Here is a 60,948-nt window from a genome sequence, read left to right on the forward strand (position 1 = left end):
GGGTCTCATCATTGTCCTGGTTCTGGAAGATCCTGGCATTCAAAGGGGTTGTTGGGGGGAGAATGAGAGTTTTCTGTATGCTTTTTGCAGCTTTCTCATAAGTTTAAAATTAGTTAATAATAAAACATTACAAAATAAGGTATCATTCAAAGTTGCACAAAACCTGACAACAGTCTAGGAATTACTTTAAACAAGTACACACAGGAGCTTCATGGAGAACTATGAGACCTGTAACAGACAGGAAACATGACAGATGACCTAACAAAATGGATGAAAGCAAAAGACAATATGAGAAAGATGTTCATTCTTCCCCAAATTTAACCTATACATTCAATGTAATGCCCTCAAAAACATCCAGTTGGACTCTTGAGAAAGAGCATAAACATATTGCAAAATGTTTGTCAAAAATAAGGACCCATGAATAACTGAGTCCATCTGGAAATGAAGAATGACAGGAGGTGGGGGGAGACTCACTCTGTAGACACGTGACAGCATCTTGGAAACAAAGCAGTGTGGGATCAGTGCAAGGACAGACAGTGACCAGTGGTTCTGGAATCAGAGCTCGGAGACAGAGCCATTCATGTATGGTTAAGGTCACACCACAAATCATTTGGAAAAAAAGGTGAATTGTTTAGGGGATGCTGTTGAGGAAAGTATCTCTCTCTACAAACAAAAACCACAACTAGACTCCCAATACCCCACCAAAAAGAGAATCAAGATAGATTGAAAACATAGTTGTGAAAGATAAAAACATAGCTAATGACAGCAAGTGTGATAGGATCTTTGTGCTCCAAGAACAGGAAACACGTTCCTTAAAAAGAAAAAAGAGCGCAAACCTTCAGTAAAAAAGATCAATTCTTTTACATCGAAATTCTGAATCCTTTTAACAAAGAGCATCATGGATAAAGGTTACAGATGACAGAGAACAGAGAGCTACTTGCTGTATAAGTTCCTGAGCTCTGCCGTTCAACCTACAAGCTAGAGTTAACAAGACGATAGTGCACAATTAAACACTTGTTAAGAACATAGACGCCAATATTGTATTCTCATCGTCAAACTCGCTAAGAGACGAGATCTTATTTATCCCCAACACTAAAACAGACATGATGATCACGTGACCTGATAGACATGCTAGCTATTAGCGCAATGGCGATCGCATTATAATGAATAAACGTACCAACTCAACACACGGTACACCTTAAATTCACACAAGTTTATTTGTCAACTGGATTTCAATAAAAAAGAACTTGTTAAGAGGGTAGATGTCCTTTAAAGTTACTAACACACACACACACACACACACACACACACACACAGAAGGGGACATGAGGAATCTTTGGAGGTGGTAGATAACATCTATTACCTTGATTGTGCGGATGATATCACAATTGTAGGCATATGTCCAAAGTCATCAAAATGTACACGTTAAATATACGCAGCTCTTTGTATATTATGTATACCTCGATCAAGCTGAAAAGAACCCATTGACAAGAGAGTAGTATCTAGAATCCACAGTGAGAAAAAAGAGAAATGAGGAAACCAATGAGGAAAAGGACAGGCATCATGATAGAAAGTGGGCAACAGGGGAGCACAGGTGATCTGCAGCTGAGGAAACGCACTAGGCCAGCAGCAAACAAGGACATGAGCGGCTCACTAGCAAGGAGAGGAATTCGGTTTACCACAGCAACACTCAGGACGCCTGGGTGGCTCAGTAGGGTAAGCGTCCTTGTTTTGGTTTCAGCTCAGGTCGTGATCTCATGGTCCGTGAGTTCGAGCCCCGCATTGGGCTCTGCTCTGATGGTGTGGAGCCTGTTTGGGATTTTCTGCCCCTCCCCTGCTCATGCTCGCTCTCTCTGTCTGTCTGTCTCTCTCTCAATAAATGAATAAACATTAAAAAAGTAATAAAACAGCAGCAACCTGTGAACACAGTGGGTACAGGCTCCCCATCCGCTTGCTAGAGCGGCAAGACTTAGAAATCTGGATCCGCCCTGTGTTGGCCCAGATGTGAGATGAGTAGACTGAAGACGTCCTCACTTGGTGGTTCACGGCCAGATTAAGGGGACACTTACCCAAGGTCCCACAAACACTTCTAGATCTCCATCTGAAACTCAGCTCAGCGAGGGGACGTGGTCAAGCCATTCATGGCAGCCTTGTCTGTGATGGCAGACAGTCAGGGGCAGTCAGAGACACCCCCACCCTCACCTGGGGGCAGGGCCAAGTAACATGGGGTGGGCGTGAGCCACGAAGCTCTACACGGCATATAGAAAAAACAAACCTGACAGCCACAGAGCACAGGGGATGGCTCTGAAGCCGCAGCTCTGGTGAAAAATTGGAAAAGAGGTACACACAGGTATGTGTATTTGTATCTGCATCACTGACACATGCATCTCGATGATACATACTAATATATCCATGATACACAATCTGTCATTTACATATATCACTGAGATTTGATGACAAGGCTTCAAATACTTACCTTGGGGCAGGGCTCACCCCCATATCACAGCACTGCTTCTGCCCCCTCACCCAGCCCCCAGAAGGTTGTCCCCAAGTGTTATCTCAGAGCCAAGTCAGCCAATGCTTGGAGGACCCAGGACCCCACCTGGAAAGTGGACGATTGGGCTGGGTGTCAGGATGGGGTCTCTCTCTCATGCAGGAAAGAAGCATTTGGGGGCAGCAGGGGCCTGGGGTGGCCCAGCAATCCCGGGGCACCAGACTCAGCTCCTCCTGGACCTCATCCCTCAGCCACCATCTCTGGCCCCCACTGCCGGCCTCTGTGTGCTGTGGTCTAGCCCTGGCTCTGGCCTCACGCCCCGTCTGCTGGTGCACTGTGCCCGCTGACCTCCCCTCTCGACTCCACCCTCCTCTGGCTGCCAGACTCCAGCTCCTGACACAGACACACCTTGTGGAGTCATGCCAACCCGGGGTCCAGGGCAATCTCTGCTCTGCAGGCGAGTGCCCCCTACCCACCTCCTATCCCCACCCCCTTGGGGAGCCCACCCCTTCCTCCCTCCTGGCTACAAACAGGCTCCCAGGCATGTGCTCTGAAATCCACAAATAGTACCATAAAAGGGGTCTCTCTTGGCTCCGGGTCTATCTCTGGCACTCGTTCCGGCACTCACCCTTCCCAGAACAGCCCCACTGCATATGCTGCAAGGGAGCTCCCCAAGTCAGCTGTATAGGTCTGGACTTAACGGGGCAGAGAGGCCCACCTTCTAGCTCTGGGCTCTCAGCCAGAACCCCCAGCCAGGGCACACGCAGGCTGGCTCCCAGATCCTACTCCTGTACCCTTTCACCTCCAGGGGACACTATGGAACCCACTCTGCTCTCTCTGCTTCTACACCACTGCTAGAGACTCAAGACTGTGCTCACAGGAGCACAAGCAGACAGAGCCAACACCAATGCACATGTACACATGGCTTCTGAAATACACACGAGCAGTGGAACCCAGCAAACACACAGCCAGGAGCAGAGACACTTGCTGGCTCTGCAACCCATCTACTGAGCACTAACCAGTGCCTGGAGCTTGTCTGGGACTGGGATAAGCCAGGGACACACAGACACCGTGGTGGGTTGTATAGCATCCCCCTCAAATTCACATCCACTGGAACCTCAGAATGTGACCTTATTTGGAAATAGGGTCTTGGCAGATATAATCAAGGTAAGGCTCAAGGTGAGACCGTACTGGGTAAAGGTGAGACCTAAATCTAATGGCTGGTGTCCTCACAGGAATAGGAGGGGACACACAGAGGGAGGCAGGCTGTGTGCAGACAGAGGCAGGTATTGGGGTGATGCGGCCGCAGGCAAGGAACGGCTGGGGGTCACCAGAAGCTGGAAAAGGCCAGGAAAGATTCTGCCCTGGAGTCTCTGGAGGGAGCATGGCCCTGCGGAAACCTTGGTTTTGGATTGTAGCCTCCAGAACTGTGAGGATAAATTTCTGCTGTTTAAAGCCACCTGGTTGTGGTCCTCTGTGACAGCAGCCCCAGGAAACGGATCCAGGCAAATGCAGCTGCATGTACACAAACACTGCACGCAGAAGCAGGCACTGTGCTGCAGAAATGAGCACCCGTGCATGGTGACAAGCCCAGGGTCACCCTTCTGGCTCAACCCGGTGCAGAGACTACTTCCTGCCTGGGAATGGACCCTGACAATCCCTGACTGCTGTGGGTCCAGGCTTTGGGGGAAGGAGGCAGCGTGGGCCAGGTTGGGACCAGGTTGCTGGGGCCGTAACCCCTGCCCCCATCCGACTCCCCACCCCCTCCTCCAGCCAGAGCCTCCCTCTGCTCTGGCTTTCTCCGTGGTCGCCACAATTTCCCCCTTCAGCTCCCACCTTGCTTGCTACCTGTTCCTGGGAAACCGAGTTCCTCTCGCCTGGCGTGAAGACTGTCTGTCTGGGATGCTCTGTTTGCAGCCCAGCCTGGGGCCACCCCTCTTGCTGCTTGGTGAGCAGGGCAGGAGCTCTATCTCCACAGGTGCCTCCCCTGAGGCGGGTTTCCTGGGAGCCTCTCCCCTGAGACTGGGATGCAGGTTAGAACTCCTCCATGTCCAAGGAGGCTGCTGGGGCCCTGGGAATGCCCTTCCTTTCTCTCTCTCTTCCTCCCTCCCTCCCTCCCTCCCACTCCCTCTCTTCTTCCCCACTAGTCATTCCACCCTTCTGTCATCCTCTCTCCTTCCTTCATCCATCCATCACATCCTCACTGAGCTCTAGCTAAGGGACCCGCTCTGAATCTTGGGATCCGAAACAACACTGATGTAACCTGGCACTAAAAAATCCCTCAGTGTGGGGACAGGAAGAGCTGGATGCAGACATATCACATTTTATAAAATGGAACAACACAATTATGACATACTATAATATATAATATACTGTGGTTGCACCAGAACAATATTTATTCAGTAAGTTGAGTGTTGTAGTCAACTAACAAATATTTAGTAAACTTCTACTATGTGCCAAGTGGGTTTTTCTTTTGATATTGATTTCAAAGCTTTTTGTTCTGTTTTAAAAGTAGTGCCCAAAAGGAAAGGCATTATAATTTGTGAACTAAATTATACATCTTGTATCACATGAGCTTAGTAGTTGGAACCACTTAGTCTTTAGCCACAAGACTACTTGTTAGAGTACCAAGGAAAAAATGTTATTTGTGCTTTGAGATTGGTCAAAGAAAAGAAAATAGCAACAAGCAGTAAAAAGATGAATTTAAACATACTGTAACATTATTACATATGTTATATACACTTACGTATATATGGTATATATGTTCACATGCGTATATACACATCCATTGTAATGGTTCTGTTTTTCTGGGGAACCCTGACTAACACAAAATCGTTAAAAGAAAAAGAGGCCTTGTAAAAATGTCCCTTTTCCATCTAAAGAGATGTGACCCAGACCTCAGGATCCTTGGTGGTTTGTCCTGTGGGTAAGCATTTCCCCCAGTTCAGCCCCTGCAACTCAGCGTCTCTCTGAGGATGTGCGTGATGCTGTGTCTTTATTCTAACGCAGGGGCCCCATCACACAGGAGGGTGAGCATCCCTCCTGAGTCACACGGTCCACATCGAGCACGGAGACCGTTCCTGCTGTCCTCCACCTCCTGCTCCGATAGTGTTGGTTGAGGGCACACTGCACCCCAGCCCCTGTGCTGGGGCCCCTGCGGCTACACGGTCAGGTGAGTCCTCAAAACACACCCCAATGAGCAAACCCTGCAGCTGGGCTACCGGGACTCCTTCACCTTTGTTGACTGAATTCCAAGGACACTCAGCACTTCTCCGAGAGCCATCTCAACGCCCCAGGTCTTCTCCACAAAGAAGAATGGTCTGAGAATCTGACTTGAAACTAATTGTAAAGTGAAACCCAATAACATTTAATGTCAAGATGCCATTTCACGAGTCAGTTCCTGGGGCTGCTGTATCAAAGCATATAAATCTCGTGCCCTGACTCCACACACTTCTGTCCTCTTCTATGCTGGAGGCCAGAAGCCGAATCAGGGTCACCAGGTGTGAGTCCAGGTGTGAGCAGGGCTGCATCCTTCGGGGGATCTGGAGAGGGATGTGTCTCCTGCTTTCCCAGCTTCGAGGGCACCACGCATCCCCTGGCTCGTGGTTCCTGCCTCAGCTACTCCAATTCCTCCTTCCGGTGTCACATCCCCTGCTGCTCCCTGTCTCTGGCCCCTCCTGCCCCCTTGTATAAGGACACTTGCAATTATAGCAGCCCATCTGGGTGATGAGGGTAATTCCCCTGTCTCAGATCTTAACTGCATCTCATCTGCACACTCCCTCTTGCTGGGTCAGGGAACGCAGCCACAGGCTCTGGAGAAGCACATCTTTGGAATGATGCGGGCATCCATCAGTAACACCGATAATGAGCAAAATAATGAATGGAACCCCAAAACTGCCACAGCCGGTTTTGCCAAGCTCTCGTTGTCAGTGTTCATGAGACAAAGTGTCTCATAAACTCCTCTGGAGTCTGTGTTTCCCTCTGGCTGTGTGAAAGGGGTGTGTACCTAGGGCTGCACCTGCCCTCCTTCCCTGAAAGGGTTCTCTTCCTTCTAATGACAGCCTTCTCCTCCTAGTCATGACCTCACTTCTCCCTGTAGACACCTGAGAGAGGCGGGTTCCTGATCACCAACTGCACACACATGCACATTGTAATCGATTCCTGCTCCCTGCCTTCATGGCACTGTGGCCTGGGACAAATTACCTATCACATTTGCATTTTCTGCATTTCAAAAATGTTATTAGTGATATATGTGGGTCATATCTAAATGTGGAGAAAGGATAATTTATTTTGAGGCTTAGAAGAGTGAATGCATAGGAAACCCTTCCCGCAGCATTTAGCAAGTGGCAGGTACTCATATGTGGCAGCCATCCTTAGATTAGTATTGTAAAACATCTTCTGACTGCAGCTCAAATATCTGACCACGGGGGCGCCTGGGTGGCGCAGTCGGTTAAGCGTCCGACTTCAGCCAGGTCACGATCTCGCGGTCCGTGAGTTCGAGCCCCGCGTCGGGCTCTGGGCTGATGGCTCAGAGCCTGGAGCCTGTTTCCGACTCTGTGACTCCCTCTCTCTCTGCCCCTCCCCCGTTCATGCTCTGTCTCTCTCTGTCCCAAAAATAAATAAAAACGTTGAAAAAAAAATTAAAAAAAAAAATATCTGACCACAGTTTAAGTAAGAATTTACACCAATGGAAGGCCCCTTCCCGGAGCTTCAGACATGGTTTCCCAACTCCAGCATGGGAGTCAGACACACCTAAAGTTGCATGTGACCCCTTCACTCACATGTTGTGTGACCCCCACCAACATTTCTCATCAGCGTAAAGGAGGTACCCACACCCTTGACCTTTCTTTGTGCCATCTTGAGAGAGCACTATGTCCTCCAACAGAGCCCGTAGATAGATTTGAGTAAACACAAGAATGAGAAACTGATGTTTTACCAGAAGTATTGTGGGGCAAAAGGGAAAAAGATTTCCATAACATGTCAGAGAGCAACACCCTTTAAACATTTTGTATGTTCTTACCCAAACACTGAATCTTCTCCCCTTTCTCTCTCTGTCTCTGTTTCTGTCTCCATTTCTCTATCTCTCTCTTTTCTTCTACTAAACATTCCAACATCCTTCACTCAACCCAGCTCAAAATAGAAACCCCCTTAGGGTCAATCCCCTCTAAACACAGCGAGGAACCGTAAACATTCAACCGTCTCCATGGAGACAAATATTTAATGTTCTTTTGGGCATTTGTTATAGTTAGAAGGTAATACTTATACAACAGTGGGCACAGTGCCTGATAAGAAAATCCCTGATACTGGAGGCATTTATTATTATGCCTATTTTGATTTATCCTTAAGGTGGTGGAGGAGAAATTCTTCTCTTGCTTCTGCATTTAAGAAGAACAATGGGCATCAGTGTTGACACACATCCATGTCATGTCTCTCACTAGCCAATAGGTGGGTAACACATTCTTAGAAGAGTTAATGGGATGTGGCTTCATCACATGGGGTCTTAAACATGAGATCATGCTTACTAGAACCTATACAAGAGATGGGCAATCAAATTGAGGAAAAGCAAAGGTGTAGGATGCTTCCACACATATGGATGCACCCACCAATACCTATTCAATGTTTTCATATATTGAATCACTAAAAAGTCCTATGGAGACATTATTATCCCCAGCCCTTCTGTCATAGTTCCTCACCAACATATTTCCTCCAGTGTCAGGAGCTTAAGGGACTGAATTTTCTCTGGAAGCTTTTCTTTATGGCATTCTTGAGCTCCTTATTCCTGAGGCTGAAAATGATCGGGCTGAGAAAGGGGGTGAAGACTGTATAGGTGGTGGCCATCAGGGTGTTACTGTCCATAGAATGAGGGCCCTTGGGCTTGAGGTAGATAATGGAGGCAAAGCCGTAGTGCACAATGACCACCGTGAGGTGGGACACACACGTGGAGAAGGTCTTGTGCCTGCCCTCAGCAGAGGGGATCCGCAATATGGCGGCCACGATGAAGACATAGGAGAGGACGATGAGGAATAAACAGCCCATCAGAGCTGAGACACACACCAGGATCACACCCAAGGTGACGGAAGATGTCTCCTTCCCACAGGCCAACTTTAGAAGGGAAAGCACGTGACAGGCAAAATGGTGGATCACATTAGACCCACAGAAGGTGAGGTGAAAAACTATCAGCGTCAACATTATCCCCATGACTGAGCCACCAACCCAGAACCAAGACACAAGGTGGGCACAGCCACGGTTGCTCATGAGCACATTGTAGCGCAGGGGGTGGCAGATGGCCACGTAGCGGTCGTAGCCCATGATCATGAGCAGGAAGGAGTGGGTGAAGCCGAACGTGAAGGAGAAAAACATCTGGCTGGCACAGGCTGTCCAGGTGATGGTGCGGTGGGTGGAGAGCATGTCAACCAGCATGCGAGGGGTGACGGCAACGGTGAACAGAATCTCAGAGGTGGACAGGGCGCACAGGAAGAGGTACATGGGCGTGTGCAGGCTGCGCTCGCTCCAGACTGTGGCCATGATGAGCAGGTTCCCCAGCAGCGTGAACAGGTACATGAGCAGGTACAGCAGGAAGAAGGTGGGCAGAAGATGCCTTGGGAAGTTAGAGAATCCCACGAGGATGAACTCAGTCACCATGCTGTAGTTCTGACCAGGCACGGGTGCTGCATCTGGTGAGATCAGAAAGGGAATGAAGGTGCATAATTTATCCCATGAATAACAAAGATGATTCAGTGTCAGAAAACCTATCATGTGATCAGTCACAGGAATAAACTAAAATAAATATCATATAATTCTATCAATTCAGGCAGCAATCCTGGATTGCTAAAGTTCGATTACTGTTTATGATTTTAAAAATTAATACATAATTATCATAAAATATTGTATTATTTTAGATATACAGTATAATGATTGATATATGTACACATCTTAAAGATTTTTTGGAAGTTTCTTCTAAATATGAAATCAAGTGGACTTTTCTTAGATAACTAAGAATATACACTAGAAAACTAGCAAGAAGTGGGAGACAATAGATGCACTATTTTAGCATCAGGAACAAGCCAAGGTTACTCACTGTCTCTGCTGTTCATTAGCAGGGAAATGAAAGCCGGGAGCGGTGCTTGAGGAATGATAAAGAAAGAAGGAATATCAGGATTGGACGGAAAGAGACGTGATCATCTACCTAGAAAGGTGCAAGAATGAAGGCAGAAAATCTTTGAGCAAAGACAGAACACATGCTGTGGAAGACAGATCAACTTCCCAAACTCATAGTGTTTCCCATAGAATTGCACCCATAATAATCACACACCAGATAGAATTTAAGGAAAAAGTAAGACAACATTGTCAATAGTGACACAAACTATAAGGAGACAGCTCTCAAACAGTTTGGTCTCAAGATTTCTTTATGAAAAAAAAAAAAAATCCGTGAGTCCCCTAGAGGGCTTTTGTTTGAGTGAGTTAGAAGTCTCCATTCTTACCATATTAGTAATTAAAACTGAGATTCTTTGAACATGTTTAGTTCTAACACATTTGTAAAGTTTACTTATTATTTTGAGAGAGACAGAGACAGCATGAGTTGGGGAGGGGCAGAGAGAGAGGGAGAGAAAGAGAATCCCAAATAGGCTCTGTACACTGTCAGTGCAAGGCCCACGAGGGGTTAGAACTCATGAAGCGGGAGATCATGACCTGAGCCGAAACCAGGAGTTGGATGCTTAACTGACTGAGCCACCCAGGAGCTCAAAGTTCTTGACACATTTAAAGAATAATAATCAACCTTTGGTTCAAACTAAGGAAAGTAACCATATTTAAAAAACCCATTTAATGACGGAGCACCTGGGTGGCTCAGTCAAGCGTCTGGCTTCAGCTCAGGTCATTATCTCACGGTTCGTGAGTTCAAGTCCTGCATTGGGCTCTGTGCTGACAGCTTAGAGCCTGGAGCCTGCTTCAGATTCTGTGTCTCCTCTTCTCTCTTTGCCCCTCCCCTGCTTGTGCTCTGGCTCTCTCTCTCTCTCTCAAAAATGAATAAAGATAAAAAAAAACCCTTATTTAATGAGAAGTGTGGCTTTGTTTTAAATTTTAGCAAATTTGTCCAGTGCTGGCTAGATGGCATAGAAGATGATGCGGTATCCTCATCATTCAGCCTGTGGCAATATGTTCTTAATTTGAAGCATATGATGAAAATATATCCTCACCTTCACTGGAAGAGTGAAGACTTGGTGGTCCCCCGGAATGGGTCTCTGGGACCCCAGGGCCCTCATATCATACTTCGAAAACCTCTGTTATGAAATATCTAAGAATTAATCACACAATGCAGTACTTCCAAGGACAGAAACTGTAACTACTGAGATATCTATATATGGCTATATAAGATTATACACATATATAATATATACAACGGAATATTACTCAACCATAAAAAAAGGCTGAAATCTTTCCATCTCCAACATGGATGGACCTAGAGGGTATTATACTAAGTGAATGAGCCAGTCAGAGAAAAACAAATAGCATATGATTTCACTCATATGTGGAATTTAAGAAACAAAAAAAATTGAGAAGTGGAAGAGGGAGAGAGAGAGAGGCAAACCAAGGAAGAGACTCTTAACTATAGACAACCAACTGATGGTGACCAGAGGACATGGAGTGGGCGGCTGGGTGAATTAGGTGATGGGGATGAAGGAGTGCACTTGCTGTGATGAGCACCAGGTGATGTACAGAAGTGCTGAATCACTGTATTGTACACCTGAAACTAATATTACATGTATGTTAACTTAACGGGAATTTAAATAAAAACTTCAAAAAAAGATGAAATGTATGTATGCATTCTATATTAATTAATTAATTAACTAATTAATTAATATATATATACACACACACACAAAGGAGTATTTGAATTTCATCAGCATATCTTCTATGAGTGCTGACGCCATTCTCATTAAATATATTTTAACTATTGGAAAAAGAAACAGACATGAAAACTTCCACACAGGTTTTGTTCAACAAAGGATATCCAGGATACATGAACAGGCAGATGGAAAATTGGGAAAAGAGCCTTTGCATTTTCCAAAATTGATGAGGGAATACTGTCTAGAGTAAATAAGAAACCAGCACATTAAGAAGAAGAGACTCCATACAGAAACGAGTCCAGGACATGAGCAGAGAACCCACAGAAGGGGTTACACAGGCAAGTGAACAGATGGTTTCAAGACAAGGAAAGGGAAGGGGAAAACGACCCTGAGATTTCCCTGTACACCTATTCATTTCCCCAGATTAGGAAGTGTCCAATGCCCACAGCTATACGGGGAAGGAGCAATCCCGCGGCCTGCGGGTGAGAACCGAGAATGGAGAAGTGCAACCTTCACGTGCACCTGAACCTCTATCTCCATGGCCCACACCTACCTGGACGGAGCCTGTGGGATGAAGCCCCGCTTGTAGTGCAGGAATGGACAAGCCTGCTTGGGAACCGGAACTGGGAAGGGGGCAGGTCCCACGGGCCGGATGCAAACCCTGGAGCCCCAGCCAGGAGTTCCATGCACACGCAGCAGCATAAATGAAGCCGTAAAATGACACCGAGTGAATGAGGCAAAAGGCAGCTCAACTCTCCAGCATAATTGCATATGGGTGCATTAAAAACAGAGCACCTGACACTATTCTGTGGGATGCTGGAACGCTGTATACATGCCACCATCCACTGCTCCAAACCCACAGGCTGCAACACAGACAGTGAGCCCTAGTGTAAATGTGGGCGGAGTTACTATAACGTGTCCTGATTGGTTCACCAGTGGAACAAACGCCCCACACTACTACCAGATTGTACAACGTTTAGCAGCATCCCTGGCCTCAAGCCTCCAGATGCCGGTAGCATCCCTCCCTCCCCATGAGCTGTGACAACAAAAGGGCCTCCGGGCATGTGCAAATATTTCAGGGGGACAGAATCAGTCCCAATCAACAATAGTGACCTAGAAGCTGCAAAGGTCACTAGGCTGAGTGAGGAACCCAGGACCCAGCAGGGGCAACCCGAGAAAAGTCCCATCAGCTCCCAAGGCTAAGAGCCTGTCTTACCACCTTTCTCCCCAGTCCTGTTCCCACCCCCAACCGGGGCTTGCTCCCCACAACTGCCTAAATATTGCCACCTACCCTGTCCCTCCTGGTCCCCTCGTGCTGGGCTGCCTCTTCCAGGAAGCAGCCAGCAGGGGAGGACAGAAGACGCTCTCTTGGGTTATTCTGTCAGCAGCACACAGGGGCAGGTGTGGGACCAGACCTCTGGGCTCCTGGAACTGATGCTGTGTGCTTTATCCCTGTTGCAGCTTCCCAGCAGGCTGTTCCCCAGGGCCTCCTCAGGGTCTGGAGTGGCCAAGAGGATCATCAGAGGATCTCTGGGGATGTGCAGCCCCTACTCCTTCCTCCAACTCCCCAACACAACCAAGACTCCCTGCTGTCTCTGTCTGCCCTGAGAGCCCCAGTCCCTGCTGAGGACTAGGAGCTCCCAGTCTTGGGGGAAACAGGGCTGGAGTAGATGCCCTCAATCCCTTAGGGTCAAGGAAGAGTCAGAGGGAAAGCAGGAGCTGGTGCAGCCCACAGTGGGAATCCAGAGCTCTGCTCTGGGGTCAGGGCAGCTGGAGGGTGTCCCAGAATAAGGGTAATTTAGAGCTGGGTCTTGGGGACTGATTTCCTTTGGTCAATAGAACTTTTCAGTGTCTCCTGGTCACACTGGATAGCCCCACCTCCCCCCACTGGTCAAGTTCTACCCTATCCCTGTTGTCCTGGTGATCTGAGCCAGAACATCTCCATTAGTATGTGCATCCTTGAGCTATAATAACACATTTGGTCTTTGTCCACTTCATGACACACAGCTCCTAAAGCCCTTGTCTCAGGAGTGATGATACTGGATTTTGCATGCTAAGGAGATGCGTGGTGGTTGGGAGCCCCTGGATAGTCTAGGAAGGAGGCTGCTCCCCTGAAAGGCCAAGGTGAGATCAGAGAGCTGGGACTTCCAGGTGGGGAGAGGAGCTATGGATTGATATTCAATCTCCAAGGACCAATGATTTAATCAATCATGTCTGTGTAACAAAACCTCCACAAAAACCCCCAAAGCAATGGGAATCAGAGACCTTCCCATTTGTCAACACGTGGAGGTGCTAGGAGGGTGGTGTGTCCGGAGAGGGCATGGAAGGTCCTCGGTCCTTCCTCCACACCTTGCCTGATGCACCTGTTTCACCTGGCTGTTCCTGACTTGTGTCTTTTATAATAAACTGGGAAGAGTAAGTGTTGCATTTTCCTGATTTCTGTGAGTCATTCCAGCAAAGTATCCAAAATGAAAGGGGGGAATTTAGAAACCCCAACTGTGAAGTCCCACCAGACAAAAGTGCAGGTACCCTGAACACTGAAAACTTGTCACTGGCATCTCCAGGTAGTTCGTGTCAGAAGTGAACTGAATTATGGGACTGCAGGTTGGTGTCTGGGAAGCTGAAGAATTGTTCATTGTTGTGGGAAGAACTCACCCATTCGGTCTTAGGTGTTAGGTGTAGAAACAGCTCACTTCCTGTGTCCCTCTGTCCAATCAGCAACACAGTCCATTCTGCCTCTGAAATCAACCTCCAGTCTGCCACTCGACCCAGTCCAGGATGCCCACGCGCACCTCTGCCCATCTCTTCCTGCGTCTGCCCACCCCGCCGGCCCTCAGCAGCCTGCTTCCCTCACAGCCGCCAGAGGGGATCCCTACAAACAGGAAACTGACCATGGTGCATGGGCTTAAAATGTACCACTTGAATGCCACTTCACACCTGTCAGAATGCCTAGAATTAACAACTCAGGAAATAACAGATGTTTGTGAGGATGCAGAGAAAGGAGAACACTTTTGCGTTGTTGGCGGGAATGCAAACTGGGGCAGCCACTGTGGAAAACAGTATGGAGGCTCCTCAAAAAATTAAACATAGAACTGCCCTATGACCCAGCAATTGCACTAGTAGGTATTTATCCAAAGGATACAAAAATGTGGCTTCGAAGGGGTATATGCACCCCAAATTTATAGCAGCACTATCAGCCTTAGTCAAACTACAGAAAGAGTCCAAATGCCCATAGAGTGATGAGTGGATAAAGAAGATTTGTATATATATACATTGGAATAATAGCGATGAAAAAGAATGAAATCTTACCATTTGCAACAATGTGGATGGAACTAGAGTGCACAGTAAATCCTTTGACTATGAGTGCCTTGTTCTGCAAGTGCTCTATAAGGCGAGCAAACATTTCTAATAAATTAAAAAATTATCATGTTTATTTTTGAGAGAGACAGACCAGCATGAATGGGAGAGGAGCAGAGAAAGAGAAGACACAGAATTCGAAGCAGGCTCCAGGCTCTGAGCCATAAGTACAGAGCCCAATGTGGGGCTTGAACTCATGAACCATGAGATTATGACCCGAGCCAAAGTTGGATGCTTAAATGACTGAGCCACCCAGGCACCCCTCTAATAAATTGCAACTTGATAAATGAGCAATGTCTTGCAATACGGGTGGGATGTGACTCCAGATGTCACATGATCACAACTGAGCCAATGGTTCCTCTCTCTCTCCTGCTGTAGGATTGTGGGTGATCATCTCCCATGCTCAGTCTCAGGCTGTAGTATTTGGCAGAAATCAGTGATTTTTCAGAATGTTTGAAGATGCCCACAATGGGCACTGGTGTATTTTTTGTCACTTCAAAGCACCTGTGGACAGTCCTTTGCTTCTCCATACAAGAGGAAGCTCAGGAATGCTTTGCTTCATTCTAGGTCAGGCTGCCTGCAGATTGAGGCCCTTTCCTTTGCTGCCTTATTGTCAGTTTACATTAAATACAAAATATGACAAGAGTTTATTAATACTGTGCTGTAGTCAACATCCATGCAAGTGTATACAATTGCCTCCATGCAGAAAAAGATTCCACTGAGCCAATAGATAGCAGTGATTCCATTAGTGATCATGAAAGTCGTCCAACACAATAACCCTCCTCTCTCTTGTCTCCTTTGCACCAGCCATGAAGGTTTTCAAAGGTAAGTGCAGGTTAGTTTGTTTATTTTTCTTTATATTTTATATTTCCTTTATTATTTTGTATTATAATCATTTTTATATAAATATTTTGGGGTTGCAGAACAAATCATCTGAGTTTCCATTATTTCTTATAGGGAAATTTGCTTTGATAGACAAGTGCTTTGGATTACAGGCATGTTTCCAGAATGAATTATGCTCGCAATCCAAGGTTTACTGTATTATGCTAAGTGAAATAAGTCAGTCAGAGAAAAAGAAATATCATATGATTTCACTTATATGCGGAATTTAAGAAACAAAACAGATGAACATAGGGGAAGGAAAGGAAAAATAAGATAAAAACAGGGAGGGAGGCAAACCATAAGAGACCTAAATGCAGAGAACAAACTGAAGGATGCTGGAGGGGAGGTGGGTGGGCAGATGGGCACTTGCTGGGATGAGCGCTGGGTGTTGTATGTAAGTAATGAATCACTAAATTCTACTCCTGAATCCAAAACACTATATGTTAACTAACTTGAATTTGATTAAAAATTTTTTCTACTTGGTACAACCACTTTGGTAAACTTTTTGTCAACATCTATTCAACCTGAACATAGTATCCCCTATGACTTGGCCTTTACACTTCTAGCTACAGACTCAACACAACACATAAGTGTTAATCCACTAAAGGACATGTAGTAGATGTCATAAGAACACCATTTGTAGGATCCCCAAATGGAAATGTCTATGCATATGTTCACATAATGGAATACCACACAGCTCTTTTGTGTATGTATTTTAAGAGTATTTAGAGTTCCCCATTGCCCTTGGAACAAACTCCCTAAGTGGACACCATGGTCTCACATGCTCTTGCCCTACCCACATATCTACATCTCATTCCAGCACCCTCTTAGTGACTTCCAACTCTCCCTGGTGAACTGAACATACCAATGTCCCCAAATGCACCATAGATGAGGACATCTTGATGGGGAGGGGTGGCATTAGTTAGTAAACCAACAATGATTAAAATGATGAAAGGAATCCCAAAATTGCCATAGACAGTTTTTCCAAGCTCTCGTTGTCAGTGTTCATGAGAAAAAGTGTCTCATGAACTCCTCTGGAGTCCGTGTTTCCCTCTGGCTGTGTGAAACGGGTGTGTGCCTAGGGCTGCACCTGCCCTCCTTCCCTGAAGGGGGTCTCTTCCCTCTAATGACAGCCTTCTCCTCCCAGTCATGACCTCACTTCTCTCTGTAGACACCTGAGAGAGGCGGGTTCCTATTCACCAACTGCACACACGTGCACATTGTAATCGATTCCTGCTTCCCCCCTTCAAGGTGGTGTGACCCAGGACAAATTATCTATCAGATTTGCATTTTCTGTGTTTCAAAATTGTGAATAATAATAGAAGTGGGTCATATCTAAATGCGGAGAAATAATGATTTATTTTGAGACTTAGAAGAGTGAATGCATAGGAAACCCTTTCCACAACGTTTGGCAAACGGCAGGCACTCATATGCAACAGCCCTCCCTTGGTTTATTATTATAAAACACCTTCTTCCTGCAGCTCAGATATCTGGCCACAGCTTAAGTAAGAAATTTACATTAACAGAAGACCCCTTCCTGGATGCTCAGACATATGATTTCCCAAACCCTATCATGGAAGTTAGAACTAAAGTTGCATGTGACCCCTTCCTTCACATGTTGTGTGACCTTCACCAACATTTCTCATCTGCCAAAAGGGGTACCCACACCCTTGACCTTTCTTTGTGCTATCTTGAGATAGCACTGTGTCCTCCAACAGAGCCCGCAGATAGATGTAAGTACACAGGAATGAGAAATTGATGTTTTATTGAAAGTAATGTGGGGAAAAACAGAAAAGGATTTCCATAAGCAACACCCTTTAAACATTCTGTATGTTCTTATCCAAGCACTGAACCGTCTCCTCCCCTCACTCTCTTCCCCTCCTTCCTCCCACCCTCCCTCCCTCCCTCTTTCCCTTCACTTCTCATTCTGACATCCTTCACTCAACACCAATCAAGGTAGAAAAACTCCCTTAGGGTCTGTCCTCTGCTAGGACAGAAGGAACTATATACACTCTCAACCAACTTCTTGGAGAGAAAGAGTTTATTTACTTTTTGTACATTTTTATATTAAAGGGTATATAAAACACTGGACACATGCCTGAAAGAAAAGCTGATGGCATTTATTATTATGCATACTTTTGTTCAGTCGTATGGTGATGAAGGGAAAGTCTTTCCTTCCTTCTCCATTTGAGAAGAACCATGGGCATCAGTGCCCAGACACGTCCATGTGATGCCCTTCCCCAACTCATCCACAGGTACATAACACATTTGCAGACAGAAGTAATGGGATGGAGTTCATCACATGGGGTCTTGAACAGGAGATGATGATCTCTAGATCCTATGCAAGAGGGAGGCACACAAATTGGAGAAAAACGAATACCTAGCAGGTATCCAACACCTATAGATGCATTCAACAATACTTACTCAGTATTTTCTTATATAGAATCCCTACAACAGGCTTATGGAGATGGACTTTATCTCCCCAACCCTATTGTCATTTTCCTCACTGCCAAACTGGCCGTCAGGAGCTTAGGGGACTGAATTTTCTCTGGAAGCTTTTCTTTATAGCATTCTTGAGCTCCTTATTCCTGAGGCTGAAAATGATCGGACTGAGAAAGGGAGTGAAGACTGTATAGGTGGTGGCCATCAGGGTGTTACTGTCCATAGAATGGGGGCCCTTGGGCTTGAGGTAGATAATGGAAGCAAAGCTGTAGTGCACAATGACCACCGTGAGGTGGGACACACATGTGGAGAAGGTCTTGTGCCTGCCCTCAGCAGAGGGGATCCGCAATATGGCGGCCACGATGAAGACATAGGAGAGGACGATGAGGAATAAACAGCCCATCAGAGCTGAGACACACACTAGTATCACAGCCAAGGTGACAGAGGAATTCTCATTCCCACAGGCCAATTTCAAAAGGGAAAACACATGGCATAGAAAATGGTGGATCACATTAGACCCACAGAAGGTGAGGTGAAAAACTATCAGGGTCACCATCATCCCCATGACTGAGCCACCAGCCCAGGTCCAGGACACCAGACGGGCACAGCTACGGTTGCTCATGAGCACATTGTAGCGCAGGGGGTGGCAGATGGCCACGTAGCGGTCGTAACCCATGATCATAAGCAGGAAGGAGTGGGTGAAGCCAAACGTGAAGGAGAAAAACATCTGGCTGGCACAGGCCGTCCAGGTGATGGTGCGGCGGGTGGAGAGCATGTCAACCAGCATGCGAGGGGTGACAGCAACAGTGAACAGAATCTCAGAGGTGGACAGGGCGCACAGGAAGAGGTACATGGGCGTGTGCAGGCTGCGCTCGCTCCAGACTGTGGCCATGATGAGCAGGTTCCCCAGCAGCGTGAACAGGTACATGAGCAGGTACAGCAGGAAGAAGGTGGGCAGGAGATGCTGTGGGAAGTTAGAGAATCCCACGAGGATGAACTCAGTCACCATGCTATAGTTCTGACCAGGCACGGGTGCTGCATCTGGTGAGATCAGAAGAGGAATGAAGGTGACCAGCATGACAATCATGAGTGTATACAACAATATATGAAATGGGGAGACTATAGACGCAGTATGTTAGGATTGGGAAAGTGACCCAGATACTCACTGGTTCTGCTGTTCTTTAGCATGGAACTGAAAGTCATGAGCGGTGCTATAAATAAGAAAAAGAAAGAAGGTATGTACGGATGGGAAGAAAAGAGACATGCTCCTTCACCCAGAAAAAGTAAAGAATGAAGACATAAGGTACCACAGCAATAGAGAGCACAGTCTGCAGAAGACAAGATCGGCTCGCAACACTCAGTATTTCTCACAGAATTACTCCAGCAGTAATCATTCAAAGTATAAGCTTTAAGCAAAACTAAGATAACATTCCCAACGGTGACACAAACTGTAAAGACACGGCTTGCCAACATTGTGGTCTGGTGATTTCTTAACACTCAAGAAAATATGAGACTCTGATGGGTTCTTGTTTGGGTGCAGTACAACTCTCCGTTTTCACCATATTAGAAGTTAACACCGAGATTCTTTGAAAATACTTATTATGCATACATTCAAAAGAATAGTCACCTGCTCAATGTCAATACAAGTAACACGTTTTTAGAAAGTAACTACATTTACAAAATTAACATTTGGTAAGAAGAGTTGCTGTTTTTTGTTTGTTTGTTTGTTTTTACATTTTAACAAACTTGGATGGGAAACAAATTGATGCCCATACCTGCCTCTTCATTCAGCCTGCGGCAACATGTTGTTTTAGTTGAAGCATATGATGAAAAATGGAAAAGTAAGGAACTGATGTTCCCTCAGAAAGGGTCTCCAGGACCCCAGGGTCCTCATATCACACTTTGAAAACTTTTGGTATAAAATATCTAAGAATTAATGAAACACATGCAATACATCCAAATTCAGAAATGTTAACCATTAGTAAAAATGTAGGAGGTGATCTGAATATATGGAGGGCAATCTACACTCTTGGATGGATGAGTGAATATGGTAATGATTACATCATCAGCACACCTACATTATGTCTATACTGAGTCTACTGTACATTTGATAAAAGTTTCCTTAAGTTCCTTCTGAAAAATAAAGTCAGTGCAAAACCATACCAATCTTGCAAAAATCAGCCCTGACCAGGTACAAAAAGATTGAGATCATACCATGCATATTTTCAGATCACAATGCTAGGAACTTGAAATCAACCACAAGAAAAAATTTGGAAAGCCCTCAGATATATGGAGGTTAAAGAACATCCTTCTAACGAATGAAAGGGTTAACCAGGAAATTAAAGAAGAAATTTAAAGACACATGGAAGCAGGGGAACCTGGGTGGCTCAGTTGGTTAAATATCGGACTTCGGCTCAGGTCATGATCTTGCAGTTCATGAGTTCAAGCCCTGCGTCAAGCTCTGTACTGACAGCTCAGAGCCTGGAGTCTGCTTCGGATTCTGTGTCTCCCTCTCTCTCTGCCCCTCCTCTGCTCACGCTCTGTCTCTCCCTCTTTCTCAAAAATAAATAAACACCAAAAAACTAAAAAATAATACATGGAAGCAAATGAAAATGAAAACACAACAGTCCAAGCCCTTTGGGATGCAGCAAAGACAGTCCTAAGAGGAAAATACACTGGAATTCAGGTCTGTCTGAAGAAGCAAGAGAGGTCCCAAATACACAACTTAACCTTACACCTAAAGGAGCTAGAAAAGGAGCAGCAAATAAAGCCCAAAGCCAGGAGAAGAAGGGAAATAATAAAGATTAGGACAGAAATAAATGATATAGAATAAAAAAAAAACCAGTAGAACAGATCAATGAAACTAAGAGCTGGTTTTTTGAAAGAATAAGCAAAATTGATAAACTCCTAACCAGACTTCTCAAAAAGAAAATAGAGAGGACCCAAATAGATAAAATCACAAATGAAAGAGGAGACATCACAACCAACACCACAGGAATACAAACATATACGAGAATACTATGAAGAATTACATGCCAACAAGCTGGACGATCGGGAAGAAATGGACAAATTCTTAGAAACTCATGCACCACCAAAACTCAAACAGGAAGAAATAGAAAATATGTACAGGCCCATAGCCAGGAAAGAAATGGAATCAGTAATCAAAAATCTCCCCAAAAATAAGAGTCCTGGGGCAGATGGCTTCCCAGGAGAATTCTACCAGAGATTTAAAGCAGAGTTAACACCTATTATTCTCACACTGTTCCAAAAAATAGAAATGGAAGGAAAGCTTCCAAATTCATTCTATGAATCCAGCATTACCTTGATTCCAAACCCAGACAAAGACCCTCCTAAAAAGGAGAATTACAGGCCAATATCCCTGATGAATCTGGATGCAAAAATTCTCAACAAGATACTAGCAAATCGAAGTCAATAGTACATTAAAAGAATTTTTCACCACAATCAAGTGGGATTTATTCCTGGGCTGCAGGCCTGGTTCAATGTTCACAAATCAATCAATGTGATCCACCACATTAATAAAAGAAAGGATAAGAACCCTATGATCTTTTAAATAGATGCAGAAAAAGCATTTGACAAAATACAGCATTCTTTCTTGATAAAAACCCTCAAGAAAGCAGGAATAGAAGGAGCATCCCTTAACATCATAAAAGCCATATATGAAAAGCCCACTGTTAGTATCATCCTCAGTGGCGAAAAACTGAGAGCTTTCCGCCTGAGATCAGGAACGCAACACAGGTGTCCACTCTCACCACTGTTGTTCAACATAATGTTGGAAGTTCTAGCCTCAGCAGTCAGGCAACAAAAGTAATAAAAGTCATCCAAATTGGCAGGAAGAGGTCAAATTTTCACTCTTCACAGACGAATGATGCTCCACAAGGAAAATCCAAAAGACGCCACCAAAAAACTGCTAGAGCTGATACGTGAATTCAGCAAAGTTGCAGGATATTAAATCAATGTACAAACATTGGTTGTGTTTCTGTTCACCAATAATGAAGCAGCAGAAAGAGATATCAAGGAATCAGTGCCATTTACAATTGCACCATTAAAATGGATTAACTAGGAGAGAAACGCCCTGGCAGGGGAAGACGCATTATAGACATTATACACATCATTGTCAATTTCAAGTGTGACCCTGGAACAGACACCAACACCGATCAAGTTGGCTGCACACCTCAGAAAGTACCCCAGTGTGATGCAAAACTTGATATATGGTAAAGGTGGGACACAAATCAATGGAAAAAGATGGGTTGTGTAAGAGTTTGTGGTGGGAAAATCCGTCCTGTTTAGAAGCAAAGTAAATGTGAATTTCTGCCTATAAACACATGCATGGGTGTAATCCAATTGGGTTTCTGACATAAATATGAAACATGATGCTATGAAGTTAATAGAAGAAGGTGGAGGAGAATAATTTTCTTGAACTAGGAGTGGGGATCTTCTTTTGTTTTGTGTTTGTTTTTGGTTTTGAGAGAGAGAGAGAGAGTGAGCAGGGGAGAGGGGAAAAGCCAGAGACAGAGAATCTGAAGCAGGCTCCAAACTCAGTGTGGAGCTTGGCCGGGTCTTGATCCAATGGCCCTGGGATCATGCCCTGAGCTAAAATCAAAAGTTAGACACTCAGTCGACTGAGCTACCCAGGCACCCCAAGAAGGACTTTTTAAACTCCAGAAGCACTGGGGCGCCTGGGTGGCGCAGTTGGTTAAGCGTCCGACTTCAGCCAGGTCACGATCTCACGGTCCGTGAGTTCAAGCCCCGCGTCAGGCTCTGGGCTGATGGCTCGGAGCCTGGAGCCTGTTTCCGATTCTGTGTCTCCCTCTCTCTCTGGCCCTCCCCCGTTCATGCTCTGTCTCTCTCTGTCCCAAAAATAAATAAACGTTGAAAAAAAATTAAAAAAATAAATAAATAAACTCCAGAAGCACAAACCTTACATGATTTTGAAAGATACAATGAAATCAACAAGAAGCGTTTTTGTCCAACAGAAAATATTCTGGATCCAGTTAATGGAGACAGAAAGGTGAGAAAAATCATGTTCATTGTGCAAAAAGGACCAAGGAATATGATCTGGAATAAAAAAGAAACCATTTACATCTACAACAAGCAAAAGCTCCATACAGAAATAAGCAGAGGAAAAGGAAGAAAAATGAGCAAATGTTTGAGCAGAGAACTTACAGAGGGTGTAGCACAGGCAAATAAAAACATGCTAATAAGAAAAAAGAGAGAGAGGGACAGAGAGAGACAAAGGAAGGAAAATGCAGTGGAAATTCAGTGTATATCTACTCAATGCCCCAAGTTAGAAAGTCCCCAGTGTTGATCAGTTTTGGAGAGAACGCAACCCTCGTGTACGGCCTGTGAGAGTGCAGAATAGTGGAAATGAGGAGTTCACGTGCTCTGTGCCCCAGCACATGTGCTCCTGAACATCTATCGCGATTGCTCAAAGGCATTTACGGGGGAGCATGTCAGAGGGTGTTTCTGTAGCATTGCTTTTACTGGGGAACTGGAAAGCCTGCTTGTCCATTCTTTGGAAGGGGGCAGGACCCATGGGCTGGATGCAAACCCTGCAGCCCCAGCCAGGAGTTCGATGCACACACAGCAGCATAAATGAACCCGTAAAATGTGTTGAATGAATGAAGCAAAAAGCAGACGAACACTCCAGCATAATAACCCTTCGGCATATTAAAAATAGAGCAGCAGACACTATTCTGTAGGATGCTGTAACGGTGGATACATGCCATTATGCATCTGTCAGAATCCACAGAACCCACGACACAGACAGTGAACCCTAATGTATCCCGTGGGCTCTGGTTGTAGCCATATTGGCTCACCAACAGGAACAAATACACTATTCCAAGAGGTAAAAGAGGAAACTGTGTGAGGGAGAGAGGAAGTATGTGTTTTCCTGCAAACTTATAATATTTCTATAAAATCAAAAAGTAAAAATTTTTCTATGAAATTTAAAAGGATACAAATAATTCACAGCACATATATGCACAGAGAAGACAGTACGCATGTACAAGAGCACATGCAAATCAAAGAGCATACCTTTAGTATGGGAGAAGGGTTGTTGACACTGGAGGGAACAAGTGGTCGAAAGGGAACGTGAGCAAAATAAGAGAAGGACGTGATGAAAACCAATGCTTGTCAAGCGCAGCGACCCAGAAACGTCATTGACTCAAACCTCTGCACCTGACGTCCACCATAAAACAAAACAAAAATGTTTTTATGAATAACTTGAGCCTTGATGTCACCCACAGCTCCTGAAACCCTCGGCTCTGGGGCAGGACCCAGCCATAATTGCACCCCCTGATCTTACTGATGTGTTGTTCCGAAGGATCCCCCACAATAGGGGTCAGCCTGGAGCCTAGAGGACACTGAACCAGCAGGACAGGGAGGGACTTTCCCGGAGTGAGGAAGGCTGGGCTGGTGAGCTGGAAATAAAGCCTTCTGACCATGCAGCCTTACCCCCTCCCCAGACCAGGAACCGAGACACCCGTGTCAGCCCCCTTCTGTGCCTCAACCCCCATCACTCAGCACCCTCTCCCCCTGCTAAATAGCTGTCTGTGTGCTCTCCTCCTATCCATATGCATGGCTCCACCTCCCTCCCTGCACTGCTCACTGCCCCAGGCCCCTCCTCTGCTCCCACTGCACTCTGGCTTCCAGAGAGAACTGTCTGAAACGCACCCCAGGTGTGCAGTCATCAGGGCCAGGGTTCAAGCCCCAGCTTTGGTATGTGTGTCTGAGAAAGAACATTCTAGCCCTGAGCCTCCTCTCCCCAACTGAAAAATGGGAGTAAGCAGACAACTATCTTCAGAAGGTCCAGAGGATTCATGGAAAGGGCTCCATGTTTACCTAACATGGGGGGTTATCCCTGATGCTGATATCTTCCCTGTCCTCTGAGCTGCTTTCCTGTCATCAGTCTGTACCAGATGCACCAGTTGGTCACATTCCAAACTCACAGCCTCTGTAGTGCCATTTGCACTAGGCTGAGTGAAGAGCCCAGGACCCAGCATGGGCACCCTGAGAAGCCCCCCCTGGCAGGTGTCCAGAGCTAAAAATCTGTCTTACAACCCTTCAACCAGGCCCGGTTCCCATCCACTGTCTGAGTCTTGTTCCCAACAAATGTCCCATTATTGCCACCTACCCTGTCCCTTCTGGTGCACCTCTTGCTGGGCTGCCTCTTCCAGGAAGTAGCCAGCAGGGCAGGGAAGAAGACACTCTCCTGTGTTATTCTGTCAGCAGCACACAGGGGCAGGTATGGGGCCAGACCTCTGGGCTCTTGGAACTGATGCTGTGTGCTTTATCCCTGCTGCAGCTTCCCAGCAGGCTGTTCCCCAGGGCCTCCTCAGGGTCTGGAGTGGCCAAGAGGATCATCAGAGGATCTCTGGGGATGTGCAGCCCCTACTCCTTCCTCCAACTCCCCAACACAACCAAGACTCCCTGCTGTCTCTGTCTGCCCTAAGCCCCAGTCCCTGCTGAGGACTAGGAGCTCCCAGTCTTGGGGGAAACAGGGCGGGAGTAGATGCCCTCAATCCCTTAGGGTCAAGGAAGAATCAGAGGGAAAGCAGGAGCTAGTGCAGCCCACAGTGGGAATCCAGAGCTCTGCTCTGGGGTCAGGGCAGCTGGAGGGTGTCCCAGAATAAGGGTAATTTAGAGCTGGGTCTTGGGGACTGATTTCCTTTGGTCAATAGAACTTTTCAGTGTCTCCTGGTCACACTGGATAGCCCCACCTTCCCCCACTGGTCAAGTTCTACCCTATCCCTGTTGTCCTGGTGATCCGAGCCAGAACATCTCCATTAGTACGTGCATCCTTGGGCTATAATAACACATTTGGTCTCTGTCCACTTCATGACACACAGCTCCTAAAGCCCTTGTCTCAGGAGTGATGATACTGGATTTTGCATGCTAAGGAGATGCGTGGTGGTTGGGAGCCCCTGGATAGTCTAGGAAGGAGGCTGCTCCCCTGAACGGCCAAGGTGAGATCAGAGAGCTGGGACTTCCAGGTGGGGAGAGGGGCTATGGATTGATATTCAATCTCAAAGGACCAATGATTTAATCAATCATGTCTGTGTAACAAAACCTCCACAAAAACTCCCTAAGCAATGGGAATCAGAGACCTTCCCATTTGTCAACACGTGGAGGTGCTAGGAGGGTGGTGTGTCCGGAGAGGGCATGGAAGGTCCTCGGTCCTTCCTCCACACCTTGCCTGATGCACCTGTTTCACCTGGCTTTCCTGACATGTGTCTTTTATAGTAAACTGGAAAGAGTAAGTGTTGCATTTTCCTGATTTCTGTGAGTCATTCCAGCAAAGTATCCCAAATGAAAGGGGGGAATTTAGAAACCCCAACTGTGAAGTCCCACCAGACAAAAGTGCAGGTACCCTGAACACTGAAAACTTGTCACTGGCATCTCCAGGTAGTTCGTGTCAGAAGTGAACTGAATTATGGGACTGCAGGTTGGTGTCTGGGAAGCTGAAGAATTGTTCATTGTTGTGGGAAGAACTCACCCATTCGGTCTTAGGTGTTAGGCGTAGAAACAGCCCACTTCCTGTGTCCCTCTGTCCAATCAGCAACACTGTCCATTCTGCCTCTGAAATCAACCTCCAGTCTGCCACTCGACCCAGTCCAGGATGCCCACGCGCACCTCTGCCCATCTCTTCCTGCGTCTGCCCACCCCGCCGGCCCTCAGCAGCCTGCTTCCCTCACAGCAGCCAGGGGAACTCCCTACAAACAGGAATCTGACCATGGTGCATGGGCTTAAAATGTACCTCTTGGTATAATTACTTTGGAAATCCATTTGGCAGAATCTATTCAAGCTGAACATAGGTATCCCCTATGACTCAGCATTTACACTGCTAGCTTCAGACCCAACACAACATGTAAGTATTAATCCACGGAGGAACATGTAGTAGACGTCATAGGACCCCCAAGAGGAAACATCTACAAATATGTTGACATACTCAATTACCATACACATCTTTTCTGTGTATTTAAAATGTTTTTAATGTTTATTCATTTTTGAGAGAGAGAGAATGGGAGACACAGAGTGTGAGTGTGAGGAGGGGCAGAGAGAGAGGGAGACACAGAATCCAAAGCAGGCACCAGGTTCTGAGTCGTCAGCACAAAGCCAGATTGCGGGGCTTAAACCCACAAACCATGAGATCATGACCTGAGCCGAAGTCAGATGCTTAACCAAATGAGCCATCCAGGCTTTCCATCTTTTCTGTATTTATTTTGAGAGTATTTAGAGTTCCTTGGAACAAACTCTTTAAGTGGATGCCATGGTCTTGCATGATCTTGCCCTACCCACCTATCTGCCTTCGCATTCCAGAATTCCCCTAGCCACCTCCAACTCTCTGGGCTGTGCTAGACAACGATTGTCCCCAAATGCACCATGCCTCTGTCACTCTGAACCTTTGCACTTGCTATACTGTCAGGAAACCCATCTTCCACCTACCTGCCTTGCCTGAATCATACTTACACTCCCTCATGTCTCAATGTAGACATCACCAATTGCCAAAGTCTCTAAATCCCAAGTTGGATCTGTGACCCTCGCCAGCTTCTTCAGATCCCTAGGCTGCCTTCATCACATCTCTGACCATTCTGTGCTGTCATCTTTGGTTATATGACAGATTCTTTCACTGGACCATGAAAAGAGAGAGCAGAGACCTAGTTCTTGGGTATAGCTGGATCCCATCACCTATAATATTTCCATATGAAATAAGTGTTGAATAACATTTCTTTACTATATGAATGAATAATGAGGGCAAAGTGATGTGAGGACACAGAGCAGTCCTTTCTGTTCATGATCATGGGCTATGACTGCTACATAGCCATCTGCCACCCCCTGTGCTACAATGTGCTCATGAGTCCCCACAGCTGCCCCTGGTGCTGGGCTGGTGGTTCAGTCATGGGGATGATGGTGACCCTGATAGTTTTTCACCTCACCTTCTGTGGGTCTAATGTGATCCACCATTTTACCTGCCACGTGCTTTCCCTTCGAAAGTTGGCCTGTGGGAAGGAGACATCCTCCGTCACCTTGGCTGTGATCCTGGTGTGTGTCTCAGCTCTGATGGGCTGCTTATTCCTCATCGTCCTCTCCTATGTCTTCATCGTGGCCGCCATATTGAGGATCTACTCAGCTGAGACCTTCTACATGTGTGTGTCACCTCACTATGGTCGTTGTGCACTAAGACTTTGCCTCCATTATTTACCTCAAGCCCAAGGGCCTCCATTCTATGGACAGTAACACCCTGAAGGCCACCACCTATATAGTCTTTACCTCCTTTCTTAGCCCAATAATTTTCAGCCTCAGGAATAAGGAGCTTAAGAATGCCCTAAAGAAAAGCTTCCAGGTGGAACTGGAGAGTGTGATGCTAAGTGAAATAAGCCATACAGAGAAAGACAGATACCATATGGTTTCACTCTTATGTGGATCCTGAGAAACTCAACAGGAACCCATGGGGGAGGGGAAGGGAGAAAAAAAAAAAGACGTTAGAGTGGGAGAGAGCCAAAGCATAAGAGACTGTTAAAAACTGAGAACAAACTGAGGGTTGATGGGGGGTGGGAGGGAGGGGCGGGTGGGTGATGGGTATTGAGGAGGGCACCTTTTGGGATGAGCACTGGGTGTTGTATGGAAACCAATTTGTCAATAAACTTCATAAAAAAAAAAAAAAAAAAAAAAAAAAAAGAAAAGCTTCCAGGGGCGCCTGGGTGGCGCAGTCGGTTGAGCGTCCGACTTCAGCCAGGTCACGATCTCGCGGTCCGTGAGTTCGAGCCCCGCGTCGGGCTCTGGGCTGATGGCTCGGAGCCTGGAGCCTGTTTCCGACTCTGTGTCTCCCTCTCTCTCTGCCCCTTCCCCGTTCATGCTCTCTCTCTGTCCCAAAAATAAATAAACGTTGAAAAAAAAAATTTAAAAAAAAGAAAAGCTTCCAGAGAAAATTCAGTCCCCTAAGCTCCTGATAGCCAGTTTGCTCATGAGGAAATATGGGAGAAGAGCTGGGGATAATAACTTCTGTTTTCATAGGACTGAGGTAAGATATCACTCATCATCAGGGAAATACAAATCAAAACCACAGTGAGATACCACCTCACACCGGTCAGAGTGGCTAAAATTAACCACTCAGGAAACAACAGATGCTGGTGAGGTTGTGGAGAAAAGGGAACCCTCTTCACTGTTGGTGGGAATGCAAACTGGTGCAGCCTCTCTGAAAAGCAGTGTGGAGGTTCCTCAAAAAATTAAAAATAGAACCACCTTACAACCCAGCAATAGCACTGCTAGAATTTACCCAAAGGATACAGGAGTGCTGATGCATAGGGGCACAGGTCCCCCAAGGTTTACACCAGTGCTTTCAACAATAGCCAAATTATGGAAAGAGCCTAAAGGTCCATCAACTGATGAATGGATAAAGAAGATGTGGTTTATGTATACAATGGAATATTACTTGGCAATGAGAAAGAGTGAAATCCTGGGGCGCCTGGGTGGCTCAGTTGGTTGAGCATCTGACTTTGGCTCAGGTCATGATCTCATGGTTCGTGAGTTTGAACCCTGCATCGGGCTCTGTGCGGACAGCTCGGAGCCTAGAGACTGCTTCGGATTCTGTGTCTCCCTCTCTCTCTCTGCCCCTCCCCAGCTTGCACTCTGTCTATCCCTCTCTCAAAAATAAATAAACATTAAAAAAAAAAGAATGAAATCCTGCCATTTGCAGCAACGTGGATGGAACTGGATGGTATTATGCTAAGTGAAATAAGTCAGTCAGAGAAAGACAGATACCATATGTTTTCACTAATAGGTGAAACTCAAATAAATGAAAATATACATATCGTTGGGTGTTGGATACATGCTGGGTATTTGTTTTTCCCCAATTTTTTATACCCCTCTTGCATGGGATCTAGTGATCATGATCTCTTGTTCTTGACCCCATGTGATGAACTCCTTCCCATTACTCTGCCTAAGAATGTGTTACCTTCTTATGGGCAGGTGGGGGGCATCACATAGATATGTCTGGGCAGTGACGCACAAGGTCTTCTTGAATGTTCATGCAAGGGAAGATTTTCCCCTCCTCCAACATAAGGATAAAGAAAATTAAGCAGAGTAATTATATATGACTCAGCATTTCATCCAGCACTTTACCAATCGTTTATACTACTGTCTTTTAAATTATAACAAATGCACAAAATAAATTAAACTTTTAGTATCTAAGAAGATGATTTACTATGTATAATTTCTCGCTGCCTTGGAAGGGATAGATTCTTAAGGAGGTTTCCCATGTCAAATTTGGTTCAGAAGGTGACCTGGAGAGAGAGAGAGACAGAAAGAGATACAGAGAGATAAGTAGTGGCATAGGAATCCTTTAAATTGATCTGAACAGACACTTGAATAAAATTGGATATGGGGCCAAATCTGGGAAGGGAATGAAGAATGAGCAGGAAGTTGGTAGCAGGGTAATTTTCACATGAGGAAAGGAAAGGGAAGGGAGAGTGAGAGAGGAAGAGAGGGGGAGAGGAATAGGGAGGAAAAGAGAGAGAGAAAGGGGAGGGGGAGCAGTGCTTAGATAAGAACATAAGGCATGTTAAAAGGGTTTTGCTTTCTGACAGGTTATGGAAAGTCTTTTCCCTTTTTCCCCACATTACTTTCCATAAGCATCAATTTCTCATTCCTGAGTTTGGAAGAATCTATTTGGGGGATTTGTTGTAGGCACAGTGCTATCTCAAGATGCACAAAGAGAGGTCAAGGGTATGGGTACCACCCTTTATGTAGATGAGAACAGTTGGTGGAGGTCACACAACATGTGAAGGAAAGGGTCACATGGAGATTGAGGTCTGTCTGACTCCCATTCTGGGGATTGGGAAACCATAGGTCTGAGGATCCAGGAAGGGGGCTTTCTGTGGATCTAAACTACTACTCAAAGGTGAGGCCAGATGTTTGAGTTGGAGGCAGAAGATGTGATATAATGTTAAACCCACAGCTACCAGTCACCTCGTGAGCATACAAGACTCTCCTCGGTGGTCAATAAACAAGGACAACACAGGAGAGCAAATATTTGCTTGGTTATATCATAGAGAGGCTTATGTTGATGTGGACTCTCAGGCTTGGATCACCAGGATGACAAGGAAAGGGTAGAACTTGACCATGAGGTGAGGTGGGGTGATCCAGAGTGTCCAGGAGACATTGAACACTTCTACTGACAAGGAGAAATCGCTCCCTATGACCCAGCTCTAAATTACCCTTATTGTGGGAAGCCCTCCAGCTGCCTTGACCCCAGGGCAGAGCCCTGGATTCCCACTGGATTCCCAGTGGATTTCCACTCTGGGCTGCTCCAGCTCCTGCCTTCCTCCTGTCCCTGCCCTGACCCTAAGGGATTGAGGGCATCTACTCCAGCCCTGTTTCCCCCAAGACTGGGAGCTCCTAGTCCTCAGTAGGGATGGGGGCTCTCTGGGCACCAGAGACAGCAGGGAGTCTTGGTTGTGTTGGGGAGTTGGAGGAAGGAGTAGAGGTTGCAGGTCCCCAGAGGCCCTCTGATGATCCTCTTGGCCTCTCCAGACCCTGAGGACAGCCTTCCAGATTGGTGTCCCAAGGAGGCCCTGGGGAGCAGCAGGATGGGAAGTTGCAGCAGGGATAAAGCACACAGCATCAGTTCCAGGAGCCCAGAGGTCTGGCCCCACACCTGCCCCTGTGTGCTGCTGACAGAATAACCCAAGAGAGCGTCTTCTGTCCTCCCCTGCTGGCTGCTTCCTGGAAGAGGCAGCCCAGCACGAGGGGACCAGGAGGGACAGGGTAGGTGGCAATATTTAGGCAGTTGTGGGGAGCAAGCCCCGGTTGGGGGTGGGAACAGGACTGGGGAGAAAGGTGGTAAGACAGGCTCTTAGCCTTGGGAGCTGATGGGACTTTTCTCGGGTTGCCCCTGCTGGGTCCTGGGTTTCTCACTCAGCCTAGTGACCTTTGCAGCTTCTAGGTCACTATTGTTGATTGGGACTGATCCTGTCCCCCTGAAATATTTGCACATGCCTGGAGGCCCTTTTGTTGTCACAGCTCATGGGGAGGGAGGGATGCTACCGGCATCTGGAGGCTTGAGGCCAGGGATGCTGCTAAACCTTGTACAATCTGGTAGTAGTGTGGGGCGTTTGTTCCACTGGTGAACCAATCAGGACACGTTATAGTAACTCCGCCCACATTTACACTAGGGCTCACTGTCTGTGTTGCAGCCTGTGGGTTTGGAGCAGTGGATGGTGGCATGTATACAGCGTTCCAGCATCCCACAGAATAGTGTCAGGTGCTCTGTTTTTAATGCGCCCAAATGCAATTATGCTGGAGAGTTGAGCTGCCTTTTGCCTCATTCACTCGGTGTCATTTTACGGCTTCATTTATGCTGCTGTGTGTGCATGGAACTCCTGGCTGGGGCTCCAGGGTTTGCATCCGGCCCGTGGGACCTGCCCCCTTCCCAGTTCCGGTTCCCAAGCAGGCTTGTCCATTCCCGCACTACAAGCGGGGCTTCATCCCACAGGCTCCGTCCAGGTAGGTGTGCGCCATGGAGATAGAAGTTCAGGTGCACGTGAAGGTTGCACTTCTCCATTCTCGGTTCTCACCCGCAGGCCGCGGGATTGCTCCCTCCCCATATAGCTGTGGGCACTGGGCACTTCCTAACCTGGGGAAATGAATAGGTGTACAGGGAAATCTCAGGGTCGTTTTCCCCTTCCCTTTCCTTGTCTTGAAACCATCTGTTCACTTGCCTGTGTAACCCCTTCTGTGGGTTCTCTGCTCATGTCCTGGACTCGTTTCTGTATGGAGTCTCTTCTTCTTAATGTGCTGGTTTCTTATTTACTCTAGACACTATTCCCTGGTCAATTTTAGTCAATGCACCGGCTCCTTTCCCAATTTTCCATCTGCCTGTTCATGTATCCTGAATATTCCAGGGTGTCCTGGAAGTTTTCATGTGTGTTTCTTTCTCTAAGCAGTTAAATGAATTTAATGAAATGGCGTCAGCACTCACAGAAGATATGCTTCTGAAATTCAAATGCTCCTTTACCGATTAAGCATGCCATAGACACATTTCATGTCTTTTTAAAATCACCTCAACATGTGTGCTTTTGATGTTTGTTACAAACTCTTCCTTCACTTATAGATCACAAAGTCATTCTCCTAAATCCTTTTCCTACTGACTTTATACTTCATTCTACATGTGAAATCCATTTGGATTCCACCTTTGTGTGGAATCTTAAGCAGGAATTCAGATTTATACTGCTTCCGGGGCACCTGGGTGGCTCAGTTGGTTGGGTGTCCGACTTCACCTCAGGTCATGATCTCACGGTTTGTGACTTTGAGCCCACGTTGGGCTCTGTGCTGAGGGCTGGGAGCCTGCAACCTGCTTCGGATTCTGTCTCTGACTCTCTCTGCTCCTCCCCAGCTTGTACTCTGTCTCTCCGTCTCTAAAAGAAATAAACATCAAAACAAAAATTTTAAAAAGATTTATACTGCTTCATAGAAGGACCAGTTTCTCACCACAAACCAGTAAACAATCCATTATTTCCATTTGATTTGTGCTCCCACCTTTATCACATATTGGGTTTGGAATGGTGCAGGATGTTTTGTGAGATATCCAATCAGCACGACACAGGTGTCACACATATCATCTATCATCCATGTCTTCTCCAGGGTCGCATTTAAAAATTTTTTTTAACATTAATTTATTTCTGAGAGACAGAGGGAGGCAGAGCATGAGCAGGGGAGGGGGAGAGAGAGACACAGAATCTGAAGCAGGCTCCAGGCTCTGAGCTGTTTGTCAGCACAGAGCCCAACACGGGGCTCAAACCCACAAACTGCGAGACCACGATCTGAGCCGAAGTCAGATGCTCAACCGACTGAGTCACCCAGGCACCCCCAGGGTCGCATTTTTAAAAATGATTCTGATTTGGTAGTGAGTCTCAACTCTGGGAGAGACATCTCTCCGTCTCTCTTGTGTGCTCCATTTTAAGAAGACCTGTATAGTTTTTTTACTAGCTTTATTTTTCAGAAGTAGGTTTAGCGTAGTTATTAAATTTAACTTCTTGAGTTGTAAATGCAGCTGCACTGAGTATAATTTGGGGAGGAACCAACATGACTGCTATATTGGTTCATCCCATCTGAGAGTACATATTGATTTCCAGTTTTCCACATAGCCAGACCATCTTCTGTCCTCGGAGGTGTGTTTGGTTAATTCCTAGATATTTTTTTTTAATGTTTCTCAATGTTTATTCACTTTCGAGGGAGAGACAGAGAGCGAGTGGAGGAGAAACAGAGAGAGAGGGAGACGCAGAATCTGAAGCAGGCTCCAGGCCCTAAGCTGTCAGCACAGAGCCTGGCACGGTGCTGGAACCCATGAACTGTGAGATCATGACCTGAGCTGACGTTGGACGCCCAACTGACTGAGCCACCCAGGCGCCCAATTCCTAGATATTTTATTTATTTTTTATTTTTTTTCAATGTTTATTTATTTTTGGGGGGACAGAGAGAGACAGAGCATGAACGGGGGAGGGACAGAGAGAGAGGGAGACACAGAATCGGAAACAGGCTCCAGGCTCCAAGCCATCAGCCCAGAGCCTGACACGGGGCTCGAACTCACGGACCGCGAGATCGTGACCTGGCTGAAGTCGGACGCTTAACCGACTGCGCCACCCAGGTGCCCCTCTAGATATTTTAAAACAAAGGATATCAAAGGGTAATCTGAGGACACTGGGGTCCCAGAGACCCCTTCTGGGGGACCAATAGGTCCTCACTTCTCTAGTGAACACGAGGATGTGTTTTCGTCATGTGCTTCAACTAAAACAACATGTTGCCACAGGCAGGACGAAAAAGCAGATACCAGCATCATCGTGTATGCCATCCAGCCAGCACTGGAAAATTTTGCTAAAATGTAAAAGAACGCCACAATTCTCACTAAGTGAGTTTTTAAAATGTGGTTACTTTCCTAAAAAGTTAGTTACATTAACATGATACCGATTGTTCCTTTAGGTTGAATCAAAGATTGATCATTGTTCTTTTAAATGTGTAAGGAACTCAATATTTTTCAAAAGTCTTAGGATTGGGGCACCTTGGTAACTCAGTTGGTTAGCGTCTGACTTCGGCTCAGGTCATGATCTCACAGTTTGTGAGTTCAAGCCCTGAGCTGGTTTCTGTGTTGACAGCTCAGAGCCTGGAGCCTGCTTTGGATTCTGTGTCTCCCTCTCTCTCTGCCCCTCCCCTGCTCTCTCTGTTTCTCTCTCTCTGATAAATAAACATTAAAAAAATTAAAAAATAAAAATAAAAAAATCTTAGTTTTAATTACAAATACTGTAAGAATGGAGAGTTCTAACTCAGTTAAAGAAAAGCCCTCTAGGGGACTCAATAGTTATTTAGCGTAAACAGATCCTGCGACCAAAAAATTTGAGAGCTGTCTCCTTATAGTTTGTGTCACTATTGGTGATGTTATCTTACTTTTTCCATGAATTCTATCTTTTATTTATTTTATTTTATTTTATTTTATTTTATTTTATTTTATTTTATTTATTATTTTAAGCGAGAGTGAACACGAGTGGGGAAAGGGCAGAGAGAGAGGGAGAGAGAACCCCAAGCAGGTTCTGTGCTGTCAGCCCTGGGGCTCGAACCCATGAACCATGAGATCATTATCTGATCTGGCTTCAGAAGTAGAATTCAAAGATCCATCACTTACATACAACACACAGTGCTCATCACAGCAAGTGCCCTCCTTAATCCTCATCACCCATCTAGCCCATCTCCCACTTGCCTCCCTCCGTCAACCCTCAGTTTGTTCTTTATGGTTATGAATCTCTTGGGGCACCAGGGTGCCTGGGTGGCTCAGTAAGTTGAGTGTCTGACTTTGGCTCAGGTCATGATCTCACAGTCTGTGAATTTGAGCCCCCACATTGGGCTCTGTGCTGACAGCTCAGAGCCTGGAGCCTGCTTCAGATTCTGTGTCTCCCTCTCTCTCCGCCCCTCCCCTACTCATGCTCTGTCTCCCTCTCACTCTCTGTCAAAAATAAATAAACATTACAAAAATTTAAAAAAGAAAGAATCTCTTGGGGCGCCTGGGTGGCTCAGTTGGTTAAGCATCTGACTTTGGCTCGGGTCATGATCTCACAGTTCATGAATTTGAGCCCCACATCAGGCTCTATGCTGATAGCCCGGAGCCTGCTTCGGATTCTGTGTCTCCCTCTCTCTCTGTCCCTCTCCCACTCACACTCTGTCTCTCTCTCTCAAAAATAAGTAAACATTAAAAAAAATCTCTTGTGGTTTGTTTCCCTTTCTTCTCTTCCCCCCTTCCCATATGTTCATCTGTTTTGTTTCTGAAATTCCACATACAAGTGAAATTCATATGACATTTGTCTTTCTCTGATTGACTTATTTCACTTAGCATAATACACTTTAGCTCCATCCATGTCATTGCAAATGGCAAGGTTTCATTCTTTTTGATCGTTGAGTGTTATTCCAGTGTGTGTGTATATGTACGTATATACATACACACAATACCACATCTTCTTTATCCATCCATCAATCGATGGACATTTGGGCTCTCTCCATAGCTTAGCTATTGTTGATAATGCTGCATGTGCCCCTTCAAATCTGTATTTTTGTATCCATTGGATAATACCTAGTAGTGCAGTTGCTGGAAGGTAGGGTAGTTCTATGTTTAGGTTTTGGAGGATTTGCATGATTATTACGGGTATAATTCTACAGGAAATACTGAATTTGGGAAGTTGACCTCATCTTCTGCATCTTGTTCTAATATAGTTGTCTTCATTCCTTTACCTTTCTAGGTAGATGATCACGTCTATTCCCTTCCAATCCTGATATTCCTTCTTTACTTTTTCTCAAGCATCACTGCCAGCTTCACTTCCCATCTAATGAACAGCAGAGGCAGTGAGTAACCTTGGCTTCTTCCTGATGCTAAAATAATACATCTATTTCTCCCACTTCGTGTACTATTTGCTAGTTTTGTGCTATGTATTCCCAGTAAGCTAAGAAAGTCCCCATTGACTTCATGTTGAGAAGAAGCTTTTAAAAAGATTTTTAAGGTATATACATCTATCACCATTATGCTGTATATCTAAAATGGTGCAATACTTTATGACAATTATGTATTAATTTTTAAACCATAAATAGTAATGGAACTTTAGCAATCCAGGATTGCAGCTTGAATTCATATAATTATATGATATTTATTTTAGTTTATTCCTGTGACTGATCACATGATAGGTTTTCTGATGCTGAATCAACCTTGTTATTCATGGGATAAATTACGAACCTTCATTCCCTTTCTGATCTCACCAGATGCAGCACCCATGGCTGGTCAGAACTATAGCACGATGACTGAGTTCATCCTCGTGGGCTTCTCCACCTTCCCACAGCATCTCCTGCCTGCTTTCTTCCTGCTGTACCTGCTCATGTACCTGTTCACGCTGCTGGGGAACCTGCTCATCATGGCCACAGTCTGGAGCGAGCGCAGACTGCACACGCCCATGTACCTCTTCCTGTGTGCCCTGTCCACCTCCGAGATTCTGTTCACCGTTGCCATCACCCCTCGCATGCTGGTTGACATGCTCTTCACCCACCGCACCATCACCTGGGCAGCCTGTGCCAGCCAGATGTTTTTCTCCTTCACGTTCGGCTTCACCCACTCCTTCCTGCTCATGATCATGGGCTACGACCGCTACGTGGCCATCTGCCACCCCCTGCGCTACAATGTGCTCATGAGCAACCGTGGCTGTGCCCGCCTTGTGTCCTGGACCTGGGCTGGTGGCTCAGTCATGGGGATGATGGTGACCCTGATAGTTTTTCACCTCACCTTCTGTGGGTCTAACATGATCCGCCATTTTTTCTGCCATGTGTTTTCCCTTCTAAAGTTGGCCTGTGGGAATGAGAATTCCTCTGTCACCTTGGCTGTGATCCTGGTGTGTGTCTCAGCTCTGATGGGCTGTTTATTCCTCATCGTCCTCTCCTATGTCTTCATCGTGGCCGCCATATTGCGGATCCCCTCTGCTGAAGGCAGGCACAAGACTTTCTCCACATGTGTGTCCCACCTCACGGTGGTCATTGTGCACTACGGATTTGCCTCCATTATCTACCTCAAGCCCAAGGGCCCCCATTCTATGGACAGTAACACCCTGATGGCCACCACCTATACAGTCTTCACCCCCTTTCTCAGCCCGATCATTTTCAGCCTCAGGAATAAGGAGCTCAAGAATGCTATAAAGAAAAGCATCCAGAGAAAATTCATTCCTCTAAGCTCCTGATGGCCAGTTGGGTGGTGAGGCATATGATTGAAGGACTGATAATAATGATTGTCTCCAGGGGACAGTTGTAGGAATTCAGTATATGGAAATACTTATTAGGTATTGTTGGATGCATAGGGTTTTGGAGCAGGATAGGTATTAGTTTTTCCCAATTTTTTTTACCTCCCTCGTACATAGGCCCTAGTGATCAGTGTCTCTTCTTCTTGATCCCATGCAATGAACTACTTCCCATTACCTCTGTCTAAGAATGTGTTAGCTCTCTATGGGCCAGTGGAGAGCATCACACGGATGTGTCTTGGCACTGATGCACAGGGTTCTTCTCAAATAGACAAGCAAGGGAGGACTTTCTCAAACTTCCCTCACCATAGGAATAAACAAAAGTAAGCATAATAATAAATGCCACCAGCACTGGGGTTTTAGTTATCAGGCACTGTGTCCAGTGTTGTGTAAGTACTATCTTTTAATTATAGCAAATGCACAAAAGAGCATTCACTATTTTATTCTAAGGAGATGGTTCCATGTTTATAGTTCCCACCTTCTTTGGAGGTGATAGACCCTAAATGATTCCTAATGTTGAGATGAGTTGAGTGAAGGATGTCAGAATGCAAAGTGGAGAAAGAGAGTTTGAGAGCCAGAGTGACAGAGAGAGAAAGCGGAGAAGATTCAGTGCTTGAGGAAGAACATACAGATTGTTAAAAAGGTGTTGCTCTCTGACATCTTAAGGAAATCTTTTTCCCTTTTTTCCCATATTACTTGCAATAAAACATAAATTTCTTATTCCTGTGTTTACTTGAATCTATCTGTGGGATGTGCTAGAGGGCACAGTGCTATCTCAGGATGGGACAAAGAGAGGTCAAGGGTGTGAGCACCCCCTTTATGCCAAGGGTTTGGGAAACCATGTGTCTGAGCACCCAGGAGGGGGTCTTCCATTGGTATAAATTCTTACTCAAAGCTGTGGCCAGATATTGGAGTGGCAGGCAGAAGGTGTTTTATAATAATAAACCTATGATGGCTGTCACATATGAATGCCTGTTGTTTGCCAAATGCTGTGGGAAGGGGTTCCTATGCATTCACTCTTCTAAGCCTCAAAATAAATTATCCTTTCTCCACATTTAGATATGACCCACATATATCACTAATAACATTTTTGAAATGCAGAAAATGCAAATGTGATAGGTAATTTGTCCCAGGCCACAGTGCCATGAAGGCAGGGAGCAGGAATCGATTACAATGTGCATGTGTGTGCAGTTGGTGATCAGGAACCCGCCTCTCTCAGGTGTCTACAGAGAGAAGTGAGGTCATGACTAGGAGGAGAAGGCTGTCATTAGAGGGAAGAGACCCCTTTCAGGGAAGGAGGGCAGGTGCAGCCCCAGGCACACACCCGTTTCACACCGCCAGAGGGAAACACAGACTCCAGAGGAGTTCATGAGACACTTTGTCTCATGAACACTGACAACGAGAGCTTGGCAAAACCGGCTACGGCAGTTTTGGGGTTCCATTCATTATTTTGCTCATTATTGGTGTTACTGACGGATGCCCCCACCATTCCTAAGATGTGCTTCTCCAGAGTCTGTGGCTGTGTTCCCTGACCCATCAAGAGAGGGTGTTCAGATAAGGAGGAGGGTGTTGTAGTTTCGGGGCAGAAGATTTATATGCTTTGTTACAGCAGCCCCAGAAACTGACTCCTGAAATGGTATCCTGACATGAAATGTTTTGGGGTTTCATTACAAAATCAGCTGAGTTGCAGGGGGTGAAATGACAGATTAAGTACTTACACGAAGGGGAAACCACCAGGAATTGATTGGTAGATCTCAAACTCATCTCTTTAGACAGAAAGTTGACACTTTTACCAGGCCCGTTTTTCTTTTTTAAGGTTTTTTTTTTTTTGTATTATTCAGAAATCCCCAGAGAAACAGAACCACTAGGATGGATGTGTATACAAAGAGATGTGTATATGTACATAGGTGTATATAACATATATAACACATGTAACATGTAATAATGTTAGTGTATGTTTTAAATTCATGCTTTGAATAACTTCTTGCTATTTTTTTTAATGTACCATCTCATCACATATATGACGTTTTCCCTTGGTCCTGGAACAGTAGTCTTTCAGCTACTAAGCTAATTAAATGCAAGATGTATAATTTAGTTCACAAATTATAATGCCTTTCCTTTGAGGCACTGATTTTTAAAACCGAACAAAAATCTTTGAAATCAGTATCAAAAGGAAAAGCCCATTTGGCACATACTAGAAGTTTATTAAATATTTGTTATTTGACTACGACACTCAACTTAGTGAATAAATATTGTTCTGGTGCAACCACAGTATATTATATATTAAAGTATGTCATAATTGTGTTGTTCCATTTTATAAAATGTGATATGTCTGCATCCAGCTCTTCCTGTCCCCACACTGAGGGCTTTTTAGTGCCAGGTTACATCAGTGTTATTTTCAGGTCCCGAGATTCAGAGTGGGTCCCTTAGCTAGAGATCAGAGTGGATGTGATGAATGGATGAAGGAAGTAGAGAGGATGAGAGAAGGGAGGAATGACTAGAGAGGAAGAAGAGAGGGAGTGGGAGGGAGGGAGGGAGGGAGGGAGGGAGGGAGGAAGAGAGAGAGAAAGGAAGGGCATTCCCAGGGCCTCAGCGACCTTCTTTGGACATGGAGGAGTTCACATCCAGCTTCCAGTGCTCTGGGGCCAGGTCCCCGGGATCTGCCTCAGGGGAGGGCGCCCTCAGAGGTAACACTCTTGCCCCGCTCACTTCTGGCCCCAGTGCAGCAGCAACCAGGGCATCCAAGGCAGACATTGTGAGAGAGAGGAAGGGGTGGGCTCCCCAAGGGGGTGGGGATAGGAGGTGGGTAGGGGGCACTCGCCTGCAGAGCAGAGATTGCCCTGGACCCCGGGTTGGCATGACTCCACAAGGTGTGTCTGTGTCAGGAGCTGGAGTCTGGCAGCCAGAGGAGGGTGGAGTCGAGAGGGGAGGTCAGCGGGCACAGTGCACCAGCAGACGGGGCGTGAGGCCAGAGCCAGGGCTAGACCACGGCACACAGAGGCCGGCAGTGGGGGCCAGAGATGGTGGCTGAGGGATGAGGTCCAGGAGGAGCTGAGTCTGGTGCCCCGGGATTGCTGGGCCACCCCAGGCCCCTGCTGCCCCCAAATGCTTCTTTCCTGCATGAGAGAGAGACCCCATCCTGACACCCAGCCCAATCGTCCACTTTCCAGGTGGGGTCCTGGGTCCTCCAAGCATTGGCTGACTTGGCTCTGAGATAACACTTGGGGACAACCTTCTGGGGGCTGGGTGAGGGGGCAGAAGCAGTGCTGTGATATGGGGATGAGCCCTGCCCCAAGGTAAGTATTTGAAGCCTTGTCATCAAATCTCAGTGATATATGTAAATGACAGATTGTGTATCATGGATATATTAGTATGTATCATCGAGATGCATGTGTCAGTGATGCAGATACAAATACACATACCTGTGTGTACCTCTTTTCCAATTTTTTACCAGAGCTGCGGCTTCAGAGCCATCCCCTGTGCTCTGTGGCTGTCAGGTTTGTTTTTTCTATATGCCGTGTAGAGCTTCGTGGCTCACGCCCACCCCATGTTACTTGGCCCTGCCCCCAGGTGAGGGTGGGGGTGTCTCTGACTGCCCCTGACTGTCTGCCATCACAGGCAAGGCTGCCATGAATGGCTTGACCACGTCCCCTCGCTGAGCTGAGTTTCAGATGGAGATCTAGAAGTGTTTGTGGGACCTTGGGTAAGTGTCCCCTTAATCTGGCCGTGAACCACCAGGTGAGGACGTCTTCAGTCTACTCATCTCACATCTGGGCCAACACAGGGCGGATCCAGATTTCTAAGTCTTGCCGCTCTAGCAAGCGGATGGGGAGCCTGTACCCACTGTGTTCACAGGTTGCTGCTGTTTTATTACTTTTTTAATGTTTATTCATTTATTGAGAGAGAGACAGACAGACAGAGAGAGCGAGCATGAGCAGGGGAGGGGCAGAAAATCCCAAACAGGCTCCACACCATCAGAGCAGAGCCCAATGCGGGGCTCGAACTCACGGACCATGAGATCACGACCTGAGCTGAAACCAAGACAAGGACGCTTACCCTACTGAGCCACCCAGGCGTCCTGAGTGTTGCTGTGGTAAACCGAATTCCTCTCCTTGCTAGTGAGCCGCTCATGTCCTTGTTTGCTGCTGGCCTAGTGCGTTTCCTCAGCTGCAGATCACCTGTGCTCCCCTGTTGCCCACTTTCTATCATGATGCCTGTCCTTTTCCTCATTGGTTTCCTCATTTCTCTTTTTTCTCACTGTGGATTCTAGATATTACTCTCTTGTCAATGGGTTCTTTTCAGCTTGATCGAGGTATACATAATATACAAAGAGCTGCGTATATTTAACGTGTACATTTTGATGACTTTGGACATATGCCTACAATTGTGATACCATCCGCACAATCAAGGTAATAAATGTTATGTACCGCCTCCAAAGATTCCTCATGTCCCCTTCTGTGTGTGTGTGTGTGTGTGTGTGTGTGTGTGTTAGTAACTTTAAAGGACATCTACCCTCTTAACAAGTTCTTTTTTATTGAAATCTAGTTGACAAATAAACTTGTGTGAATTTAAGGTGTACCGTGTGTTGAGTTGGTACGTTTATTCATTATAATGCGATCGCCATTGTGCTAATAGCTAGCATGTCTATCAGGTCACGTGATCATCATGTCTGTTTTAGTGTTGGGGATAAATAAGATCTCGTCTCTTAGCGAGTTTGATGATGAGAATACAATATTGGCGTCTATGTTCTTAACAAGTGTTTAATTGTGCACTATCGTCTTGTTAACTCTAGCTTGTAGGTTGAACGGCAGAGCTCAGGAACTTATACAGCAAGTAGCTCTCTGTTCTCTGTCATCTGTAACCTTTATCCATGATGCTCTTTGTTAAAAGGATTCAGAATTTCGATGTAAAAGAATTGATCTTTTTTACTGAAGGTTTGCGCTCTTTTTTCTTTTTAAGGAACGTGTTTCCTGTTCTTGGAGCACAAAGATCCTACCACACTTGCTGTCATTAGCTATGTTTTTATCTTTCACAACTATGTTTTCAATCTATCTTGATTCTCTTTTTGGTGGGGTATTGGGAGTCTAGTTGTGGTTTTTGTTTGTAGAGAGAGGTACTTTCCTCAACAGCATCCCCTAAACAATTCACCTTTTTTTCCAAATGATTTGTGGTGTGACCTTAACCATACATGAATGGCTCTGTCTCCGAGCTCTGATTCCAGAACCACTGGTCACTGTCTGTCCTTGCACTGATCCCACACTGCTTTGTTTCCAAGATGCTGTCACGTGTCTACAGAGTGAGTCTCCCCCCACCTCCTGTCATTCTTCATTTCCAGATGGACTCAGTTATTCATGGGTCCTTATTTTTGACAAACATTTTGCAATATGTTTATGCTCTTTCTCAAGAGTCCAACTGGATGTTTTTGAGGGCATTACATTGAATGTATAGGTTAAATTTGGGGAAGAATGAACATCTTTCTCATATTGTCTTTTGCTTTCATCCATTTTGTTAGGTCATCTGTCATGTTTCCTGTCTGTTACAGGTCTCATAGTTCTCCATGAAGCTCCTGTGTGTACTTGTTTAAAGTAATTCCTAGACTGTTGTCAGGTTTTGTGCAACTTTGAATGATACCTTATTTTGTAATGTTTTATTATTAACTAATTTTAAACTTATGAGAAAGCTGCAAAAAGCATACAGAAAACTCTCATCCTCCCCCCAACAACCCCTTTGAATGCCAGGATCTTCCAGAACCAGGACAATGATGAGACCCAGGGCACGAAAGCTGGTATATAACACTGTATAGCAAACAACAGCTCTTACTAGAATTCTTTCGACTCTCCACTAATATCCTTTTTCTATTCCAGGACACAATCCATTTCATGTAGTTGTTATTTCAAGTTTGCATTATCATTCACTTCTAAGTATCTCTTAATGTCCCTTTTAGCCAGATGATTAACGACTAATATGTTACTTTGGCATTGTCAAATGGTTCACCCAATATTTACATTCTAAATACATGGGAATTTTGAGGGGTCCTTTTCTTATTAAAGTCCAGTAGTATTGCCAAATGATCAGATATTTGGGGCTTTGGGTATTGGTACTTGGGAAAGTACCTGTATTTCCTTTATGACCTGACAGTGTTTGATGTTTTTCTCTTTTTCTTTCATTTTGTGTTGGTGTAGTGAATACGAGCATATGTGTGTTTGTGTGTATTTGTACAGGATAAATAAACATATATAAGTATATATTAACTTTTGTATATATATACATGTATGTACATGAATGTATATAGAATACATAGTATATACATTAAATAATGTGACAGAATTAAGTCTTAAAACACCAGTAATTAAAATTATAACGCAGGGGCCCCAATACACAGGAGGGTGAGCATCCCTCCTGAGTCACACGGTCCATGTCGAGCACGGAGACCGTTCGTGCTGTCCTCCAGCTTCTGCTCCGATAGTGTTGGTTGAGGGCACACCGCACCCCAGGCCCTGTGCTGGGGCCCCTGCAGCTACACAGTCAGGTGAGTCCTCAAAACACATCCCAATGAGCAAACCCTGCAGCTGGGCTACCGGGACTCCTTCACCTTTGTTGACTGAATTCCAAGGACACTCAGCACTTCTCGAGAGCCATCTCAACGCCCCAGGTCTTCTCCACAAAGAAGAATGGCCTGAGAATCTGGCTTGAAACTAATTGTAAAGTGAAACCCAATAACATTTGATGTCAAGATGCCATTTCACGAGTCAGTTCCTGGGGCTGCTGTAACAAAGCATATAAATCTCGTGCCCTAACTCCACACACATCTGTCCTCTTCTATGCTGGAGGCCAGAAGCCGAATCAGGGTCACCAGGTGTGAGTCCAGGTGTGAGCAGGGCTGCATCCTTCGGGGGATCCGGGGAGGGATGTGTCTCCTGCTTTCCCAGCTTCGAGGGCACCACGCATCTCCTGGATCGTGGTTCCTGCCTCAGCTATTCCAATTCCTCCTTCCGGTGTTACATCCCCTACTGCTCCCTGTCTCTGGCCCCTCCTGCCCCCTTGTATAAGGACACTTGCAATTATAGCAGCCCATCTGGGTGATGAGGGTAATCCCCCTGTCTCAGATCTTAACTGCATCTCATCTGCACACTCCCTCTTGCTGGGTCAGGGAACGCAGCCACGGGCTCTGGAGAAGCACATCCTGTGTGTGGTGGTTGTGGGGGCATCTGTCAGTAACACCGATAATGAGTAAATGATGAATGGAACCCCAAAACTGCCGTAGCCGGTTTTGCCAAGCTCTCGTTGTCAGTGTTCATGAGACAAAGTGTCTCATGAACTCCTCTGGAGTCCATGTTTCCCTCTGGCTGTGTGAAAGGGGTGTGTGCCTAGGGCTCCACCTGCCCTCCTTCCCTGAAAGGGGTCTCTTCCTTCTAATGACAGCTTTCTCCTCCCAGTCATGACCTCACTTCTCTCTGTAGACACCTGAGAGAGGAGGGTTCCTGATCACCAACTGCACACACATGCACACTGTAATCGATTCCTGCTCCCTGCCTTCATGGCACTGTGGCCTGGGACAAATTACCTATCACATTTGCATTTTCTGCATTTCAAAAATGTTATTAGTGATATATGTGGGTCATATCTAAATGTGGAGAAAGGATAATTTATTTTGAGGCTTAGAAGAGTGAATGCATAGGAAACCCTTCCCACAGCATTTAGCAAGTGGCAGGTACTCATATGTGGCAGCCATCCTTAGATTAGTATTGTAAAACATCTTCTGACTGCAACTCAAATATCTGACCACAATTTAACTAAGAATTTACACCAATGGAAGCCCCCCCTCCCCCAGATGCTCAGACATATGGTTTCCCAACCCCAGCATGGGAGTCAGACAGACCTAAAGTTGCATGTGACCCCTTCCTTCACGTGTTGTGTGACTTCTACCAACAATTCTTTTCTGCATAAAGGGGTACCTACACCCTTGACCTCTTTTTGTTCTATCTTCAGATAGCACTATGCCTTCCAACAAATACCCCAGATAGATTCAAGTAACCACAGCAATGAGAACATGATGTTTATGGAAAGTAATGTGGGGAAAAAGGAAGAAGACTTTCCATAAGCTGTCATAAAGCAACTTCCTGTAAACACACTTTACGTTATTACCCAAACACTGAACCCTTTCCTCCACCCACTCTCTACCCCTCCCTCCCTCTCTTACTTCACTTCGGACTCTGATATTCTTCACTCTACTCAGATCAACATAGTAACCTCCTTAGGATCTATTCCTTCCAAAGACAGTGAAGAATCATTAACGTTCAACCATTCCCTTAGAAACAAATAGTTAATGTTATGTTGTGCATTTGTTATAATTAAAAGATAATATATACAATACTGGACACAGTTCCTGCTTAGAAAAGCCCCAATTCTGGCAGCACTAGTTTTTCCTATTTTTGTTTATCCTTATGTTGGTGAAGGAGAAATTCCTTTCTTGCATGTGCATTCAATAAGAACCATGGGCATCAGTGCCCAGACACATCCATGTGATGCGCCCCACCAGCCCAAAGGTAGAGAACACAACATAGACAGAATATAGGAAGGAGTTCATCACATGGGGTCAAGAGCAAGAGGTGATGATCACTACAGACTATGGAAGACAGGGTCAAACAAATTGGAGAAAAACAAATACCCAGCAGGTATCCATAATCTATCAATGTGTGTCTTTTCACATACATGAATCCTTACAAAAGCTCTATGGAGACAGACCTCATTATCCCCAGGCATGCTATCATATTTCCTCACCACCAACTGGCCTTCAGGAGCTTAAGGGACTGAATTTTCTCTGGAAGCTTTTCTTTATGGCGTTCTTGAGCTCCTTATTCCTGAGGCTGAAAATGATCGGGCTGAGAAAGGGGGTGAAGACTGTATAGGTGGTGGCCATCAGGGTGTTACTGTCCATAGAATGGGGGCCCTTGGGCTTGAGGTAGATAATGGAGGCAAAGCCGTAGTGCACAATGACCACCGTGAGGTGGGACACACACGTGGAGAAGGTCTTGTGCCTGCCCTCAGCAGAGGGGATCCGCAATATGGCGGCCACGATGAAGACATAGGAGAGGACGATGAGGAATAAACAGCCCATCAGAGCTGAGACACACACCAGGATCACAGCCAAGGTGACAGAGGATGTCTCCTTCCCACAGGCCAACTTTAGAAGGGAAAGCACGTGGCAGACAAAATGGTGGATCACATTAGACCCACAGAAGGTGAGGTGAAAAACTATCAGGGTCAACATCATTCCCATGACTGAGCCACCAGCCCAGGACAAGGACACAAGGCGGGCACAGCCGCGGGGGCTCATGAGCACATTGTAGCGCAGGGGGTGGCAGATGGCCACGTAGCGGTCGTAGCCCATGATCATGAGCAGGAAGGAGTGGGTGAAGCCGAATGTGAAGGAGAAAAACATCTGGCTGGCACAGGCCATCCAAGTGATGGTATGGTGGGTGGAGAGCATGTCAACCAGCATGCGAGGGGTGACAGCAACGGTGAACAGAATCTCAGAGGTGGACAGGGCGCACAGGAAGAGGTACATGGGCGTGTGCAGGCTGCGCTCGCTCCAGACTGTGGCCATGATGAGCAGGTTCCCCAGCAGCGTGAACAGGTACATGAGCAGGTACAGCAAGAAGAAGGTGGGCAGAAGATGCCTTGGGAAGTTAGAGAATCCCACGAGGATGAACTCAGTCACCATGCTATAGTTCTGACCAGCCATGGGTGCTACATCTGGTGAGATCAGAAGGGGAATGAAGGTGACCAGCATGACAATCATGAGTCTATACAACAATATATGAAAGGGGAGACTACAGACGCAGTATGTTAGGATTAGGAAAGTGACCCGGATACTCACTGGTTCTGCTGTTCTTTAGCACGGAACTGAAAGTCATGAGCGGTGCTATAAATAAGAACAAGAAAGAAGGTATGTACAGATGGGAAGGAAAGAGACATGCTCCTTCACCCAGAAAAAGTAAAGAATGAAGACATAAGGTACCACAGCAATAGAGAGCACAGTCTGCAGAAGACAAGATCGGCTCGCAACACTCAGTATTTCTCACAGAATTACTCCAGCAGTAATCATTCAAAGTATAAGCTTTAAGCAAAACTAAGATAACATTCCCAACGGTGACACAAACTGTAAAGACACGGCTTGCCAACATTGTGGTCTGGTGATTTCTTAACACTCAAGAAAATGTGAGACTCTGATGGGTTCCTGTTTGGGTGTAGTACAACTCTCCGTTCTCACCATATTAGAAGTTAACACTGAGATTGTCTGAAAATATGTAGTATGGATACATTCATGGGACACCTGAAGGCTCAGTCGGTTAATGGTCTGACCCTTGATTTCTGCCCAGGTCATGATCTCACAGTCGTGAGATCAAGCTCCATGTTGGCATCAAAACTGAGCATTGAGTCTGCTTACGATATCCTCTCTCTCTCTCTACCCACTCCCCACTTGCACATGTTCTCTCTCTTCTCCCTAGAAAAAAAGAAGGAAGGAAGGAAGGAAAGAGGGAAGGAAGAAGGAAGGGCGGTAGGGAGGGAAGGTGGGAGAGAGGAAAGAAAGAAAGATCAACCTGTTCAAACTGTAATATTAATCAAACTGTCAATATAAGTAACATATTTTTAGGAAAGTAAGTACATTTACAAAATTAACATTTAGTGAGAAGAGTGGCTTTAAAAAACATTTTAACAAATTTGGATTGGAGACCAATTGATGCTCATTCTGCTTCTTCATTCAGCCTGTGGCAACATGTTGTTTTAGTCGAGCATATGATGAAAATACATCCTCACCTTCATTGGAAAAGTAAGCACCTGATGGTCCCCCAGAAAGGGTCTCCGGGACCCCAGGGTCCTCATATCACACTTTGACAACTTCTGTTATATGATATCTAGGAACTAATCAAACACAAGCAATACCTCCAGATTCAGAAATGTTAACCATTAGTAAAAATGTTGATGGGGGGCGCCTGGGTGGCGCAGTCGGTTAAGCGTCCGACTTCAGCCAGGTCACGATCTCGCGGTCCGTGAGTTCGAGCCCCGCGTCGGGCTCTGGGCTGATGGCTCGGAGCCTGGAGCCTGCTTCCGATTCTGTGTCTCCCTCTCTCTCTGCCCCTCCCCCGTTCATGCTCTGTCTCTCTCTGTCCCAAAAATAAATAAACGTTGAAAAAAAAAATTAAAAAAAAAAATGTCGATGGCTATCTGAATACACGAAGGACAATCCACTGTCTCGGGTGGATGAGCGAATATGGTAATGATTACATCGTCAGTATACCTGCATGTTCGGCTACAGTGAATCAAACATACATTTGATAAAAGTTTCCTTAAGTTCCTTCTGGAAAATAAAGTCAGTGCAAAACCATACCAGTCTTCTAAAAAAAATGGGTTAACCAGGAGAGAACTGCCCTGGCAGGTGTGGAGACCCATGATAGACCTCATACACATTGTTGTCATTTTCAAGTGTGACTCTGGAGCAGCCACAGACACCGATCAAGTCGGTTACATACCTCAGAAAGTACCCCAGCGTGATTCAAAACTTGATACAGGTGGGAGCACAAATCCAAGAGAAAAGATGGATGGTTTAGGAGTCCGTGGTGGGAAAACTGGCCCTTTTATGAAGCAAAGCAAATCTGAATTTCTGCCTAAGGCCTTACACACGGGTGGAATCCAGGTGGATTCAAGACTTAAATATGAAACACAATGCCCTGCAGGTAATAGGAGAAGGTGTCAGAAAATACTTCTGTTGATGTAAGAGTGGAGAAGGACTTCTTAAACAAACTTCAGAAGCACAAACATGAGGTGGTTTTGAAAGACGTGAAAACATCAGCACGATGGGTTTCTATTCAACAAAATATCCTGGATCCAGTCAATGGGAGATGGAAAGGTGAGAAAAATCATTTTCATTGTACAAAAAAGGACCAGGGAATATAATCTAGATTTAACAAGAGACCGATTACGTGTACAAGAGCAGAAAACTTGATACAGAAATGAGCAAGGGATAAAACAGAATTTAGCAAAGGTATGAGGAGATAGCTCACAGAGGGTGTAGTAAGAGCCAATAAAAACATACTAATAAGAAAAAAGAGAGAGAGGGACAGAGAGACAAAGGAAGGGAAACGTCAGTGAAATTCAGTGTATATCTACTCAATGCCCCAAGTTAGAAACTCCCCGGTGTTGATCAGTTTTCAAGAGAACGCAACCCTCGTGTACAGCCTGTGAGAGCGCAGAATAGTGGAAATTAGGAGTGCACGCACTCTGTGCCCCAGCACATGTGCTCCTGAACATCTATCGCGATTGCTCAAAGGCATTTACAGGGGAGCATGTCAGAGGGTGTTTCTGTAGCATTGCTTTTACTGGGGAACTGGAAAGCCTGCTTGTCCATTCTTTGGAAGGGGGCAGGACCCGTGGGCTGGATGCAAACCCTGCAGCCCCAGCCAGGAGTTCGATGCACACACAGCAGCATAAATGAACCCGTAAAATGTGTTGAATGAATGAAGCAAAAAGCAGACGAACACTCCAGCATAATAACCTTTCGGCATATTAAAAATAGAGCAGCTGACACTATTCTGTAGGATGCTGTAATGGTGGATACATGCCATTATACATCAGAACGTGCAACACAGACAGTGAACCCTAATGTATCCTCCACCTATACCCCTCACTGCTCTGGGCTATTCCTCTGTTCCCACTCCACTCTGACTTCCAGAGACAATTGTCTGAAATATACCCAAGGTGTGCAGACATCAGAGCCAGGGTTCAAGCCCCAGTTTTTGCTGTGTGTATCTGAGAAAGAACTTTCCAGTTCGGAGCCTCCTCTCCCCAGCTGAAATATGGGAGTAAGCAGAGAACTATCTTTAGAAGAACCATGAAGATTCACTGAAAGGGCTCTATATTTACCTAATATGGGTGGTTATCCCTGACGCTGATGTCTTCTCTGTTCTCCAAACTGCTTTCCTGTCATCAGTCTGTACAAGATGCACCAGTTGGCCCCATTCCAAACTCATAGTTTCTGACCTCAATGGGGTCTTTAGGACCTCTGGTAAATTGGCAACACAGTTTGACAAGTGGCTGGTCCAACCTCTGCCTCCTCGCCTGGCCACTGCCTCACCCTACAGTCTGCCTTCCCACCTGCCGCTTGGAGTGGCTGCAGTTCGCCGGGCTGGGCTCCCCCATCTCCTCCGACAGGTGCAGGAGAGAGTTTGTCTACTTTGGTCTCACAGAGGTTGGCTCACCCACAGGTGCTGAGCTCATGTCACACACCTGAACCAGGAGTGAATCCAGCTCAACCTCTCTGCCTCCCCTCAAGGATCACCTCCAGGTTAGCAAAGGCCACCTTCAGGCAACTCAGGACACAACGGCCAAGGCAAGATACATATCTGACGCAAGGTTTCTGAACCTCAGTACGTGTGGGATTTGGTGTCAGATCATTCTCTGGGGTGGTGGCTGTCCTGTGCATTATATAATGTTTAACAGGATCTCTGGTCTCAACCCATCAGATGTCAGTAGCATCCCCACCAATCATGAGTCACAACAATCAAAAATGTCTCCAGACATGCCCACATGTCTCCTGTGGCGCCCAACTACCCTGGGCTGAGGACCACTGGCCTAGAAGCTTCTAGGGCCCTGGGCTGGGTAAGAACCCAGGACCCATAACAGCACCTGAGAAGACCACAGGCAAGGGTAAGAGCCTGTCTTATGACCCGTCTACCAGGCCCTGCTCCCATACCCTGTCTGGGTCTTGCTCCCGACAACTGTTTGAATATTGCCACCTACCCTGTCCCTCCTGGACCCCCTTGTGCTGGGCTGCCTCTTCCAGGAAGTAGCCAGCAGGGCAGGGAAGAAGACGCTCTCCTGTGTTATTCTATCAGCAGCACACAGGGGCAGGTGTGGGGCCAGACCTCTGGGCTCCTGGAACTGATGCTGTGTGCTTTATCCCTGCTGCAGCTTCCCAGCACGCTGCTCCCTAGAGCATCCCTGGAACACCAATCTGGAAGGCTGTCCTCAGGGTCTGGAGAGGTCAGAAGGATCATCAGAGGGCCTCTGGGACCTGCAGCCTCTACTCCTTCCTCCAACTCTCCAACACAACTCCCTGCTGTCTCTGTCTGCCCAGAGAGTCCCAGTCCCTGCTGAGGACTAGGAGCTCCCAGTCTTGGGGGAGACAGGACTGGAGTAAATGCCTTCAACCCCTTAGGGTCAGGGCAGTCAGAGGGGAGGAAGGAGCTGGAGCAGCCCAGAGTGGGAATCCAGGGCTCTGCCCTGGGGTCAAGGCAGCTGGAGGGCTTCCCACAATGAGGGTAATTTAGAGCTGGGTCATAGGGAGCGATTTCTCCTTGTCAGTAGAAGTGCTCACTGTCTCCTGGACACACTGGATTGCCCCACCTCGCCTCATGGTCAAGTTCGACCCTATCCCTGTCATCCTGGTGATCCGAGCCTGAGGGTCCACATCAAAATAAGCCTCTCTATGATATAACCAAGCAAATATTTGGTCTCCTGTGTTGTCCTTGTTTATTGACCACCGAGGAGAGTCTTGTATGCTCACGAGGTGACTGGTAGCTGTGGGTTTAACATTATATCACATCTTCTGCCTCCAACTCAAACATCTGGCCTCACCTTTGAGTAGTAGTTTAGATCCACAGAAAGCCCCCTTCCTGGATCCTCAGACCTATGGTTTCCCAATCCCCAGCATGGGAGTCAGACAGACCTCAATCTCCATGTGACCCTTTCCTTCACATGTTGTGTGACCTCCACCAACTGTTCTCATCTGCATAAAGGGTGGTACCCATACCCTTGACCTCTCTTTGTGCATCTTGAGATAGCACTGTGCCTACAACAAATCCCCCAAATAGATTTCTTCCAAACTCAGGAATGAGAAATTGATGTTTATGGAAAGTAATGTGGGGAAAAAGGGAAAAGACTTTCCATAACCTGTCAGAAAGCAACACCTTTTTTTTTTTTTTTTGCTAGTGGGTTATCATTTATTTGGTGGCTTTTCAGCTAACAGCACAGAAATGTACATATGCAAACTAACCTGTTATATAAAGACATATCTGTGATTATGTTCTTTTTTTAATGAAATTTATTGTCAAATTGGTTTCCATACAACACCCAGTGCTCATCCCAACAGGTGCCCTCCTCAATGCCCCTCACCCACCCTCCTCTCCCTCCCACCTTCCCATCGACCCTCAGTTCATTCTCAGTTTTTTAGAGTCTCTTATGATTTGGCTCCCTCCCTCTCTAACTTTTTTTTCCCTTCTCCCCCATGGTCTTCTGTTAAGTTTCTCAGGATCCACATAAGAGTGAAAACATATGGAATCTGTCCTTCTCTGTATGACTTATTTCACGTAGCATAACACTCTCCAGTTCCATCTATGTTGCTACAAAATGCCATATTTCATTCTTTCTCATTGCCACGTAGTATTCCATTGTGTATATAAACTACAATTTCTTTATCCATTCATCAGTTGATGGACATTTAGGCTCTTTCCATAATTTAGCTATTGTTGAGAGTGCAAAGCAACACCCTTTTAACATGCTTTATGTTCTTATCCAAGCACTGATCCCCCTCCCCTTTCTCTCTCTCTTTTCCTCCCTATTCCTCTCCCCTTCTCCTTCTCTCTCGCTCTCCCTTCCCTTTCCCTTCCTCATGTGAAAATTGTGCTGTTACCAACTTCCTTCTCATTTTCATGCCTTTTCCAGATTTTGCCCCATATGCACTTTTATCCAACTTCTTATTCAGATCATTTTCAGGACTCCTATCCCACTACTTATCTTTCTCTCTCTCTCTCTTCCGGTGTCTCTCCCTTCCCCTCTCTGCTTCACCCTCTGAACCCTATTTTTTAAAATTCTTTTTAAGTTTTATTTTCATATTTGAGAGAGAGAGAGAGAGAGAGAGAGAGAGAGAGAATGACCAGGGAAGGGGCAGAGTGATGGAGACAGAATCTGAAGCAGGATCTAGGCTCTGAGCTGTCAGCACAGAGCCCGACACGGAGTTCGAACTCACAAGCAGTGAGACCATGACCTGAACTGAAGTCGGACGCCTAACCAACTGAGCCACTCAGGCATCCCTGAGCCCTATGTTATGCAGAAATCCTCCCTTAAGGTCTATCCCTTCCAAGGTAGTGAGGAATTGTAAACAATAAATCATCTTCTTAGAGACTAATAGTTTAATTTTTTTGTGCATTTGTCATACTCTAAAAGACAATACTATAAACCACTGGATGAATAGCTTGATATGAAAAGGGTCAATTCTGGGGTCAGATATTATTACTCTGCTTAACTTTCTTTATCCTTATGTTGGAGGAGAGGAAAATCTTCCCTTGCATGAACATTCAAGAAGACCTTGTGCGTTATTGTCCAGACACATCCATGTGATGCTCCCCACTGGTCCATAGAGAGACAACACATCCTTAGACAGAGTAATGGGAAGGAGTTCATCACATGGGGTCAAGAACAAGAGATCATGGCCACTAGATCCCATGCAAGAGGGGTGTAAAAAATTGGGGAAAAACAAATACCCAGCATGCATCCAACATCTACGGATATGTGTATTTTCATAGACTGAAACTCTACAACATTCCTGTGGAGATAGATGTTATTGTCCTCAGGCCTTCTAGCATATTCCTTCATCACTAAACTGGCCAACAGTAGCTTAAGGGACTGAATTTTCTCTGGAAGCTTTTCTTTTTTTTAAATTTAATTTTTAGTTATTAATATGCAGTGTGATATTGGTTTCAGGAGTAGAACTCAGTGATTCATCACTTGCATACAACATCCAGTGCTTATCACAAGTGCCCTGCTAGTGCCCATCACCCGTCTATCCATCTCCCACCCACCTCCTTCCATCAACCTTCAGTCTGTTCTCTATCATTAACAGTCTCTTATGGTTTGTTTCTCCCCCTTCTCTTCCCTCCCTTCCTATGTGTTCATCTGTTTTGTTTCTTTAAAAAAATTTTTTAATCTTTATTTATTTTTTAGACAGAGAGAGACAGAGCGTGAGTGGGGGAGGGGCAGAGAGAGAGAGGAAGACACGGAATCCAAAGCAGGCTCCAGGCTCTGCACTGTCAGGACGGAGCCTGATCCAGGGCTCAAACTCATAAAGTGTGAGATCATGACCTGATCTGAAGTCGGATGACCAACTGACTAAGCCACCCAGGCACCCCTGTTTTGTTTTCTAAATTCCACATATGAGTGAAATCATACGATATTTGTCTTTCTCTCATTGACTTATTTCACTTAGCATAATACACTCTAGCTCTATCAACATTGTTGCAAATGGCAAGATTTCATTCTTTTGGATGGCTGAGTAATATTCCATTGTGTATGAGCAATATTCCACATCTTTATTCATTCATCAGTTGATGGACATTGGGGCTCTCTCCATCATTTGACTATTGTTAATACTGCTGCTATAAACATTGGGGTGCACGTACCCCTTCAAATTTGTATTTCTGTGTCCTTTGGGTAATAGGGCAGTTGCTGGGTTGTAGGGTAGTTGTATTTTTCAATTTTGGAGGAGCATCCATACTATTCTCCAGAGTGGTTGCACCAGTTTGCATTGCCACCGACAGTGCAAGTGGGCTCCCTTTTTTGGTTAGTCTCTACATTGAGACGTGATGCTTAATTGACTGAGCCACCAGGCGCCTCTCACCTGAATTTTGAAGTGCTTTGTGGCACAGGTTAAGGAACTGACGAGTGGATGGAGGGTCACACAAGGAGCAGGTGGGGAGCATGTCGCTGGGGTCGTTGTGATCATTCTCACTTGCTATGGCCACATGCAGATCCCCCTGCCATCTCCAGTTCTGGCTTCTGTCCCCAAGGCTGAGAGCAGGGGTAAGTCCATGGGCTGTTGTAGAAAATAATCTACTTTTTATTTTGGTACTGGTTTGCATAGCCACTTTTCTCTTCTGGGTGTGTATTTTAAGGACCTTAGTTTGGGGGCGCCTGGGTGGCTCAGTTGGTTAAGCATCCGACTTCAGCTCAGGTCATGATCTCACAGTTAGTGAGTTCGAGCCCCGCATCAGGCTCTGTGCTGACAGCTTAGAGCCTGGAGCCTGCTTCAAATTCTGTGTCTCCCTCTCTCTCGGTTCCTCCCCTGCTCATGCTCTGTCTCTCTCTCTCCTTCAAAAATAAATAAAAATATTTTTAAAAATTTAAATAAAAAGACCTTAGTTTGTATTCTTTAAAAATTAGTATAAAAATTCAAAGTATTATACTTTGTAAACTAAATTATACATGTTGCATTTCATTAGCTTAGTAGTTGGAACCACTTAGTCTTCAGCCACAAGACTACTTGTTAGAGTACCAAGGAAAAAATGTTATTTGTGCTTTGAGATTAGTCACAGAAAAGAAAATAGCAAAAAGCAGTAAAAAGATGAATTTAAACATACTGTAACATTATTACATATATGTTATATACACTTACGTATATATGTTCACACGGGTATATACACATTCATTCTAGTGGTTCTGCTTTTCTGAGGAACCCTGACTAACACAAAAACCTTAAAAGAAAAAGAGGCCTTGTAAAAATTTCCCTTTTCCATCTAAAGAGATGAGACCCAGACCTCAGGATCCCTGGTGGTTTGTCCTGTGGGTAAGCATTTCCGCCAGTTCAGCCCCTGCAACTCAGCGTCTCTCTGAGGATGTGCGTGATGCTGTGTCTTTACTCTAACTCAGGGGCCCCATCACACAGGAGGGTGAGCATCCCTCCTGAGTCACACGGTCCACGTCGAGCACGGAGACCGTTCCTGCTGTCCTCCACCTCCTGCTCCAATAGTGTTGGTTGAGGGCACACCGCACCCCAGCCCCTGTGCTGGGGCCCCTGCAGCTACACGGTCAGGTGAGTCCTCAAAACACACCCCAATGAGCAAACCCTGCAGCTGGGCTACCGGGACTCCTTCACCTTTGTTGACCGAATTCCAAGGACACTCAGCACTTCTCGAGAGCCATCTCAACGCCCCAGGTCTTCTCCACAAAGAAGAATGGCCTAAGAATCTGGCTTGAAACTAATTGTAAAGTGAAACCCAATAACATTTAACGTCAGGATGCCATTTCACGAGTCAGTTCCTGGGGCTGCTGTAACAAAGCATATAAATCTTGTGCCCTGACTCCACACACTTCTGTCCTCTTCTATGCTGGAGGCCAGAATCGAATCAGGGTCACCAGGTGTGAGTCCAGGTGTGAGCAGGGCTGCATCCTTCGGGGGATCCGGGGAGGGATGTGTCTCCTGCTTTCCCAGCTTCGAGGGCACCACGCATCCCCTGGATCGTGGTTCCTGCCTCAGCTACTCCAATTCCTCCTTCCGGTGTTACATCCCCTACTGCTCCCTGTCTCTGGTCCCTCCTGCCCCCTTGTATAAGGACACTTGCAATTATAGCAGCCCATCTGGGTGATGAGGGTAATCCCCCTGTCTCAGATCTTAACTGCATCTCATCTGCACACTCCCTCTTGCTGGGTCAGGGAACGCAGCCACAGGCTCTGGAGAAGCACATCTTAGGAACGGTGGGGGCATCCATCAGTAACAACGATAATGAGCAAAATAATGAATGGAACCCCAAAACTGCCACAGCCGGTTTTGCCAAGCTCTCGTTGTCAGTGTTCATGAGACAAAGTGCCTCATAAACTCCTCTGGAGTCTGTGTTTCCCTCTGGCTGTGTGAAAGGGGTGTGTGCCTAGGGCTGCACCTGCCCTCCTTCCCTGAAAGGGGTCTTTTCCTTCTAATGACAGCCTTCTCCTCCTAGTCATGACCTCACTTCTCTCTGTAGACACCTGAGAGAGGCGGGTTCCTGATCACCAACTGCACACACATGCACACTGTAATCGATTCCTGCTCCCTGCCTCCATGGTGCTGTGGTCTGGGACAGATTTGCATTTTCTGCATTTCAAAAATGTTATTAGTGATATATGTGGGTCATATCTAAATGTGGAGAAAGGATAATTTATTTTGAGACTTAGAAGAGTGAATGCATAGGAAACCCTTCCCACAGCATTTAGCAAGTGACAGGTACTCATATGTGGCAGCCATCCTTAGATTAGTGTTGTAAAACATCTTCTGACTGCAGCTCAAATATCTGACCACAGTTTAAGTAAGAATTTACACCAATGGAAGGCCCCCTCCTGGAGCTTCAGACATGGTTTCCCAACCCCAGCATGGGAGTCAGACACACCTAAAGTTGCATGTGACCCCTTCACTCACATGTTGTGTGACCCCCACCAACATTTGTCATCAGCATAAAGGAGGTACCCACACCCTTGACCTTTCTTTGTGCCATCTTGAGATAGCACTGTGCCATCCAACACATCCTCCAGATAGCTGCAAGCAAACATAGTAGTGACAAATTGATGTTTTACTGAAAGCATATGGGGGAAAAGGTAAAAGGATCTCCTTAAGATGTCAGACAGCCACACCCTTTAAACATTGTATATGTCGTTACTCAAGCACTGAACCCTCTCTCCTTTTTCTGTCTCTCTCTTTCTCCACTTTGCCTTCTGACATCCTTCACTCAACTCAGCTCAACAGAAAATCTCCTTCAAGTCTATCCCCTCAAAACACAGAAGGAACTACACACATTCAGTCATCTTCTTGGACGGAAATAATGTATTTTCTTTTGTGTACTTGGCGTAATTAAAATATATGCTTATACAACACTGGGCACAGACCCTGATAGGAAAAGTCCTGATGATGGTGGCATTTATTATTATGCTTATTGTTGTTTATCCTTATAGAGGAAGACGGGAAAATCCTCCTTTGCTTGTCCATTCAAGAACCATTGGCATCAGTGCCCAGATACATCCATGTGATGCCCCCCACTGGCCCATAGGTAGATAACACATTCTTAGACAGAAGTAATGGGATAGAGTTGATCACATGGGGTCTTAAACAAGAGATCATGATCCCTAGAGCCTATGCAAGAGGGGAGCACACAAATTGGGGAAAAACAAATACCTAGCAGGTATCTAACACCTATGGGTGCATCCAACAATATCTTTTCAGTATTTACATATATTGAATCCCTACAATAGTCCTATGGAGACAATGTTATTATTTTCAGCCCTTCTGTCATATTTCCTCACCATCATGTCTCCTCCAGTGTCAGGAGCTTAAGGGACTGAATTTTCTCTGGAAGCTTTTCTTTATGGCATTCTTGAGCTCCTTATTTCTGAGGCTGAAAATGATCGGACTGAGAAAGGGGGTGAAGACTATATAGGTGGTGGCCATCAGGGTGTTACTGTCCATAGAATGGGGGCCCTTGGGCTTGAGGTAGATAATGGAGGCAAAGCCGTAGTGCACAATGACCACCGTGAGGTGGGACACACACGTGGAGAAGGTCTTGTGCCTGCCCTCAGCAGAGGGGATCCGCAATATGGTGGCCACGATGAAGACATAGGAAAGGACGATGAGGAATAAACAGCCCATCAGAGCTGAGACACACACCAGGATCACACCCAAGGTGACGGAGGATGTCTCCTTCCCACAGGCCAACTTTAGAAGGGAAAGCACGTGACAAGCAAAATGGTGGATCACATTAGACCCACAGAAGGTGAGGTGAAAAACTATCAGGGTCACCATCATCCCCATGATCGAGCCACCAGCCCAGGACCAGGACACGAGGCGGGCACAGCCGCGGGGGCTCATGAGCACATTGTAGCGCAGGGGGTGGCAGATGGCCACGTAGCGGTCGTAGCCCATGATCATGAGCAGGAAGGAGTGGGTGAAGCCAAACGTGAAGGAGAAGAACATCTGGCTGGCACAGGCCGTCCAGGTGATGGTGCGGTGGGTGAAGAGCATGTCAACCAGCATGCGAGGGGTGATGGCAACGGTGAACAGAATCTCGGAGGTGGACAGGGCGCACAGGAAGAGGTACATGGGCGTGTGCAGGCTGCGCTCGCTCCAGACTGTGGTCATGATGAGCAGGTTCCCCAGCAGCGTGAACAGGTACATGAGCAGGTACAGCAGGAAGAAAGCGGGCAGGAGATGTCTTGGGAAGTTAGAGAATCCCACGAGGATGAACTCAGTCACCATGCTATAGTTTCGACCAGGCAGGGGTACTGCATCTGGTGAGATCAGAAAGGGAATGAAGGTGCGTAATTTATCCCATGAATGACAAGGATGATTCAGAATAAACCTATCATATAGTTAGTCGCATGAATAAGTTAAAAAGGAAATGTCATATAATTATATCAATCTAGAAAGCTATTCTGGATTGCTAAAGTTCAATTCCTATATGGTTTTTAAAATTGATTTATAACTGACATACATTATATTATTTTAATACACAGCATAATGATGATATGTTCATATATCTTGAAGATTTTTTTACAGTTTTGTCAACATCAAATCAACTGAGACTTTCTTAGTTAACTAAGAATACATGCTACAAACTAGGAAATAGTACAAGAAGTGGGAGACAGATAGATGCATTATTTTATAAAATTTTTTAACGTTTATTCATTTTTTGAAAGATAGAGAGAGACAGAGTGCGAGCAGGGAAGGGGCAGAGAGAGAGAGAGAGATGGAGACACAGAATCCGAAGCAGGCTCCAGGCTCTGAGCTGTCAGCACAGAGCCTGAC

At 45.9% G+C, this 60,948-nt stretch overlaps 5 protein-coding genes, 1 long non-coding RNA gene and 1 pseudogene across 6 annotated transcripts; 2 read left to right on the top strand and 5 right to left on the bottom strand.

The window, feature by feature from the left end:
* Positions 1 to 8,206: 8,206 nt before the first annotated feature.
* On the bottom strand, positions 8,207 to 9,151 carry LOC124524663 (olfactory receptor 10H3-like). Its single transcript, XM_047097030.1, has one exon. The coding sequence runs from the start codon at positions 9,134 to 9,136 to the stop codon at positions 8,207 to 8,209; it is 930 nt and encodes a 309-aa protein (XP_046952986.1). The 5' UTR covers positions 9,137 to 9,151.
* Positions 9,152 to 18,100: 8,949 nt separating this feature from the next.
* Positions 18,101 to 19,045, bottom strand: LOC124524685 (olfactory receptor 10H3-like). The gene has a single exon (XM_047097072.1). It carries the CDS (start codon positions 19,028 to 19,030, stop codon positions 18,101 to 18,103), a length of 930 nt encoding a protein of 309 aa, XP_046953028.1. The 5' UTR covers positions 19,031 to 19,045.
* Positions 19,046 to 26,659: 7,614 nt separating this feature from the next.
* Positions 26,660 to 31,579, top strand: LOC124522912 (olfactory receptor 10H3-like; annotated as a pseudogene).
* Positions 31,580 to 33,427: 1,848 nt separating this feature from the next.
* Positions 33,428 to 48,447, bottom strand: LOC124523991 (uncharacterized). Its single transcript, XR_006965142.1, has 3 exons — positions 48,373 to 48,447; positions 48,232 to 48,276; positions 33,428 to 33,455 (listed from the first exon to the last, which is right to left on the bottom strand). It is a non-coding gene; the product is annotated as an uncharacterized LOC124523991 (long non-coding RNA).
* LOC124523989 (olfactory receptor 10H3-like) lies at positions 37,344 to 38,294 on the top strand. Its single transcript, XM_047095977.1, has one exon. The coding sequence runs from the start codon at positions 37,344 to 37,346 to the stop codon at positions 38,292 to 38,294; it is 951 nt and encodes a 316-aa protein (XP_046951933.1).
* LOC124523990 (olfactory receptor 10H4-like) lies at positions 46,944 to 48,099 on the bottom strand. The gene has a single exon (XM_047095978.1). It carries the CDS (start codon positions 48,094 to 48,096, stop codon positions 47,146 to 47,148), a length of 951 nt encoding a protein of 316 aa, XP_046951934.1. The 5' UTR covers positions 48,097 to 48,099; the 3' UTR covers positions 46,944 to 47,145.
* An 11,022-nt stretch (positions 48,448 to 59,469) lies between the features above and the next one.
* LOC124524681 (olfactory receptor 10H3-like) lies at positions 59,470 to 60,423 on the bottom strand. Its single transcript, XM_047097063.1, has one exon. The coding sequence runs from the start codon at positions 60,397 to 60,399 to the stop codon at positions 59,470 to 59,472; it is 930 nt and encodes a 309-aa protein (XP_046953019.1). The 5' UTR covers positions 60,400 to 60,423.
* Positions 60,424 to 60,948: the final 525 nt, after the last annotated feature.

This window comes from Lynx rufus, unplaced genomic scaffold (genome assembly GCF_022079265.1).
Source record: "Lynx rufus isolate CCGP_SWC_20201006 ecotype Redwood Valley unplaced genomic scaffold, mLynRuf1.p SCAF_4, whole genome shotgun sequence".
NCBI lineage: Eukaryota > Metazoa > Chordata > Mammalia > Carnivora > Felidae > Lynx > Lynx rufus.

Bases quoted from the DNA above. Each gene is read 5' to 3' on its own strand.
- LOC124523989 (XM_047095977.1), top strand. From the start codon at position 37,344: ATGGCTGGTCAGAACTATAGCACGATGACTGAGTTCATCCTCGTGGGC.
- LOC124523990 (XM_047095978.1), bottom strand. From the start codon at position 48,096: ATGGCTGGTCAGAACTATAGCATGGTGACTGAGTTCATCCTCGTGGGA.
- LOC124524663 (XM_047097030.1), bottom strand. From the start codon at position 9,136: ATGGTGACTGAGTTCATCCTCGTGGGATTCTCTAACTTCCCAAGGCAT.
- LOC124524685 (XM_047097072.1), bottom strand. From the start codon at position 19,030: ATGGTGACTGAGTTCATCCTCGTGGGATTCTCTAACTTCCCACAGCAT.
- LOC124524681 (XM_047097063.1), bottom strand. From the start codon at position 60,399: ATGGTGACTGAGTTCATCCTCGTGGGATTCTCTAACTTCCCAAGACAT.